General features: G+C 40.6%; 1 protein-coding gene across 1 annotated transcript; it reads left to right on the plus strand.

The window, feature by feature from the left end:
- Positions 1–12,828: 12,828 nt before the first annotated feature.
- On the plus strand, positions 12,829–50,913 carry GTF2B (general transcription factor IIB). Its single transcript, XM_011982079.1, has 7 exons — positions 12,829–12,961; positions 17,028–17,134; positions 39,686–39,819; positions 43,574–43,720; positions 43,849–43,978; positions 46,352–46,633; positions 50,497–50,913. The coding sequence occupies exons 1-7, from the start codon at positions 12,945–12,947 to the stop codon at positions 50,628–50,630; spliced, it is 951 nt and encodes a 316-aa protein (XP_011837469.1). The 5' UTR covers positions 12,829–12,944; the 3' UTR covers positions 50,631–50,913.
- Positions 50,914–53,652: the final 2,739 nt, after the last annotated feature.

The raw sequence follows: 53,652 nt of genomic DNA on the forward strand, positions 1-53,652 counted from the left end.
GCCGCCTGCGCTCCCCATAGCGTTGCTCACATGGTGCTTTTACACAGTCATATATATATATAAAATATAAAATATATATATTTCACAGATAATATACAATTACATGTACTATCTACATTTTATAATTATCTACAGTATATAATTACAATACAATATATAAGTATCTACAATATATAATTACATGTAGTATCTATATATTTATATATAATGTTATAATATACATTATTTATATTTATAACTATATATAAAACTATATATAACTACATATATGGGAGTTTATTAAGTATTAACTTACATGATCAGAAGATCCCACAATAGGCTGTCTGTAAGCTTGAGGAGCAAGGAGAGTCAGTCTGAGTCTCAAAAGTGAAGAACTTGGAGTCCGATGTTTGAGGGCAGGAAACATCCAGCATGGGAGAAAGATGGAGGCTGGTAGGCTAGGCCAGTCTCGCCTTTTCAGGTTTTTCTGCCTGCTTTATGTTCACTGGCAGCTGACTAGATTGTGCCCACCAGATTAAGGGTGGGTCTGTCTTCCCCAGCCCCCTGACATAAATGTTAATCTCCTTTGGCGACACCCTCACAGACACACCCAGGAACAAAACTTTGCATCCTTCAATCCAACCAAGTTGACACTCAGTATTAACCATCACAAGTCCATGCCTTGTCAACTTGAACCCATACACATCTCCTGAGATCATACATAATCTTCAAATAAAGACAATAATAAGGTCATAATTACCCCTAACATAATACGACTATCCTTTGTACAACCGGAAATGCACCAATCCCCAACTCAAAAACTATTACATAAAGTTTACTATACTTAAATGCTGCTATGAAGTCAATAAATCTTATGTCACATGATAAAGGAAAAGGAAATAAAATGAGGATATTTTCTTAGTACAAGTGTATACACGCACAAACATGTTTTTTAACAAAACGAGGAGGAAATATTCATGAGAGTTCTAGTCCTTGTTGCTGCAGTTGGTCATGTGGTCATAGCTGGTCTTGTTGACTACATTCTTCTACTACCCATTCGATATTTCCTTTGCCTTCAGCAAGCACCTCAACAGGTCGTAGTTTCTTTCCTAGTGGAGTGACCCAAACCTTCATTCCTGAGGGGTCTGGACCATTTGTAGTCCTCCCTGGATTGAGCTGTTGGAGTTTTCCATTGACCTTTATCACAGGGCATGGTAATACTAAGAGATGCCCTAATGGATCTCCTGTATTCCATGCATACTCTTCCTTACCTCTGTTATGGAGTAGTAGATTGATTTAATCTTGATAGTCCGGGTCAATCACCACAGCCAACACTGTAACTCCCTTCTTAGCCTGTTGACTTAAAGGTAGGAGGAGCCCATAGTGTCCAGGTGGCAATCTTAACTTCCAGTTTAATGGTGTCATTGTCGTGTCTCCTGGTGGCAGCGTTCCTCCTTCTGGAACTAAGACCTCTAGGCCAGCAGAACGTAATGTCGCAGGAATAGGAAGCAAAATTTTTGCTAATGGATCACTAGGGGTGATGATGAGTGGTACCACTTCCACTTCCTCCCCTTGATTCCTGGACGCATGAATCCTGGCTATGGGAAAAACAGTACCATGTATTGGACACTGATTCAGAGCATACACCGCCTTCTGGAGAACTTTGCCCCACCCTGGCAAAGTTTTGTCACCTAGTTGGCATTGTAATTGTGACTTCGAAAGGCCATTCCACCATTCTGTCAATCCAGCTGCTTCAGCATGATAGGGAACAAGGTAAGGCCAGGGAATTTCATGAGCATAAGCCCACTGCTACACTTCTTTAGCCATAAAGTGAGTGCCTTGGTCAGAGGCAGTGCTGTGTGGAATATCATGACAGTGGATAAGGCATTCTGTGAGTCCATGGGTGTTAGTCTTGGCAGAAGCATTGCATGCAGGATAGGCAAATCCATATCCAGAGTAAGTGTCTATTGCAGTGAGGACAAACCTCTGCCCTTTCCATGATGGAACAGGTCCAATATAATCAACCTGCCACCAGGTGGCTGGTTGATCACCCCAAGGAATGGTGCCATATCAAGGGTTCAGCGTTGGTCTCTGCTGATGGCAAATTGGGCATTCAGCAGTGGCTGTAGCCAGGTCAGCCTTGGTGAGTGGAAGTCCGTGTTGTTGAGCCCATCCGTAACCTCCATCCCTGCCCCCATGGCCACTTTGTTCATGGGCCCATTGGGCGATGACAGGGGTGGCTGGGGAAGGAGGCTGAGTGGCATCCACAGAATGGGTCATCCTATCCACTTGATTGTTAAAATCGTCCTCTGCTGAGGTCACCTGTTGGTGAGCACTCACATGGGATACAAATATCTTCACAGTTTTTGACCACTCAGAGAGGCCCATCAACATACCTCCTCCCCACATTCTTTGTCACCAATTTTCCAGTCATGCTTCTTTCAAGTCCCTGACCATCCAGCCAAACCATTGGCTACAGCCCATGAATCAGTACATAATTGCACATCTGGCCATTTCTCCTTCCATGCAAAGTGCGCAACCAGATGTACTGCTTAAAGTGCTACTCCCTGGGAAGATTTGGCTTCACCGCTGTCCTTCAGTGATGTCCTTCAGAAAGGGGCTGTAGTGCCGCAGCTGTCCACTTTCAGGTGGTGCCTGCATATCGTGCAGAATCATCTGTGAACCAGGCCCTAGTCTTCTCTTCCTCTGTCAGTTGACCATAGGGAACTCCCCATGAGGCCATTTATGCAGGCTAGGGGAAAGAAGGCAGGGTGGCAGGAGTAGAGGCTATGGGCATTTGAGCCACTTCCTCATGTAACTTACGTGTGCCTTCAGGACCTGCTCAAGCCTGACCACATATATACCACTTCCGTTTGATGATGGAATGCTGCTGTACACGACTCACTTCATAACTAGAAACTCACTTTATAACAGAAAGCACCCAGTTCATGATAGGCAGTTCAGGTCACGATAGGCAGTTCAGGTCACATGGTGACTTCATGACCCATAGTCAAACGATCAGTTTCCACCAAAGCCCAGTAACAAGACAAGAGCTGTCTCTCAAAAGGAGAGTAGTTATCTGCAGAAGATGGCAGGGCCCTGTTCCAAAATCCTAGAGGTCTCTGCTGTGATTCACCTATGGGGGCCTGCCAAAGGCTCCAAACAGCATCCCTATCTGCCACTGACACCTCAAGCACCATTGGATCTGCTGGGTCATATGGCCCAAGTGGCAGAGCAGCTTGCACAGCACCCAGGACCTGTTGCAGAGCCTTCTCCTGTTCCGAATCCCACTCAAAACTGGCAGCCTTTCAGGTCACACAATAAATGGGTCAGAATAACACACCCAAATGAGGAATGTGTTGCCTCCAAAATTCGAATAGGCCAACTAGGTGTTGTGCCCCTTTCTTGGTTGTAGGAGGGGCCAAATGCAGCAACTTACCCTTCAACTTAGAAGGAATATTTGGTCAGGCACCATACCACTGGACCCCCAGAAATTTTGCTAAGGTAGAAGATCCCTGAATTTTAGTTGGATTTATTTCCCATCTTCTGGCATGCAAATGTCTCACCAATAAGTCCAGTGTGTTTGCTACTTCTTGCTCATTGGATCCAAGCAGCATAATGTAATCCACATAATGGACTAGTGTGATATATTGCAGAAGCAAAAAGTGATCAAAGTCTCTTCAAATAAGATTCTGACACAAAGCCGGAGAGTTGATATACCCCTGAGGCAGGACAGTAAAGGTATATTGCTGGCCTTGCTAGCTGAAGGCAAATTGCTTCTGGTGAATCTTTTGGACAGGAATGGAGAAAAAGGCATTTGCCAAGTTGGCTGCATACCAGGTACCAGGAGATATGTTAATTTGCTCAAGCAATGAAACCACATCTGGTACAGCAACTGCAATTGAAGTCACTGTTTGGTTAAGCTTGTGATAATCCACTGTCATTCTCCAAGATTCATCTGTCTTCTGCACAGGCCAAATGGGAGAGTTGAATGGGGATGTGGTGGGAATCACCACCCCTGTGTCTTTCAAGTCTTTGATGGTGGCACTAATCTCTGCAGTCCCTCCAGGAATGCAGTATTGTTTTTGATTTACTATTTTTCTAGCTCTAAAGGCTTCCATTTGGCCTTTCCCACCATAATAGCCCTCACCTACCAGTCAGGGAGCCAATGCGGAGGTTCTCCTAGCTGCTAAGTATGTCTTTGCCAATTATCCATTCTGGCCTGGGGAAATGACCAGAGGATGAGTCCAGGGACCCATTGTAAGTCAGACATGAGCTAAAACTCCATTAATTAACTGATCTCTATAAGCCCCTACTTTAACTGGAGAACCACATGTGACGTTTTGGGTCCTCTGGAATCAATGTCAGCTCAGAGCCAGTGTCCAGTAGTCCCCGAAATGTCTGATCATTTCCCTTTCTCCAGTGCACAATTACCCTGGTAAAAGGCTGGAGGTCTCCTTGGGGAAGGGTGGGAGAAAGATTCACTGCATAAATTGTTGGTAATGTAGTGGGATCCTTCCTCAAGAGGACCTGGCCTCCCCTTCATTCAAGGGGTTCTGGGTCTGTAAACTGGCTCAAGTCTGGAAATTGATTGATGTGCTGTGATTCTCTGTTTTTATAATTCAAATTAGTCTTCAGTCCATTCGACCTGAAAGTTTTCTGCTTATATAAATTAAGTAGGAATGCAGTAGGCTTCCTAACAATTTCACTTCTAGGAACATCGTGATTAATTAGCCAATGCCAGAGCTCTTCACAAGTCAGACTATTCTGATTGCTGCTTTGTCTCTGCTGTCCATTACGGTAGCTATGCCCACCTTGCCTTTGATGGTTGAGTGCCACCACTTGGTCCCTACCACCTCGGGATCCAATTATTCCCATCGAATTTAAATTTTGTAGCTGAGGTCTTGCAGTTCCCACTGTTAGATCTGATATACAGAGAAGAGCAATTACAGAGCTCTTCAAAGATGCAGGTGCTGCCCTCACAAATCTATTTCATAAAGCGTTGGTCTAAGGGTGTATCTTCTGGACCCTCCCAGCTGGGATGAGTGGGTCTAAAGTGACTAATCCACTCCACCATCCCTATCTCCCTAAGCCTTTGGATCCCTTCCTCTACGTTAAACCAAGGGAGATCAGACGTTTCCAACTCGCTCACAGTGGGCCATATTTTAGTCCATCTTTCAGCTAACCAAGCATATAAACTATTAGAACCTTTTATAACTCCCTGAGCTGCAACATTAAATGCAGAATCCCTACTTAGTGGGCCCAAATCAATAAATTCAGCCTGATCCAACTCTATGTTTCTTCCACCGTTATTCCATACCCTTAATATTCATTCCCATGCCTGTTCTCCAGACTTCTGTTTATATAAATTAGAAAACTCAAGCAGTTATTTTCAAGCATAGCACACCTCCTCATGGGTCACACTCTCAACCTCATCTCTAAGGGCCCTCCAGGACTTTAGTCTAGTTATAGGTCTAGAAGCAAACAGGGGTGTTGGGGGTGGCTCTTGAGGAGAATCAACTTTTTTTTTTTTTTTTTTTTTTGCCTGGCAACTGCCTCAAGGGAGGCCATCACCGTAGCTTCAGGCAGCACAGGGTTCATCTCCTCAGACAAAGGTGGAAAGGCTGATGGTAGCATGAGTCAGGGAGGGGATGTTGCCACTACTAGGGATGGAAAAGCTGATTCTTCTGGCAAACGAGGTTCATCAGAGTTTACAAATTCAGTGTCCCCAGCTTCATCAGGGTCCTCCCACACATCCCCATTCCGAGTTGCAGGGTCCCATTCTTTCAACCTCACTTTAACAGTAGACACTTGGCAAGGCTGTGCATGCACCTTTCATTGCATATCAGTCACTCACATAAGAGCTTGTGTCTGTTTTTCCATAATTTCAGCTATTTCTCTATAGGACATAAAACTCTCACTAGGGCTGGGCATGATGGCTCACGCCTGTAATCCCATCACTTTGGGAGGCTTAAGCGGGTGGATCACAAGGTCAGGAGTTCAAAACCAGCTTGACCAACATGGTGAAATCCGTCTCTACTGAAAATACAAAAATTAGTTGAGCATGGTGGCGTGTGCCTATAATTCCAGCTACTCAGGAGGCTGAGGCAGGAGAATCGCTGGAACCCGGGAGGCAGAGGCTACAGTGAGTGAGATTGCACCACCTCACTCCAGCCTGGGTGACAGTGCAAGACTCCGTCTCAAAAAAAACAAGACTCTCACTCAGGGCAATCTTAGCAGAATCTGCTTCTGAAGCCAGGAGACAGAATTCCTAAGTTCATTATTTTCTTTCATCACCTTGTCCACTGAACTTAGGAGCAACCAACCAGCTTCATAATGTTCCTTGGTTCTCCACATATGGTCAAAGGTATTATGCATAGAGCCACTAAATTCCTTGCCTCTCATAAGCAGTGAATCCGGAGTGTCAAATGCATTCATTTTGCGTAACTCTCTAAACAGTTCACACCAAGGACTATCAGTGTTCTCCACACTATTAGAAGTAGAGTCCTTAGCATCTTTGGGTGTAATCAGATTAAGCAGTCAACTCCAGAAACCCCCAAACCATTGAAAGAACTCCATTCTTCATATTCTGTTCCTCTAGAACCACTCCTGATACTAAAATCTGTATTAGTCAGGGTTCCCTAGAGAGACAGAACTGATTATATATACATATATGTATACATATACATATATATAGGAGTTTATTAAGTATTAACTTACATGATCGAAGTTCCCACAATAGGCTGTCTGCAAGCTCGAAGAGCAAGGAGAGCCAATCGAACCTCAAAACTGAAGAACTTGGAGTCTGATATTTGATGGTAGGAAGCATCCAGGACAGGAGAAAGATGTAGTCTGGGAGGCTAGGCCAGTCTTGCCTTTTCAGGTTTTTCTGCCTGCTTTATGTTCACTGGCAGCTGACTAGATTGTACCCACCAGATTAAGGGTGGGTCTGTCTTCCCCAGCCCCCTGACTCAAATGTTAATCTCCTTTGGTGACACCCTCACAGACACACCCAGGATCAATAGTTTGGCATGCTCCAATCCAATCAAGTTGACACTCAGTATTAACCATCACACCAGAATTTCAAATAAAGAAACAAATACAACAGTTAAATTCAGGATCACACCACAAATGCAAGTACATTTAACAACAGGATATGAGCCAAGCACATTTCAGTTTAGGGAGCAAATGATCCAACAAACTCAAGTGTCCTTGTGCAGACAACTGCCTAGAATATTTTGGATCACAGATGCCCCATAAAATCAAGTCCACATGATGGCTGCAGTTACACTGCTTGTGGAATCTATTTCTTGATCTTAAAATCTCTATAGTTCCACATATTGCGTTGCTATTAGGAGATATACTACATGGATTCTGGTGCCAATTTGTCAGGGCTCCAATCCCAGCTCTGCCATTTACTAGCTATGTAATTCGGGCTAGTTTCTTAACCATTCTGTACCTCATTTTCTCCATCTGTGAAGTGGGGACACTAATGGTACCCAACTTATAAAGTTGTCGGAAAGATTGAATGAGTTAATATATGCAAAGCCTTAAAATAGTACCTGGCACATAAATAAATACTATATGAATGATTGCTACTATTCTTAATATCACGATTATTAATTTTGATTACTACTTCTACCTAAATTTAAATACAATTTTATAGCCCTTATTTAAAAATCAAAAAGATAGTAGATACTTCTACAAATATAAAATGTATTTTCCACAGCACAGTAATTTGGGCCTTAAAATATAGTCTCGCAATAACAGTTATATGGTATGCATGCACAGAAGCAGGAAAAATTTATTTTATTTATTTTGAGATGGCGTCTTGCTCTGTCACCCAGGCTAGAGTGCAGTGGTGCGATCTCAGCTCACTGCAACCTCTGCCTCCCGGGTTGAAGTGATTTTCCTCCCTCAGCCTCCGGAGTAGCTGGGACTACAGGCGCCCGCCACCACGCCTGGCTAATTTTTGTACTTTAGTAGAGACGGGGTTTCGCCATATTGGCCAGGCTGGTCTCAAACTCCTGACCTTGTGATCTGCCCACCCTGGCCTCCCAAAATGCTGGGATTACAGCCATAAGCCACTGTGCCTGGCCTATTTTACTTTATTATTTTATTTTATTTAGACAGTTTCACTTTGTGCCCAGGCTGGAGTGCAGTGGCATGATCTCAGCTCACTGCAGCCTCAACTTCCTTGAGCTCGGGTGATCCTCCCACCTCAGCCTCCCAAGTAGCTAGGACTACAGGGACATGCCACCACACTGGGCTAATTTTTATATTTTTGTAGAGATGGGGTTTCTCCATGTTGGTCAGGCTGGTCTTAAACTCCTGGGCTGAAATGATCCTCCCACCTTGGTCTCCCAAAGTGCTGGGACTACAGGAGTGAGCCATCATGGGCGGCCATAAGCAGGAAAACTTTAGAATTAGTTGTTTCTGGCTGTGAATTCTACCTACATCACTAACTTATTGTGTGACCCTGGGATATTTACCTACTTGACCTCTCTAAACCCTTAGAAGCAAAATAATAATCTTGACTGACAAGATAACCAAGAAGCAAATAAGATAAAATGTGAAGTGCCTGGCAGAGGCCTGATGCATAAAGACCTGGATGGAGTCTACTTCAAATAACTCAACTATTTCTTGTAGCTTCTCCAGGGACCCTCTTTTTTTCACTCTCTGGCTCCCTCCCACCAAGCTTCTACCACACGGCATGAGGCGTGTGAGAAGTATATTACTCTTAAAAATAGAAAAGTGTAGCTGTCCTATTTTTAAGAATACAACCTTGGACACCTGTACTGCAAAACCTCCATGTTAGAGATCTATTCCACTCAGAAAAAAACAAAAAGAAAAACTTAGATGCAGAAATAATAAAGCCAACTTCCAAATGATGAGCAATCTACATTGCTTTCCAGTTTCTGCGATGCTCCATCAGCCTCCCAGTCCCTTTGCCTCTGTGCACTGCAATACCGGTATCCTCATGATACTGTGGAGGGGCAAGTAGGGGTGAGGGGTATTTCTGCATATTGGAAGTGTGAAATTTGGCTTCCAGAGTCTATTGCACTGCCTCGGCTTCAGCAGGGCCTTACTCTTTTGCTTGGTGAAACCAAACCAAGAAGCAGGCCCAGGACCATCTCCAACTGAAAACTTCGTGTGTTAAGATATCACTGGCGACTTGGTAAGTATTATATTGCTATGTAAAAAAGGTTTAAAAGTCCATATTTTTAAGAGATGTACATAAATGTATATATGGGGTCAGGTAATAGATAAGCTTTATTTTAAAATAATTCAGCAAAGGGAGAAGTAAAGAGAAGGATACATGAAACAAATGTGGCAACATCTTGATAATTGTTTAATCAGGATGATGGGTATGATTGAGATTTATAATATTATTCTCATTATTCGGTCCCATTTTTGGGTTTGAACATTTTCATACGTAATTTTGAAATCTGAAAATTTTTAAAAACCTTCACATTTTTAGGAACAATACATATGGTCTTGTAATCAACAGGCACATGAGGCTTGTCTAATATCCTAGGCATCTTTCTCCATCTCCAAAAGAGTCTAGTAGGATCTGGTCTGGTCATGTATTCCATCAAATCCTCTGTTCTTCCTAGTCCAACAGAGTATGTCTTTTAATTTCCAAGCACGAATTTCTGAAGCCTTGAATAAGTTGGGGAATTGCCATTTTCTCCAACATTACCATCCAGACACTTATATATGTTTTCAAAAGTGAAACCATGAGGTAAATCTAATGAACCTCTAAAGCATTATGACAGGTAAAATAATCCTGACACAAAAGACAACATATTATATGATTCCATTTATATGAAAAGCCCAAGAAAGGCAAATCTATGGAGACAGTAGATTAGCAGGTCATGGGGCTGGGAGTGGGATAGGCACATACTGTAAATGGGCATAAAAGATCGTATTGGGATGATGGAAATGTGCTAGAACAGGATTGCGGGCGATGGTTATACAACTCAGTTGCCAAAAACCATTAAATTTTAAACAGGCGAATTTTACTGCATGTAATTATATCTCAATAAAGTTAACTTTAAAAAAAGAAACATAGGTAGGTCACAAGCATTTTTGGTTTTTTGAGATGGAGTTTCATTCTGTTGCCCAGGCTGGAGTGCAGTGGTGCAATCTCGGTTCACTGCAACCTCCACCTCTCACGTTCAAGCGATTCTCCTGCCTCAGCCTCACAAGTAGCTGAGACTACAGGTGTGTGCCACCACAGCTGGCTAATTTTTGTATTTTTGGGAGAGACAGGGTTTCACCATGTTGGCCAGGCTAGTCTCGAACTCCTGACCTCAGGTAATCCACCTGCCTCAGCCTCCCAAAGTGCTGGGATTACCGGCGTGATCCACAATGCCAGGCAGGTCACAAGCATTTTAAAATCATTTATTAGTCATGTAAAACATTTTATATTTAAAATGAACTATAGCGCATCAACTTGAGATTTCACAGTAGTGATATAAACTTTTCAAATAACTTTCTAAGTTAAAAAGATGAGTTAATATAAACCATTGCTTTAATTAAATTATTTTAATTTACATAATTAATTTAAATAAGTTATTATATAAACCAGAAGTTTTGGTGAATGCTAGTTATGTTATTGATTCCCGAATGATAAAATCCCAGCTCTGTGTGTGTGTGTGTATGTGTATTTTAACTTCAAGATCAATAATAAATATTAAATAGGATTATGCTGATTAAAATGCTTTGTAAATTGCCAGTGCTGTACTAACAAAAGAAAACGAATGGCTTACCTAAGCTGCCTTCTACTTTAATACAAAAGAAATTCTTACAAGTTTATGACAGACAAGAGACTCTCCAGGTGTGGCAGGAGTTGATTTAACCAGAAAAGGGCTGCCTCCCTTTTCTAGGGTTTCAATTTCTTCCTTCAACAAACATTACTGAATGCTTATCATGAATCCACCAGGTGCAGGTCCATGTTCTGGATCTCAAGAGATGCACAGTTGTCTTATTCCTCCTCTTCCTCCAACCTAACACGCTTTACCATGAAACCTCTACTGGACTGAGGTGCAGCAGCCCCAAGCCCTTTTCTGGTTGCACTTGACACAGCTGAAAAGGGTTGGCATTTTTCAAACTTTCCCAAATATTGAGGGAGGAAAAAACCCCCACAAGAGTACAGTCAAGTTATTAAAGTGACAGAATTACAAAACAGAAGATTGGGGTTGGGAAAGAAAAAAGAAATGCTCCCCGGTTCCCACCTAGATTTGAGTTCCTAAAATCCTGCCTCTTGCACACCCCTTTTTCTTTCTAAGGAAGCTAGTATCTCCCACCTTCTCAAGAAAACAATGAGTGCTCGATTAGATTTAAATCCCATCCCCAAAGAAAGGAAGCAGTCTTCTAAGTTCTCAGCCCCATGAAAACCACCAAGCACTTTCTCTACCAATCCCCGTATTTCCAAGACTAGTTTTCTCCTGCAGTGTTGTCGCAGGAGAAAAGGGTCTGGAGGCAGGAAACCTAAGGTCGATTCACACTGATTTCCTAGAACTGCATCAAAAAGAGAACCCCAACTTTCCACACCTAAGTAACAAAAGAACCAGACACTACTCCCTTTGCAACCCCCTCCCCCCCACAACCCCCCTACAACCCCCTCCCACATACAATGCCCCCCCAATACCCCCCTCTCAACACCCCTCCCCCCAACACACACACACTTTTTCTGTGTGGCAGATGGGAAATTGAAAGTATCTCTGATTGGTTGCAGAAAGCAACCAATCAGACATTTGCATAGGAGTGTAACTTTGTAACTTCTCTTTAGCCTCTGATTGGTTGCTTTCCACAACCAATCAGACTGATTGTGGAGTCACGACTTCATTTACATAGGGTGTACACCAAGTAACCGATGGGAAACCTCTAGAGGGTATTTAAACCCCAGAAAATTCTGTAAAGGGAGTCTTGAGCTCCTCTGCCCTGGTCGCTGCCGCTCTGTGGCGTGTACTTTCGTTTTCAATAAATCTGCCTTTGTTGCTTCATTCGTTCCTTGCTTTGTGCGTTTTGTCCAGTTCTTTGTTCAAAACGTCAAGAACCTGAACACCCTCCACCAGTGTTATTGTTGTTAGTAGTAGTGGTATTACTATTTTGACGTTAATTTGGCTAATATATCTAGGGATATTTTGCATTATCTAGATGTTCTGCCAAGTTTTCTATACGTAGCTATCAGCCAAATTTGCAAAGGCCATGAAAAAAAAAAAGATCAGAGTATGACCCATATCGTCGTGCCTCTCATGCACACATTGGTCTCACGTAATTTTGTTTCATCTCCTGCCAATTCTAAAAGGGTATGCAAGGCAAGATACTTTAACCTATATAAACCTACATACCCTGTATCAAAACGACGTGCCTAAGAAGATAACATGCTAGTTGATGGCAGAGCCTGAAGAGACACCTGTTCTGGATGACCTAAGTGAATTTCTCTTTTTATTTTGAATTCCTTAGAAAGAATCACCCTTGGGGCACGTAAGAACCGGCTCAAATGGGCGTGCCTGAAGCCGGGTGGGGTACTGGGGCCGGGGGATGGCGGTGAGAAGGTGGGAGAGGAAGGGGTGGTTAGACTTTTAGGGATGCAGGCTTTGGCACCACTACGAAGCCAGGGTTTTCTTCGTGTTTTAACTCTGTCAGATTGAGTGTAGCTCTGTTGTAGCCCCTTTGCAGGGTTCCCATGAGACCCTTTCTAGGCAGTTACGTTGACTCGCTTAGCAACATAGCAAATTACAGAAACGGAGTAAGAACGTAAGAAATCTCAAAGCGCGTGACGTATGGGATCTCACTGTTCTTGGCCCTTCTCCCGACCCGTAGCCCCGCTCTGTTACGACTGCGTGGGTGAGTCGTCTATAAAAACTCATCTCTGCGCGTCTCTTCGCCACACTCGCTTCCTGTTTTCGGCGGATCTGTTGTGGCTTGTTGTGGGCACCGCAGTGGCCCTGAAGATGGCGTCTACCAGCCGGTTAGTATGTCCGGCCGAGCCCGGCGAGCTGAGGGGCGGGCGCGAGCGCCGCGGGCTTTCAGGCGTCCTCCGGGCAGCCTAGTCGGACTAAGCACCAAGGGGTATGGGAGAGAAGCGGCGGGACTGGCCGACCGGCCGGGACAAAGGCACTTCCAGACGGCAGGACTGTCAGGGTGTCGGAGGGGTTACCCAGCTGTTGACGTTATTGCTTCGGAGTCTTATGTCGTCTTCTCATGTAGACATCACCCTTTGTGGGTCCTGGTGGGCTTCTGTGTCCCCAGCCCTTGTCCTCGTCTTTTCCGAATATTTCAACCTCCCTTTATTTTCTTCTCCTTCTACCTCCGCCCCTCCCCCAGCTTGTTGTTTTCGTCTACGGCCCAAACAACCCGAGGGTCCGTAATTTCTCCTTTTCAAAGGAACGGGAAATAGTTGGTTCCGGGTCCCTATCGATCTGACAGCTAGGAAGTTGGGAACGTCAGCATTGGTAAGCCAGATGGAACCAGGTTACCATCACAGCGGGCCTCGAAAGTGGAAGTTAGAGCCATCGGAAGAGTTGATTAGTTCCATGCTAAAGGATTTGTTTACAAATATCGTTGCCTGTGTCCTTCTGAAGAAAATCTTGCATAAGAAATTTAGTTATGTGTGCTGGGAGGTTGTTCTTCAGTATATATTTAAAAATGCAATGTACTCATATCTACAGGAAATGCATGCAGTACCCTCAGAGACAGCCTTTAATCTTGTGACCTGAAAAATGCTTGCAGACCCTAATTATATCTCTCATTACCACTATGAGGTAGATATTAGTATTTTTGCGTAAGTGTAAACTGAGTCATGCCAATGTTGACTTTTCCAAGGATAGTGTTAGAGTGTAGAGTCTAAGATAACCTGTTTCTTGTTATCCACACCTGGCCTTTGGTTAACTAATGCTGTGTTAAAAGTATCAAATTAATTCTACAGGTTCTGGAACTCTGGCACCATTTTTCTGACCCTATCAGCTGTGGAATTGGTTAATTTCACAGTGAAAGCCATTTTTACAAAATAGCTTTTTCTGGTAACTGCCAAGACTTACATTTTATGGTTAGAAAAAAAGAATTTGGGGTGGGAGGCGCTTTAGCTAATGTACTGTTTGGACAGAACTCATGAAGCCAGTGACACTCTTGTTTACTGATTCTGATTCTTGGATTGGATGCTCAGTCATTCTGTCTGGGTGGTGGTCTGTCAGGTGAGGCCTCCTTGTAGGTAAATGGAAAACTTTGGCTCCCCAAATCACTCAAATACGACTTAAATTCTGTCATGGCTTTTTAAGTCTGAATTTTTTTCTAGATATGTGCAATTTATGTATCATGGCAGTTATTGCTCAAGTTTTTCTATCAGTGACAAAGTTAAATGTAGAATTTTTTATTTTTTGGAACAGGCCTGGGCTGAAGTGCAAGTGGCACAATCATGGCTCACTGCAGCCATGACCTCCCCAGTTCAGGTGATCCTCCCACCTCAGCCTCCTGAGTAGCTGGGACCATAGGTGCACACTAATTTTTTTTAGTGTGCCTGGCTAATTTTTTTATTTTTTAATTTTTATTACTTTTTATTTTTGTAGAGACAAGGCCTAGTTACATTGTCTAGGCTGGGCCCGAACTCCTGGGCCCAAACAGTCCTCCGACTTTGGCCTGCCAAAGTGCTGTGGTAACAGGTATGAGTCACTATGCCCAGCCTAAATATGTTATTTCTATCTTTTGCATGTTTTTCCCTCAGGAAGATGTATTGTTACTAGGCCGTGAAACTGGCTGGTGACCTCACAGAAGAATACAAATATTTTGAGTTCAAATATAAGCTTCGCCACTTACTAGTTCCATGACTTCAGGCAAATCATTCTGTGAGCATAATCTTTTAAAATGGGAAATAGGCCTTTCTTGCAGGATTGCTGTGGAGATTGACAATAATAAATGTGTAACACCAGCAATACAGTGCATACCCAATAAATGATAGCTCTAAAATGGGGTTTGGGATTATCTGGTACTTTAGATGTTTTAATGTCAGTGGTGGTGGTTTCCCTATTCCTCCCCATTGTTTCTCTCTGTTACCACCTGCGCCACCCCATTTGTATGGTTCCTCTTTTGTATTGTGGGTAATTTGGTTAAAAGTTTACTAATTTAGCATACTTTTATTTTGATAGGTAACACATACAAATGGTCCAAAAGCAAAATTGCAATAGACTAAAACCATGAAAAGTAGTCTCTCAAGTCTCCCCAGATCAGCCATAGTTACTAGTCTTTTGGTGTTTTCCTCATGCTTATGATTTAACAAGTGTATACAAATAGTTCTAACCTCTCTTCTTCCCTAAAGTGACCTAATTTAAACTCCATTCACTACCTTGCTTTTACCTTTTTTAAATGACATTAGCACGCAGATTTTAAAAGTGGGCAGCTCAGTCACAAAGTGAGCACATACATAGCTACTACCCAGGTAAGGAAATCAGATACCACTAGCACTAGCTAAGACACTGGCAAAGTCTCTATCCTCAGTCATTCCCCCTCCCTTGAGAAAACCGCATCCTGATTTCTAACACCATCGATTTGTTTTGCCTGCTTTGAAGTTGGCATAAATGGCATATGTATTCTGCTGTCTAGCTTCTGTCAGTATTTTGAGGTTCATCCATGTTACAGTGTATGGCTAGTTCATACTTTTCAGCTTTGTATAGATTTTCTACCTTATTCCTCACTCTTCATATCTTTCAGATGTTTCTGTATCATTACATGAACTAGAGTTTTCTATCTACTTTTTAATAATGCAGAGTGTTAGTTCTTAGTACTGTGTTTAACATGGCCTCCTCTTTTACTAATTTGTAATTAGTATTACTCTGCTAACATTTTCCTTTATTTCAACATAGTTTTTTGTAATTGATAACAACTGTTTAATTTTATTTGTCATAATATATTAAAACACTTTCCTTAGACGAATTTATGGAGTAATCACAAATAGGAAGTAATACTTACCCCTGCGTTTTCCCAATGAGAAGATTCAAGACATGTTCTGGTTAAGCTGACTAGATAAATTTGGAGGGGAATAGGGATTATTTTATCAGTTTTCCTGTAGATATCATCATCTAAGTTGAGAGTTAACCTTCTGAATGGTATTTGCTAACATGAGAAACTTTACCCCAAACCACAAATAACTATTTACATACTATAAGAACAGTTGATTTTTGTCTTTTACGTGCATCTGATGTCCATAACCTAACCATTTATTGTATTATTTCAAACGATTTTTAAAAGGGCCTTATTTGCAGTGCTGCCAAGCATTTATGATTGGGAGGTCATACCCCCTGAAATAATGATCAAATATTTGTTGCTTTTACAGCTGATTCTGTCAGATCATTTATGATTAATGTGTAAAAAAAAGATGAACGTGTCTTGTGCAAACTGCTTTGTTGTTCAAAATAAGATAAATTGAGCTAATTATTAATATCACAGATAAATTTACTAGTAGCTTTTGAAACAATTCCTTGAATGATAAAAAATTCAGTAACTCAATTCTGGACTAAAGGAAATCATCAAGTCTTAAGTTCAGCAGAGCAACTTCTACCATCCCTCATTTCTATACTTACTGGGTTCAGTGTACTATTTAAATCTGTTACTAAAGTAGTTAACAAGTAGAAAAATACAGAGAGAAATTGTTCTCTGACTAGACAAATAAGTGGCAAAGAGCACAAACTGGATGGTAATGTAAATGCTGCAGGTTGTTATGGTAGCTAGTCATTACAACACTAATCAGCATTTAAAAAAATCTTAGTGGACTACATATTAAGAGAAGAAACTAATTATTTTCTATTTATGTTTTGAAAGCCTTCCACAGTAAAATAAGAATTCCAGTGGAAACTACTTGCCAGTTACTAGCTAGAATTTAAAGTAACCTAACTGGGATGTTTACTTTGAAAATCTAGCTCACACGTGTTATAATCGTATGTATTGAAGAATGTTCACAATCTTTGTCTTCCCCATCCCGCGTCCCAGGAGATTACTGTGATACATGTTGATTGGGAAGATGTAAAAATACAACTTTTTTCTTTTAGTTTGGATGCTCTTCCAAGAGTCACATGTCCAAACCATCCAGATGCGATTTTAGTGGAGGACTACAGAGCCGGTGATATGATCTGTCCTGAATGTGGCTTGGTTGTAGGTGAGTTGTTATTATGGTTTTAATTTAAATTACTGTTTAGGAGGCCAAGCACCGTGGCTCATGCCTGTAATTCCAGCACTTTGGGAGGCCGAGGTGGGAGGATCACGTGAGGTCAGGAGTTTGAGACCAGCCTGACCAACATGGAGAAACCACATCTCTGCTGAAAATACAAAAACTAGCTGGGCATGATGGTGGGTGCCTGTAATCCCAACTACTCGGGAGGCTGAGGCAAGAGAATGGCTTGAACCCAGGAGGCAGAGGTTGCAGTGAGCCGAGATTGCATTGCACGCCAGCTGGGGCAACAGAGCGAGACTCCATCTCAAAAAAAAAAAAAAATAAAACTTGTTTAGAGTTCTTCACTTTTGCATAGTTTCCAAACTGTCATTTAATGAACACATTTTGACTTTCTTCCCCAACAAATAATTTATTGCCAAAAAAAAAAAAAAAAATTAGGAAACAGAAATGAGTAAAGTTATTTAGAAACATATTTTATTGTATATCCAAATTTATGTTTTTATAATGTCGGGTGGGAGCTAATCCAGAAGAAATGAAAAGGCCACAGTAATTTCCTAAGTCCTTCATCTGAAATACTTGGTGGAGGACTGGGGAGATGGGCTGACACTCATGCATATTAAATAATCAAACTTTTGTGACTTTTTTATATGTTGAGAAGTAGATAAACATGATTTTTGAGTCTCACCGAAAGCCTTTTAGTCCAAAAAAAAAAAAAAATTACTATAACTTTTATATGGAATCATTTATTGATGAATGTCTATTATAAAATTACTGTCAAAAATACCACTTAAAATTTCACCTTGTTCCTACTTGCGCACTAATCTAGATATGCAGCAGAACTTTAGACTGCAGATAGTCTGTTCAAAAACTATTCTTGTGGTGGAGTTGCAGCATCTGAGAATCGGGGTAGTATTTAGCAGTTTGAATTACTTAAGAATGAAAACTCTAGAAGGATTGTGGGCAGTATAACAGAAGCATTAGTAGTGGCTTACTGTGGAATTGTCTTACTTGGTCCAAGAAGGCTGTTTGCCTCAGACCTACAGTGGGAGTTTTAAAGTATAGAGTTGCTAATAGGGATTGAGAATCATTTGCTACTGTATGCCCCTGAGTAAGGAATAGCCAATACATTTACTATATACTAGGTACTATTCTAAATGATTTACATATTCACTCAGTTTATCCTCACAACAAACTTGTGAGGTGAGTACTAACATTATCTTCACTTTACAGATGAGGAAACTGATGTTTAGGTAGTCTAGAAGATTGACTCCATTGTCTGCATGGGAGGCAGATTTCTATCTTGTATTGCCTTTCATAATAATAAAATGTTATTCGGGTCATCAAAGTACAACCCATCACCTATCTTTATATGGCCTATTTGCTCATATGGCTTTTACATTTTTAAATGGTTGAAAAAAATCATTATTTTGGGACATGTGAAAATACAGATTTCAATATCTATAAAGTTTTTCTTCGTTTGTTTTTTGAGATGGAGTTTTGTTCTTGTTGCCGAGGCTGGACTGCAATGGCGCAATCTTGGTTCACCACAACCTCTGCCTCCCGGGTTCAAGTGATTCTCCTGCCTCAGCCTCCCAAGTAGCTGGGATTGCAGGCATGTGCCACCGTGCCCAGCAAATTTTGTATTTTTTTTTTTTAGTAGAGACGGGGTTTCTCCTTGTTGGTCAGGCTGGTCTTGAACTTCTGACTTCAGGTGATCCGATCACCTCGGCTTCCCAAAGTGCTGGGGTTACAGGTGTGAGCCATTTCGCCTGGCCAAAGTTTTTTTTTTTTTGATATGGAGTTTCGCTGTTGTTGCCCTCTTGTTGCCCAGGCTGGAGTGCAGTGGTGCGATCTCAGCTCACCGCAGCCTCTGCCTTCCAGGTTCCAGTGATTCTCCTGCCTCAGCCTCCTGAATAGCTGGGATTACAGGCGCCCACTACTATACCCGGCTGACTTTTTGTATTTTTAGCAGAGACAGGGTTTCAGCATGTTGGCCAGGCTAGTCTTGAACTCCTGACCTCAGGTGATCCCCTGGCCTCGGCCTCCCAAAGTGCAGGGATTACAGGTGTAAGCCACCACGCCCTGGCCTGTTATCTATAAAGTTTTATTGGTATATAGCAACACTCAGTTGTTTACATAGTGTATGTGGCTCTTTTCATATTACAACAGCAGAGCTTAGTAGCTGCAACAGAAACCATATGTGCAGCTCTCATCACTTGTTCTGCTGCTCAGCATACTAATTGCAGTGATGCAGTTATAACTCAGCAACATGTTGATCGCTACATATGTTGCCATACTGCACTGTTTTATTTATTTATTTTTATTACCATTACATATCCATCACACCAAAACAAGAAAAGTTAACTTTGAATGTCATGCTTTTAAGGCCTGGTGGAGTGTGGATTATTTTGCTACTGAATTAGATGGCAAAACAGTTGTGTTTATTACACAATGATACTATAGCTGTGTTAAAAGAATACAGTAAGCGTGGACATTACCATACTGAGCACTCATTAGAATATTTCTAACTCAGGAAAACAATGGTCAGAAGATAATGTAAAATAGAATATCTTAACACAACATAATTTTTTCACAAAAATAAAAGAATGAAACTGCGGCTGCAACTGAAGTTTCTAAGTGGCTTATTTCTTGGCCAAGCAAGGACAGCCATTTACCAATGATAATTAATTCATATTTGATTGCAAGAGCTGAATATATGTGTCCAGAGAAAATAAATTCATTTAAGACTGTTAGCATCTCACCAAGAACAGTTGCTTGAAGAGTTGAGGACAGTGGAGCAACATCAGTAGTCAGTTAAAAATCAAGGCAAATTATCTCAGGTATTTTTCTTTGGCTCTTGATGACTAGATTGATGTTATTGGTACTTTTCAGTTGTTTATTCAAGAAATCAGTGCTGGGCCAGGCGCAGTAGATTACACCTGTAATCCCAACACTTTCGGAGGCTGAGGGGGCTGGATCATGAGGTCAGGAGTTCAAAACCAGCCTGGCCAAGGTGGTGAAACTCTGTCTCTACTAAAAATACAAAAATTAGCCTGGCATGGTGGTGGGCATCTGTAATCCCAGCTACTGGGGAGGCTAAGGCAGAGAATTACTTGAATCCGGGAGGCGGAGTTTGCATTGAGCCAATATTGCACCACTGCACTCCAGCCTGGGTGATAGAGTGAGACTCTGTCTTAAAAAAAAAAAAAGTCAGTGCTGAGCTTGTCAGAAGAACTAGCTCCAACGGGTTGTCTACATGGAGCAGCTATAGGAGAAAATAGCTTCAAAGCCGTTGCGAAAGTGTTAATTCAGTATAACCTGAAGTGGACTCTGCTAAAATTTATTATAACTGATAAGGGTAAAAATATATGTGGAGCAGAAGACTTAGTGGGACAGATTTGCCAAGATTGAAAATGTAAGGTGTTTAAACAGCCTGTTCATTATATTATTCATCAGCAGTACTTTGTTAGAGAAGACTTTAATCTACCTGGTGTTACTGAACCAGTAATTGTGAACAATGAACTTAATTCACTCTTGTGGACGTAACTATCAATATCAGTTCTGTGACTTTTTTTTTTTTTTGAGACAGATTCTCACTCTTTTTCAGGCTGGAGTGCAGTGGTGTGATCATGACTCACTTCAGCCTCAACTCCTGGGCTCAAGCAGGACCTTGGCTAATTTTTTTTTTTTTTTGGTAGAGATAGGGTTTCACAGTGTTGCCCAGGCTCGTCTTGAACCCTGGCCTCAAGTGATCCTCTTGTCTTGGCCTCCCAAAGTGCTGGGATTATAGGTGTGAGCTATCATGCTCGGCCAGTTTTGTGACATTTTTTGTTAGAAATAAAAGCTGAATATTTCTAACAAAATATTGTTAGGGTGACTTGTCTTAATGACACACTAATTTGGTGATTTAGCAGTAGTAAAGTTTTGTTGTGATTTTTCTGAACTCAGGGGCCAAGAGTAAGATTTTTCTGAATCAGTACTGCCTTCAGCTACTGCTATTGAACACTGGATGGTTTTGAAAATTAGCTTTTGCTGCAAACTTGCTAATACTTCTTAATGAATTCATCATAGAGTTACAAGGCAAAATACTGCTTTTCTGTGAAACATAAACTGCGGTAAAGTCAATTTCACAAGTTAACGTTTGAATCATAAGTAATGTCAAATTGCTTTTATGTACTTTATATACTTCCAGTGCTGTCAGAAGTTAAAATAGGATATTCATTACCACATAGATTTGCAGCAGATATATTTTCCAGGCTTAAGCTATATTTTCAGCGGTATTTTTCAGACCTGAATGCAAGTGCAAAGGAAATTTTCATATTTCAAAATTTGTTTTCATTGCACAGTTAAGGGGGTTCCATCTAACCTTCAATTGGTAGTGACTAATCTGCAAGGTAACAGTATGTAGGCCTTTATCAGGAGAAGAATGTGATACAATTCTATAAATGCCTTCCAAGCAGTAAATATGCTCAATTAAAATCATATGCTTGTGGATTAATATTGGTATTTGGCAGTACTTATCTATGTGAAAAGAAAGTGAAATATATAAAATCTTGTCAGTACAACATCATTGACACATGAACATTTGTCATTCATTTTGATGATAGAGAACATTAACTTTGAACTCCAGTTAAGTGAAATGTTATCCCCAAAAAAGAGAATTTTATTCTTCTCATTAGTAGACATGTATTACAGTAAATTACCTAATTATTATATTTTAAATTTCAACAATAAAAAATAGTGGATTTTTTTCTTATTTTATATAAGTACCTACTTAATATCCTTAATTTTGCCTCTTGACCCACAAAGCCTAAAATATTTACTGTGTCACCCTTTACAGAAAATGTTTGCTTAACCCTTCGGTTAAATGAGAGCCTTCCAATTCTTCCACAATGTTAAGATCAGACTGATAATGTGTACGAGTGAGACAGACAAAACTGAAGATAATTTCAGCTTCTTAGCTCTCCTAACCTCTGTAGCTTTTTTTTTTTTTTTTGGAGTGAGAGTCTTCCTGTATCCCCCAGGCTGGAGTGCAGTGGCACGATGTCTGCTCACTGCAGCTTCTGCCTCCGGGGTTCAGGCGATTCTTGTGCTTCAGCCTACTGAGTACCTGGGATTATAGGCGTGCACCACCACACCCATGTGTATTTTTAGTAGAGACAGGGTTTCACCATGTTGTCCAGGCTAGTTTTAAACTCCTGACCTCAAGTGATCCAGCTGCCTCAACCTCCCAACATTCTGAGTTTACAGGTGTGCGCTATGGCGCCTGGCCCATTTTTAAATAACGTAAAAGTATCCCGTTATATTTTCAGCCTTCCCACCAGCCTCACTTCCGCTTTAACCAGAAAGACAGTTGAGATTAATCAGCCAGAAAAGGAAGATACAATTCACAGGACTTGTATGCATTCTTGTGCTTGGAATTCCTAATTTTTGCTTGTACTTTTCTGCTATATCAAACCAAAGGAAGTTAATTTTGTTTTTGCTTTTATTGATTTATTCATATCAAACACCATGTTAAATCTTGAGGTCTGAAAAAATATCCAATAAAACTTACTTTCTATGATATATGACAGTATTTCTTTTTGATACTGATTCTTGTGACATAAAATATAACCAACACTTATTTTAAAATATACGGTAGGCTCATTCATAGATATTTGTGGTTAAATGTGTAATATATCGTGTAAGTGAAGAATCCATTCCATTACCAAACAAGGACAAGTGTAGAAGAGTCTAGTAGCAAAGTTCTGTTTTGCTGAGACTATCATCAAGCAAATTAAGTTGGAAATACCTAAATTGAACATAACACTGCATTAGTATAAATTAATACGACATACATGCCTGTATATATTAATGTCATATATCAATAGTGAATTTAGATTGCATTAAAATCATGTGTCACTTGATGAGGATATGTTCTGAGAAATGCATTGTTAGATGATTTCATCATGTGAACATCATAGATGGTACTTAATAAAACCTAGATGGTATGGTCTACAACACACCTAGGCGACATAGTATATAGCCTATTGCTTCTAAGCTACAAATCTGTACAGTGTTATCGTACTGAGTACTGTAGGCAGTTTTAACTCAGAGGTAAGTATGTATCTTTTTCTGTTTTTTAAATACATATCTAGTATTTATTGTTCTGACTTCTGGAGCTTTCGGCCAAACTCTTATTCTAGTATATGGTGTTTTTAACATCCGGTTCAATGTAGGCTTTGTGGGGCATGTCTGACCAATTGTACCTTCACTTACCAGTTCTTTTTTTTTTTTTTTTTTGAAGATAGCATCTTGCTCTGTCACCCAGGCTAGAGTGCAGTGGCATGAGCTCAGCTCACTGCAACTTCCACCTCCCAGGGTCAAGTGATTCTCATGCCTCAGCCACTCGAGTAGCTGGAATTAAGAGTGTGCACCACCACTCCCAGCTAATTTTTGTTGTTTTGGTAAAGACGGGGTTTCCCCATGTTGGCCAGGCTGGTCTCAAACTCCTAGCTTCAAAGAGATACCCCAGCCTTGGCCTCCCAAAGTACTGGGTTTACAGGTGTGAGCCACTGTGCCAGGCCCCACTTACTACATTTTTGTAGGTACTCAGGTACATTAACTTACCCAGTTTACCTATGAAAAGTGGGAGAAAGCTAGTATCCTTTCATCCCATTGTTCTGTGAGTTGTCAGGGTGCATACAGACCCTGCCATATATGTGAATGTGTTCAGCTCTGTCTTACATATCGAACATAGAAAAGGTACAATGAAAAGATGGTATTTATAATCTTAAGGGACCACCATTGTGTATATCGTCCATTCTAAGCCAAAATGTTATGCAACATGTGACTGTATATGTAATTGAATTTGCATCAGCTCACTGGTTTAAAGGCATTTGCTCTTTATTGCCAGCTCAGTTCAGCCTTTGCCTCTTACACTAAGAAAATGGGGAAGAAATCAAGCTGGGCAAATATTCTATAGCCCACTAAGGGATAGCATTTGTGACTTTTTTCTTATTTAAAATACTGGTTTTCATGGGAATTTGAATCCAGACATCAAGTGTTTCCTAATAAATTATCTTGGCATACATGATTTGATTATGCTTGCCATAAAATTTTTTACGTTGTCTGAAATGTTTTAGATTAAACTATATTAATTTAATAAACATTTTCTGAATTGTTTTTGGACAGTCCCTTTTTTCTTTTATTTTTATTTTTATTTTTTATTTTTTTTGAGATGGAGTCTCGCTCTGTCGCCCAGGCTGGTGTGCAGTGGCACAATCTCTGCTCACTGCAACCTCCACTTCCCGGGTTCAAGTGATTGTCCTGCTTCAGCCTCCAGAGTAGCGGGGATTTATAGGCACACGCCACCACGTCCGGCTGATACTTTTTATTTTTAGTAGAGACGGGTTTTCACCATGTTGGCCAGGCTGGTCTCGAACTCCTGACCTCAAGTCCCCGGCCACCCCCCCCCCCCCCCCCCGCCTCGACCTCCCAAAGTGCTGGGATTACAGGTGTGAGTCACTACACTCAGCTGGACAGTCCTATATTTAATTAATGTTTAATTTGTGCTTTAAAATTAGGACAGCCCATTGTCACTAATTCCTCTTTAATAGCAAACTGAAGAGTAGATATGGCCCAATTTTCATATTCAGAGCCGTATGTCACCCCCTCATCTGAGTTAGCAACTAAGAGAGCCCTTTACTATTACTTTTTTTTTTTTTTCAAAGACAGAGTCTCACTCTCGCCCAGGCTGGAGTGCAGAGGCTCACTGCAGCCTCCACCTCCCAGGTTCAAGCAATTCTCATGCCTCAGCCTCCCGAGGAGCTGAGACTACAGGCACCTGCCACCACACCTGGTTAATTTTTTGTATTTTTAGTAGAGACAGGGGTTTCACCATGTCTGCTGAGCTTGTCTTGAATGCCTAACCTCTGGTGATCCGCCCACCTCGGCTTCCCAAAGTGCTGGGATTACAGGCGTGAGCCACCGTACCCGACCACTATCACCTTTTTTTAATGAAATAATTCATAATACCAAAAATATATTTATGTTATAAGTTTATATCTTATACCTTATACCTTTTTTCCTGCCTCTAATAACATTTATCTCATTGTCTCTCAAACCGTCACCTCATTCTTCTTGAGGCCGACCCACCACCAATCTCAAAACAAGGGCAAGTGTTTTTGATTTTTCTTAAAGTAACGCAATACTTCAGGAACCAATTTTTGTTTCATTTACAGTTACATTACGAACTACCTCAAAACTTAGTGGCTTACAACAGCCATTTTATTTTGCTCATGATTTTATGAGTCAGTAATTTGGGAAGGACTTATCTGGGCAGTTGGCATTGGCTGGACCTGTAAGATCTGCTTCTTTGATAACTTCTTCACTTGCATTTCTGGTTCCTCTGTGCTACTTGACCTCCGCACATAAATCTGTCATCCTCCAGGGCTTCTCCGTAGTTGTCTCACAGTAGTCATATTTTATACTACATGGTAGCTGACTTCTAAGAGAAGTACCTCAAGAGCAAGTGTTCTGAGAATGTGGAAGCTAGACATGGGTGGTAGGTAAGGGTTATGCCTAGAACTGGCACAGGATCGTTTCAGTATTCTGTTCGTCATGGCCATGATAGGACTCACCTGAGCTGAAGGGCGTAGAGAAATAGGCTGTACCTAAACGTGATAGTGACAAGGTCACATTGCAGAACAACATGTGGATGGGAAATATTGTTGCCATCGTTGGAAAATACAAATTGTCACACATTTGCTGTCTTTTGATAATGTTTTCCCCCAGTATTTAAAATAGCTGTATAGTATTTAGTGTCCTTTAAAACTTGTTTCCAATTTTTGTAGCTGTAGTTAATGCTATTTTTAATGCTATTTAACATGTGATAGTTGTTTAATTGGTTCTCTTTTATTTGAATTACAAGATTTTTATTTGAAACATGAAGTGTTATGATTTGGTATTAGCTGCCCATTTCATCATTGATCCTTAAGATACTGGTAGTGACTCTAAAACGACCAATCTTTATTTTTTATTTTATTTTTGAGACCAGGTCTCACTCTGTTACCCAGGCTGGAGTGCACTGGAGTCCTCTCGACTCACTGCAACCTCCACCTCCCTGGTTGAAACTATCCTCTCACCTTAACCTGCTGAGTAGCTGGGACTATAGGCACACGGCACCACACCTGGCTAATTTTTGTATTTTTTGTAGAGACAAGGTTTAGCCATGTTGCCCATGCTGGTCTTGAACTTTTGGCCTTACACAGTCTACCTGCCTCAGCCTCCCAAAATGTCCACGCCCAACCTGGGCCAATTCTTAAAGCAAAGTTTTGTTGTTCCTACTATGAAACTGGTGTTTGTTTGTTTTGTTTTGTTTGTGAGACCGAGTCTCGCTATGTCACCCAGGCTAGAGGGCAGTGGCTTTATCTTGGCTCACTGCAACCTCTGTCTCCTGGGTTCCAGTGATTCTCCTGCCTCAGCCTTCTGAGTAGTGGGATTACAGGTGACCACCACCACACCTGACTAATTTTTGTATTTTTAGTAGAGATGGGGTTTCGCCATATTGGCCAGGCTGTTCTCAAACTCCTGACCTCAAATGATCCACCTGCCTCAGCTTCTCAGAGTGCTGGGATTACAGGCATGAACCACTGTGTCCAGCTGAAGCTGTTTGTTCTAACAGCACTTTTTTGTGGGGTTTTTCCCCAGATGCCAATTGTACGATTGTGTCGTTTTAAAAGTTGAACACTAGGTGGCAGTATTATTATATTTAGATAATCAGTTTGTTCATAAATTTGACCTTGTACATTTCCCATAAATTTATTTTTATAACCAGTAAAGTATTAGCTTAGTAACCTGCCATAATTGCTATTAAAACGTAAAATTGGTCTATCATGACTTCTATAAGTTATTTCACAATGAGGAGTTGTTTGAAACTAGTAGTAGTATTTCTAGTTAAAGCCATTTTTTTGTGTACCATTTAAATCTAAATTATTTGATTGTATGTAAAAACAATGTAACGAAGATACTGGAAAATAGTTTAAGTGTATTTGAAAGAGAAAAATGAGTCCATTTGACCTCTCCCTTCTACTAAACTCATTCTACATATTGTTTATACCAGCGAATCTGAAATATGAATGTATAAATGTGCATTAAGAGTCAGCTGGGGAATGTGCTTAAAATGATTCTAGGCTCCATTTGCAGACATTCTAATGTAGGTCATACATTGGTAACATATTGAGGAACACAAATCTGTACTATTTACAGTTTACCACATTCTTTTAGATTTTCTGTACGTTTAGATTTTTTATCTTCATATTTTCCATGTCTTCACACCTAGACTGCGAACTCCTGGGGGCATATATTTTATAATTGTGTGTCTCCATTGCTCCTAGTATAGCTAGAAGTTACTGTCTCTAGAATTGAGGGTTGGCTTTACTAATTGATAAGCCGTGTAACTATAGTTGAGTTACATAATTTGTTCAAGCTTAATTTGTTTCATCTGTAAAGTAAATCTTTTTTTCTTCCCCCATGGAAGACAGATACCATACATCTCAGAATTGCTGAGTCAAATGAAATAATATGTGAAATACATAGTGTAATTTTAGTATAAGATTTCACTGATACGTATTGTGGAGATACAAGTGCTTTTTTTTTCAGGCAGGGTCTCGCTCCGTTGTCCAGGCTAGTGGCATGATTATGGTTCACCGCAACCTTTACCTCTCAGGCTCAGGTATCCTCCTGCCTCAGTTTCACAAGTAGCTGTGGCCACAGGCTCATACCACCACCCCCAGCTACTTTTTAAAAAAATTATTAACATTTGTAGAGGTAGCATCTCCCTGTGTCGCCCAGGCTGATCTCGAACTCCTGGGCTCAAGCAGTCCTCCTGCCCCAGACTCCCCACAGTGCTAGAATTACAGGCATAAGCCACTGTGCTCAGCTTCCCCCCCCGCTTTTTTTTTTTTAACCTTGTAGAAAAAGAGGGTGATTCTAAGTCTGAGATACCACATTTCATAGCATGTCAGTTGCAACAAATGTTTGAGTGATTGCTGTGGGTCTGGTATATTTAATGCTCCAATTATAGTATGTTAAAGATTATTGAGTAACCATCTTTCAATTAGCATTAACAGTGTTTTCCAAAGGGAAAATTAGGTTTGGTTTAATATGGCCAAGTTTTAAAAATAAGCATATTTGTATTCACTTACAAGTTATTTCTTTGGCATCCCTTGTAAGCCTTTAGACATAGCCTTCTTGCCTGATTTAGAGCTTTTAATTTGGGTGCAATTTTTCTCTTAAGCATCAGAAAATTACCCATTAAGTACTTGAGTAGCAGACTGCCCTTTGAGCTGGTTTCCATTTTACAGAAGGGGAAACTGAGACTCAGATTGCTTAGGTAATTAGCTCAAGATTCCCATCTTATAAGCAACAGAGCCACATAAATCCAGGTCTGTGGGACTTAAAAACCTTTTTTAACATATGTCTCTGTTAATCAATGTGCTGGTTGGTTACTGAGAGTGATAGAAAGATGAGAATGCTGTGAGCAAACCCTGGAGCAACTCTTTGGATAGTGTATGAAAGAGAGTAGGGTAACCTAATATGGGATCCTGCAGTTAAAGCTACATTACAGGTCTTCCAACTATGGTGACATCCTGAAGATAGTACTGTTGAAATTCGAGTGAAGCACAGTTTTTAAGAATGAGTAAGGATTTATGGAGAGAAAATTATTCCAAGTAAAAGGAAAAAGAAACCTATGCCATAGGATAGAGGCCTGAACAGTAGTAGTATGTGAGTGACCAAATTTATTGTGGCCAAATTTAGGATACACTTTCAACCAATGCATCAGCTCCTCATCTTAGATACTGCTACTCCTATCGACCTACTTGTATTTGAGGAAAATTGAAATGTAATAAGATATCCAGGGATGGGGCTTACAGTGTATTTTCCTCACTGTTTTCCACTGGTTCACCTTGAACAGTTTTCTTTAGGGTCTAAACATCAGGGGCAAAGTAGGCTTTTATGGGCTGGTCTGGGAAATAAACTGTGATATGCTTTGTTTCTAGGAGATAATTCATGTTGAGTTCCTACTCAATTTATGGCAACATAAACTGTGATTTAGAGACTGGTGATTTAGAGACTTGCTATATTATTAATAGTATTTCTTTACGAAGTCAGCATTCTCTTCAAACTTGAATGCTGTCATTCAAGCTGACCATTTCTTGGTCAACATTCTCTTCAAACTTGTCTAATGTAAGATTTCAGTAAGAATGCGTAGTGACCCTGGACTAAAAGGTGGGATTATTTGACATGTCATGAGAAGGAATCGTAGAAAGGATTAAATGACCACGGAAAGTGTGGAAGCTAGTGATACATTTCATCATCAACATTAGACTTACTGTTTACAGCATGTTGACTTAAAATAGTTTTCCAAAGTACTTTGGATTTTTTTTTTTTTTTTTTTGCTTTAAACGTAAAAATATTTGATGCTTAGAGTTTGTCCACCTTGAATAATAATATGTTCAGATTCTTGAACTTCTAGACTTACCAGCACATTTGACAGCATTTGTAGTTTTTAAACTAAATGAGCCTGTGAAGACAAGTAATTTGGGGTCATTCTGTGACTTCTACTTCTGAATTCTTTACTACAGGTTGTATGCCACAGTGATTAAGATTAGTTTCCAGGAAGACAGCAGAAAGAATTGAAATTCTGGGAAATTCCTCTTCGTGTTCCTGTTCTTAAAAATTCCTTTATGAGGAGCTGGGGGCTTGTGCTGTAATCCTGATAACTCAGGAGGCTGAGGCAGGAGGATCACTTGGGGCCAGGAGTTCAAGACCAGCCTAGGCAATGTAGCCAGACCGTGTCTGTAAAAAAAGATATTTTTTTTAGTTAACTGTGTGTGATGGCGCAAGCTTATAGTCTTACCTGCTTGAGGGAATTAGTTCCCCCAAGTAGCTAGTGAGAATCGCTTGAGCCCAGGAGTTTGAGGCTGCAGTGATATGAGTGTGCCACTGCACTCTAGCCTGGGTGACAGATCAAGACTCCACCTCCAAAAAATAAAACAAAATTTTAAATTCCTTTATTAAATTATAAAAATAAGAAGCAAAAACAGTCCTAAGAGTCTAGGTCAGGCTAGAAAATCAGATCCTCCTCAGTATTTGCTTCCTGGCTGCTTTTGGTGTGTTGCAGTTTCCCCTGCACGAAAAGCCCTTCTAGTTTTCACGTTGTACTATGAAATACCTTTGGTTGGATTTCCAATTGCTTGCATGGTAAAGAGGATAAATGTCTGTTTAATTTGTCTTTCTTTGTGGTTTGCTTCAGAATATGAGGCAGAGTACCCTGATTTTTCTGGGCATTCTTTCTCACTTCTCCTCTCCCCCATCCTATTATTCGTTATAGCTGAGACTGCTGGTTATTTGCCAACGTCTATTTCCCCGTTCTTTCATTAGTAAGAGTCCCTGAGTTTTACATGGGCGTGTATGTGGCTGCTCACCTAGACCCTATATCCCAGTTTCTCCTGTAGCTAGGTATGCCATGTGGTTAAGTTCTGACCAGTAGGTTTGTAAGTATTAGAAGAGATGTGTACAGCTCTAGATCCTGCCTTAATAAAAGATGTATCCTTACTTTTTCTCCTTCCCAGTGGCTAGAATGTAAACATGATAAAGGAAATTACTAACAGCTGTCCTATGCTACAAAATGCAAGCCATAATAAGGATATATTATCAAAAAGATAGGAGGAGCTTGGGTCATACTAGCCTGGGACTATTAAGTGTGGACTGTTAACATGAGAAACTTCTATCATGTTTAAGTCACTACTATTTATTATTTAATTATAGCAACCCTACCTGTATATCCTTCCTTAAAAACTTCTGGAATCCTGGCCAGATGGCGGTGGCTCACCCCTGTCATCCCAGCACTCTGGGAGGCCGAGGCGGGCAGTTCACGAGGTCAGGAATTTGAGACCAGCCTGACCAACATGGTGAAACCTTGTCTCTACTGAAAATACAAAAATTAGCCAGGCATTAGCCGGGCGTGGTGGTGTGCGCCTGTAATCCCAGCTACTTGGAAGGCTGAGGCAGGAGAATTGCTTGAACCCAGGAGGTGGAGGTTACAGTGAGCCGAGATAGTGCCACTGCACTCCAGCCTGGGTGACACAGCGAGACTCCGTCTCAAAAAAAAAAACCCAAAAAAACATGGAATCCTGTGGGAAGTTTCTCTTGTTTGGGTCATCTATTAGTCTGCTAGGGACTGTGCTACTGCCCAGAGAGACTGAGAGTACTGGTGGTAGTGACGTTGGAAGATTTTCTGGATTGGATTGGAGTGACAGTTCTTTATTATAGATAGAGTGAATAAGCTTAAAAATCAATATGAGGCTTATGAATATAAAACTATAATAAAGAGAAACAGGGATCCTATGGACTTGGCAGAAAACTGTGCCCATAACATAGTTTAATTACTCAGAGAAAGTTACAGAAACCAATATGATCAATGAGCTAAAGGGTCCATTATTGAAATATTAGGGAAGATTTCTATTAAATGTCAGAAAAAAGTAACACAGCACAAGGAGACCAACACGATAAAACTGGTTTTTAGGCAGTAATTGGCAGACTTAACACTCTAAAAAACTAAATCAGTAAAGCAGAGAACAAACCTGAGACACACCCACAGTGTGCAAGACGACAAGATATCTATTAGGTTAGTCAAACAAAGTACCCACTATGGTGGTACTAGAAGATCCAGGTGAATAAAGTATTAAAGATAAAAGAGAAAAAAACTTTACATTCCTAGCAGAAGAGCTCAGGGCTGCAAATCAAGAATTGTGCACACCACTGGGGATTGCATCCTTTTAATGTTTTAAAAATTATATTAATAGAGACTTGTAACCTACCACTTTCTTTCTTTGTTTTTGTTTTTTGTTTTTTGTTTTTTTGAAACAGAGTTTCACTCTTGTTGCCCAGACTGGAGTACAATGGCACGATCTCGGCTCACTGCAACCTGCACCTCCCAGGTTCAAGGGATTCTCCTGCCTCAGGCTCTCAAGTAGCTGGGGTTGCAGGCATGTGGCACCACGCCTGGCTAATTTTGTATTTTTAGTAGAGAGCGGGTTTCACCATCTTGGTCAGGCTGGTCTCAAACTCCTGACCTCAGGTGATCCACTCACCTTGGCCTCCCAAAGTGCTGTGATTACAAGCGTGAGCCACCGCACCCGGCCTAAAAAGTTACTTTCAAAGGACCTGAATCATGTTGACAGATTACTTCTCTGTGACAGTTGCTGAAATACAATGAACTTATCCCTAATTGTTCAGTTTGTCATTTGGTACAAAAAGGAAGCCATAGAACAATCTTCTGAGCCAGACGCAATGGCGCATGCCTGTAATCCCAGCACTTTGGGAGACTGAGGTGGGTGGATCACCTGAGGTCTGCAGTTTGAGACCAGCCTGGCCAACGTGGTGAAACCCTGTCTCTACTAAAAATACAAAAAATTAGCCGGGTGTGGTGGTGGATGCCTGTAATCCCGGCTACTTGGGAGGCTGAGTTAGGAGAACTGCTTGAACCTGCAAGGCAGAGGTTGCCGCCAGCCAAGATCCAGCCTGGCCAACAAGAGCGAATCTCCATCTCAAAAATAATAATAAATAAAAAGAGCAATCTTTTATACGGATTTGTACATAAATCTCCAAAAATACAGTGCCGAATTATCTTTGTTAATTGTCGCTTGGAACAGCACTAATGACTATTCGCTTAACATTTTTGGTTCTCCTTTAGGGTATATGATGTAATTGTATTTCTCCCCTTTGAAGCATAACCACTTACTTTACTGGCTTTGGCCAGTGGCATGTGAGTGGAAATGTTAGTGTCACTTTTGGTCAGAAGCCATTATGAAGTCTGTGTATAATTTCCCACATTTCCTTCCCCATCCATGGTAACTGGCAATATCTCAGGTAATAAAGATCCTGTCACCTTGAATAAGGATGGTGTAAGAAGCTTCCAGCTATCCCTTTATAGATATGTAATGTGAATAAGAAACAAACCTTCATTTTAAGCCACTGAGCTGCTTTAAAAATTGTTCCTCCAGTATAACTTGATTTATCCTAACACATAAGTATTAAAGTATAATAAATCTCAAACAATTGTGGTTAGCTTTTTACAACATAAGACGCGGTGGCTGGGAGCGGTGGCTCACACCTGTAGTCCCAGCACTTTGGGAGGCCAAGGACGGAGAATCGCTTGAACCTGGGAGGCGAAGGTTGCAGTGAGACTAGATCGCACCACTGCACTCCAGCCTGGGTGACTGAGCGAGACTCTGTCTCAAAAATAAATAAAAAATAAATAAATAAATAAATAAAGACAGTGTAAGAAACACAGTGGTCTGGTAGGAAGACAGACTTTTAATAAACTCAACGCTTACTCCTATTTAAGGTACTTAGGGTAGAATAATGCTTTAATAGACTGTTTCAATTGTATGCATAATGTTGAAATGTTTCAGTTTAAAATGAAGAGCATTGTTTTGAAAGTTTTGACTAGTGCTTTAGATACAAAATATAAATGAAAGTTAAGCATTGGAAATGGAATGTGTTTTTTTTGGAATATGTTTTTTGCCACTGATGGGGTTCTATATCTAGAAGTCAAATTAAATTAAAAAAAATTAATAGTCTATTAAAAGTGACTGAATGTAAGCATATAAAATATAGCAATTAGTAGTTAGAAAATGAGATTTTTAACATAAAAAATCTAGGTCCAGTCTTAAGCATGGCATACATAATACTTTGAAATCTGCAAGAAGACCTTGAGGAAAGAGTATTCCCTTGTTGAAGAAGATAAGAATTGTTCTGTGATTCCCAAAATAATGTATAGATTTGGTGTCATTTAATTCAAAATCAGTAGTATATTGGTGGGAATGAGTTTTTAATTTTTAACTTATTGAGCTGTAATTGCATACCATAAAACATAGTTTGAATTTTGACAGTGCGTGTACTGGTGTAACCCACACCCTAATCAAGATATAGAGACCGTTTCCCTCACCTTAGAAGTCATTTTGGCAGCCGGGCGTGGTGGCTCGTGCCTGTAATCCCAGCACTTTGGGAGGCCGAGACGGACTGATCACAAGGTCAGGAATTTGAGACCAGCCTGGCCAACACCGTGAAACCCCGTCTCTACTAAAAATACAAAGTTTAGCCAGATGTGAAGGTAGGTGCCTGTAATCCCAGCTACTCGGGAGGCTGAGGCAGGAGAATTGCTTGAACCTGGGAGGCAGAGGTTGCAGTGAGTCGAAATTGTGCCACGTCACACCAGTGTGGGTGACAGTGTGAGACTCCAGTTGCGGGGGAAGGGGGGAAAGAAGTCATTTTATGCCACTTGCCTGCCAGTCCCACCCAGCAATAGCCGTGGAACTGATTTCTGGTCTCATAGATTATTTTCCCGTTTTTTCAACTTCACTTGAATGAAATCATACAGTATGAACTTTTTTGTGACTGACATTTTTGGTTTGAAATAATTTCAAAAAAATTTCAAAAAGTTTTGAGATATATTTGTTATTGCATGTGTGAGTAGTTTATTTACTGAAGAATATTCCATTGTGCACATTTTTCTGTTGATGGGTGGTTTCTAATGGGGCAATACACTCACTCCATCCCTCAGTATCTGTGGGGGACTAGTTCCAGGACCTCCCTTGCATACCAAAATTTGCAGATGCTCTAGTCTCTGATACAAAACGATGTAGTATTTGCCTATGCACATCCTCCCATATACTTTAAATCAGTTCTAGATTACTTCCGTAGCGTAAATGTATGTAAATAGTTGTTTATACTGTGCTCAGGGAATAATAGCAAGAAAAAAATGTCTGTACATGTTCAGTACAGGCGTATTTTTTCCCCAAATGTTTTCAGTCTGTGGTTGGTTGAATCCGTGGATGCAGAATACACAGATACAGAAAGCCAGCTGTACTTAAGAATGGAATTGCCAGATTGTAAGATAGGTGCCAAAGTGACTAAACCACTTAAAACTGGTGCAAGTGATTTTTGACAAGTATTCTCGGTTTCTTCTTGAAAAATGAGATGGAATTCGTATTCTCTTCAGAATATGGTAAAATGTTTTAGTTAATACCCTTTAGACACCACTCTAATATATGGATTGAGAGCTATACATGTGTGAAATACATAAATACACATATTGGGTGTGTTTACTTTTTTGGATGGGGAACTTGTTTAAAAGTGTTAAAGATCATGCTCTAGATGGAGCGAGGAGTTGTGCATATATATGTATTATAGTAGTATAAGTTTTCTTTGATACTATAAATCTTCACATAGACTACAGTGTGTGGTTAAGAAGGAAACTAGTGGAAGTTCGTATGTTTCTTGGTTTCTAGAACATTAAAAGGATATGTGAAGTTTTGTGTATTTGCTAATTAGCTGACTTCTTCCTTTTCAAAAGTTGATTATAGATTATACCCAGGCATGGCTGCCTTGTACCACTTAGCCCTTGAAAAAATTTTGTCTTGCAGCTTTCTTCCAGAGCAACTTTTAAAAATACTACTCCATTTAGATTTTCTTCAAATGAAAATTCTTTATGTATTCTAATTTTTTCTGAATGGACTTGCCCTATTTCTTGTTACTCATGCACTTAATCTGCTGGACTAGTTGTAGTTGCATGGTATGCTAATTGAGTTATTTTGGAAACTTCATTCCTTATGAATGCTCTTTTGGGTTGTTAAATATAAAAAGAGGGAATGGTTCTTAGCACACACCACAGATTCTTGAATGAGTCGTTTAGATCATTCCTACGTATGTGGAAAAATTACATCACCACCCAGTGTTGTGTTTTCTATTTATACTATGCTACCTTAAAATAATCCATCTTAAAAAAAATTAAAAATCCATCTTGTCTTTATAAAAACAATATAAAGCAGGCAGCAAATGGAACTCATGGTAAGGTATTTCAGAAAACGCTATGAAATGAAGCATCTTAGCTAACTAATGGTTTATCTTTAGATTTCTAGACAGACTTAAAAGGTATGGGCATACCTTCTGCCTTTTCACTTATGCCATTGTCTTGATACATTCATGTATGTTAATAAAAATCTTGCAAGTTACTGATGACATTTGATGATTTTTTTTTTAGCTTAAAATTTAGTAAGTAACTCTGGGTTTGAAGGCCACAGTGATTTTTGTTCTGTGCGTGTTTGTGTTTTTATTTTGCCAAATAGTAAAGTTAGATTGTCTTTTCTCTCTTTGAAAACATAAGTGCATGGGAACACCGTGGTATCACTTTAATTGGTGGATGCTATTAAAGGGACTAAATTCTGTCTAAAAATACTATGCTGGTGCTTATGATAAATTTAGTGAAAAGAGCTTGCCATGAAACAGGCACAATATTTAAATTTTAGGAAAACATATAGGTGCATACATATGAACGAAAAACACAGCATATATGAAAATATAGTGGTCGTCACTGGGTATTGGGAATGCAGGTAATTTTTTTTTCTAACATATCTTTTAGTGAGCAAGTATTTTCTAAAAAGGAAGAAAACGTGATCTCTTTAGTGTGATCTCTTTGAGACATGGGTTTGTTGGTGAATAGTACTCACTGCACAGTGGTTTGGTAAGGTTTCAGTGCACAATGACAATTTGATACTTTTAAGTACCTTTTTAAAATCTGTGTAATTCACATTACTTCCTAAGTTTAGTGATGTTTATTATGAGGAAGAGGAAATAGAGAAATCCTTGTAATGCCATCCATCTAACGCTTTTCTCCTTGTTTCGGGCCACCTCCTCGATGTGATATATTAAAATTGCCTTCTGACTTACCGCCCTGCTTCTGCCTGCCTTGCCTGTTCTCATTGCATGCAGGGATGGCAGATGGGAACTCTGCCTTTAATCTCAATCCCTTTGTAATGTGGACACATGGTAGTCCAACTGATAATCCACTTTTACCTCAGCTGTTTAAAGAAAAGTTTTTCTGTTGCGTGCGGTGGCTCACCCCGGTAATCCCAGCACTTGGGGAGGCCGAGGTGAGTGGATCGCTTGAGCCTAGGGGTTCACGACTAGCCTAGGTAACATGGGCAAAACCCCGTCTCTACAAGAAATACAAAAATTAGCCAGGCATTAGTGGTGCATATCTGTAGCTGCTCAGGAGGCTAAGGTGGAAGTATTGCTTGAGCCTGGGAGGCAAAGGCTGCAGTGAGCCGAAATTGCACCACTATACTCAAACCTGGGCGAGAGAACGAGACCCTGTCTGAAAAATAAAAAGAAGGAAAAAAGAAACATTTTGTCAGAGGCTTCAGGAATGAATCATTCTCTTGAGCATTTGCTTACTTTGGACAGGGTCTCACTCACCCAGGCTGGAGTGCGGTGGTGTAATCACGGCTCCCTGCTCCCTGTAGCCTCAACCTCCTGAGCTCAGGTGATCCTCCCACCTCAGCCTCCCTACAGGCATGTGCTACCATGCTCAGCTAATTTGTTTTTGTATTTTTTTTTTGTAGAGACAGGGTTTTACCATGTTGCCCAAGCTGGTCTCGAACTCCTGGGCTCAAGTGATTTTCCTGCCTCAGCCTCCCAAAGTGCTAAGATTACAGGCGTGAACCACCATGCCGGGCCTTTTCTTAAATCTGTCACTAAGATTAAATTACATGATCACTATACTCTGGTTGTTTATGAGCATTTAAATTAATTTTTATATACAAAATTTAAAAGTTAGCATGGTCTAGGTGGAATTCCTTCTGTTTTCTCTGTTCTTTGCTGTCCTCCTGATCAAGTACTTAGCAGAGCACTTGGAAACTTTTAAAGTCTTCTATGGAGATTAATGTTATTGTTTTGTTACTTGGGTTTTTTGTTTTTTTTTTTTTTTTTGAGACGGAGTTTTGCTCTTGTTGCCCTCTTGTTGTGAACTCAGTTCACTGCAACCTCCGCCTCCTGGGTTCAAGCAGTTCTGCCTCAGCCTCCTGAGTAGCTGGGATTACGAGCATGCACCACCACGCCCAGCTATTTTGTATTTTTAGTAGAGACAGGGTTTCTCCATGTTCGTCAGACTGGTCTCGAACTCCCAACCTCAGGTGATCCGCCCGCCTGGACCTCTCAAAGTGCTGGGATTACAGGCATGTGCCACCATGACCAGCTAATTTTGTATTTTTAGTAGAGACAGGGTTTCTCCATCTTGGTCAGGCTGGTCTTGAACTCCTGACCTCAGGTGATCCGCCTGCCTTGGCCTCCCAAAGTGCTGGGATTACAGGCACGAGCCACTGCGCCTGGCCCGAGATTAATGTTTTAAACTGATGCCTCTCCCTTATCATCCCCACAAAAAAGGAGAAACTCAGAATATATGCTATCTTTCTAATTTTCATAGCAGTAAATAGTGAATATTGAGCACGTAGTACTACTTTTTAAACACTTTACATGCACTATACGTGGGTATTATAATATCTTGTTTAATCTTTATAATCTTTAAAATACGAGGTTAAGGAGAATTTTAGAGCTGAGGTAATAAAGACATAGAAATGAAGTAATATTCTAAGGCTAAGCAGCAAAGGGCAGAGTTCACACTCTTGACTATTATATTAATTGACTGTTAATACCATAACTCTAATTGCTGCAGTAACTGGTTTCTGCCATTTGTTTCTTTCTGCTTGCTGTGTATACACAAAGATGAAATGGTCTGGTTCCTTCCTACTTTCAGCTTCATCACAATTCACTGAAAAAGCTCATGTTTTATAATTGGAGTGTAGAACAGACTCTGATGTGCATTTCAGTTCTAGCTATGTGATCTTAGGCTAGTTCATCTTATTTGTGAAGTGGCAGTAAAAGTGGTACCTCCCTTGATAAGGCTGTGAAGATTAAGTGAGAACATGTACAAAAGGGCGCAATGAGTAGCGTGTCTAAGTGTTCAGTGTTAACTTTTGACTACTCTGAAGGTATTGCCAGACATTGAGATTTCTCACCAAAACAGTAATAATACGGTTTACTTGTGTCTGCTTCCATGATATATTTAGATGCTGCCTCTTTTCTTAAAAGAGAAAAGTTTGCCTACCAGACTTTCTTCTTACTGATTCTAGGCTTGAAGTTTATTCTGTATAAATTATTTGGCCACATATATTTTTCATCAAATTGTTACTTTGAAACAGAAGCTTAGGCTTATTTTCTGCAAAGCATTTCCCACCAAAACTTAGTGACGTTTTAATATGAAATTATTTGCATTAATACCATTCTAAAAAATGTTTTCTGTTTTTTTCCCATGCCTGTTGCAAATTTTGTGCAAAATCTGGTTCTTAATCATTATTACATTGTTTGCCTTTGCATCACATATGAATAGCTGTACTTTGCTACTTTTGACATTCTTTTTCTTCCAAGAGTTAGAATATCATAGCATAATGTTTCAAGAGGATTATTGTTAAACTGGCACAATAGTTAAAGGAATGCTTTAGGACAAATGTCTGAAATGTGATATTTGAGCTAGATCCTAGATGTCCATGTGGAGATTTCCTGGGAATAAAATGGCTTAGTTGGGCATTGGACAGTGTAGTTAAGTAAACCGTATCTTGACAAAATGATTCAGGTATGTGCTTATATTCTTAGGTGACCGGGTTATCGATGTGGGGTCTGAATGGCGAACTTTCAGCAATGACAAAGCAACAAAAGATCCATCTCGAGTTGGAGATTCTCAGAATCCTCTTCTGAGTGATGGAGATTTGTCTACCATGATTGGCAAGGTAATAAGTCCATTTGGCAGGAAATACCAATTGCAGAATGACCATAGACCTGAGAGTTTGGGAACTTTGCAAAAGTATGTCACTGTACCAGTGGGGACTCTTGACCTGTCTAATAAGATTTGCCAGTAATATCATTGTGAATGAAGGCTAACTTGTGTGTGTATTCCATCCTAAAGTGGGGAAGACTTTTAAATCAGATTAAATCCAAATTAAATGAAAATTACAGGGCCTTTATATCAGACCTTTTTTTCATAAATCACATTTTGTATACACACAAAAAATGAGTGTAGTGTGGCCTTCATGAGTTAATATTGATATATTCTCTGAATATCAAGAATGTCTTCTCGGCTGGGCATGGTGGCTCACGCCTGCAGTCCCAGCACTTTGGGAGGCCGAGGTGGGTGGAGATCAGGAGTTCAAGACCAGCCTGGCCAAGATGACGAAACCCCGTCTCTACTAAAAATACAAAAATTAGCCGGGCATGGTGGTGGCCGCCTGTAATCTCAGCTACTCAGGAGGCTGAGGCAGAGAATTGCTTGAACCTGGGAGGCGGAGGTTGCAGTGAGCCGAGATCGCGCCACTGCGCTCCAGCCTGGGCGACAGAGAGAGACTCCATCTTTAAAGAAAAAAAAGACAAAAAGTTGTCTGGGCAACAGGCTGGAGTACAATGGTATAATCAAAGCTCACTGCATGCTCAAACTCCTGGGCTCCAGTGATCCTGCTTCCCTGACCTCCCAAGTAGTTAGGACTACAGGCGCATACCACCACACCTGGCTAATTTTTATTTTAAAAAATTTTTTTGGCCAGGCTCGGTGGCTCACACCTGTAATTGCAGCACTTTAGGAGGCTGAGGCGGGCAGATCGCTTGAGGTCAAGAGTTTGAGACCAGCCTGGCCGACACAGTGAAACCCCACCTCTACTAAAAATACAAAAAAAGTTGTCAGGCATGGTGGCGGGCGCCTGTAATTCCAGCTACTCAAGAGGCTGAGACAGGAGAATCGCTTGAACCCAGGAGTCGGAGGTTGCAGTGAGCCAAGATCACGCCACTGTACTCCAGCCTGGGTGACAGAGTGAGACTCTTGTCCAGGCAGGTCTTGAACTCCTGGTCTTAAGCAGTCCTCCCGCCTCAGGCTCCCAAAGCGCTGGGATTACAGGCATGAGTTACCATGCTGAACCCTGCATAGCCTGTTTTGTTTTTGAGACAGGGTCTAACACTGTCGCTCAGGTGGGAGTGCGGTAGCATGATCTCGGTTCACTGCAACCTCCCCCTCCCAGGCTGAAGTGATCCTTCCGCCTCAGCCTCCCAAGTAGCTGGGACCACAGGTGTGGGCCGCTACACGTGGCTAATTTTTTTTATTTTTTATAGAGACAAAGTTTCACCATGTTGCCCAGGCTGGTCCCAATTCTTGGGCTCAAGTGATGTACCCACCTTGGCCTCCCAAGGTGCTGGAATTACAGGTGTGAGCCACCATCCGTGGCCAAGATAGAAATATTTTTAAGCTGCTAGATTTATCACATAATAAATTTCTATGTGTACTTGGGCATATTTTTCGACTTTCTATTTTTTCCTGTCCTGGTCCAGTTAGTCAAATGCCGTACCACACTGTTCTAATATATAGTAGCACTAGTTTTCCCTCATTGTTCTTCTTTTTCAGCATTTTCTTCACTAGTGTTTTCCATTTAAAGGTTAAGTTTGTTTCATTTTTTAAAAAAGTTTAGGTTTGTTCACTTGCATTTTTTGTACCTTTGGAGTTGATCATATGATTTTCCTCCTTAGCTCTATTAATACGATGTTTTATATTAGATTCTTTAATATATTTGTGGAACAGTCTCCACTTGGTTGATATTACTGCCTTTTAATACACTGTTGGATTCTGTTTTCTGTGGGGTTTTTTGGTTTTTTTCTTTTGAGGCAGGGTCTCTTTCCGTCACCCAGTCTAGAGTGAAGTGATGTGATCATAGCTAACTGCAGCCTCAAACTCCCAAGCTTAGGTGACCCTCCTGCCTCAGCCTCCCGAGTAGCTGAGACCACAGGCGTGCGCCACCACACTCTGCTTGTTTTGTTTTGTTTTGTTTTTCTGAGATGGAGTTTCACTCTTGCCGCCTAGGCTGGAGTGCAATGGCGTGATCTCAGCTCACCACAACCACCTCAAGCGACTCTTCTGCCTCAGCCTCCCAAGTAGCTGGGATTACAGGCATGTGCCACCACGCCTGGCTAATTTGTATTTTTAGTAGAGGTGGGGTTTCTCTCTGATGGTCAGGCTGGTCTCAAACTTCCAGACCTCAGGTGATCCACCCGCCTCAGCCTCCTAAAGTGCCAGGATTACAGGCATGAGCCACCGCGCCCGGCCTGTTTTTTAATATTTAATATTGTCACTGGGGTTTTGGTCAGATTAATTTGCAAATTGACATAGGGAAAATTGACTTCTTCATAATAAATCTTGTATTCAAAAACTCATAATGGGCCGGGCGTAGTGGCCGAAGCCTGTGTTCCCAGCACTTTGGGAAGCCGAGATGGGCAGATCACGAGGTCGGGAGATCGAGACCATCCTGGCTAACCCGGTGAAACCCCATCTCTACTAAAAAATACAAAAAAAAAAACTAGCCGAGCGAGGTGGCGGGCACCTGTAGTCTCAGCTACTCGGGAGGCTGAGGCAGGAGAATGGCGTGAACCCGGGAGGCGGAGCTTGCAGTGAGCTGAGATCTGGCCACTGCACTCCAGCCTGGGTGACAGAGCGAGACTCTGTCTCAAAAAAAAAAACAAAAAAAAAACTCATAATGCCTTTCCATTTCCTTAGGTATCTTATGTGTCTTTCAGGAGATGTTTGAAAGTTTTCTTCATGAACATCTCACATGTTTCTCAAGTTTATTCCAAGATTTTCGTTGTTGTAATTGAAAAATTTGCTTTCCTTGTCTTTTAACTGGTTGATTGTACTTATGAAGGGTATTGATTTCTATTTATTTTGACCTTGCTGCTTTAGTGAATTATTTATAGCAGCTGTTTTTTAGTGATTTTCTTGCATACTCCAGGTGTATAAAGATACTATCTGCAAATAGTTTATCACCTCCTTTCCAATTTTGTACTTCCGATTTTTCTCTTGGTTAATTGACTCGTTTTTCTGATCAGTGTTATAAAATGGTAGCAGTGGGAGGTGCGTTTGTCTTGTGATTTTGGTGATAATGCTGGTAATGTTTCTTCATTAATTGTACTGGCTTTGGGCAGAGGAGAGTGGTTTTCTTATGTAAAGAAGTACTCATTTGTAGTGTCCTATGAGTTTTTATCAAAAATGAACTTTGAATTTTGTTCATTTGCCTTTTTAGCACCTTTGGAGATGATCATGATTTTTCTCCTTAGATCTAATAATATAGTGTTTTACATTATTTGATTCTCTAATAATATCTTGTGGAACAATCTCTAGTTGGTCATGATATACTACCTTTTAATATGCTATTGGATTCTGTTTTCTAGTATTTGATATTTTTTATCATATTTCTAAGTGAAATTAGACTTCTTTTTTCCATGGTTTTGTCAGGTTTTTGTATCGTATTTCTATTTATACACTTTAAGCTTCACATTTTCTATGTTCTTGAACAGTTGTTAGAATTACATATTCCTTTAGTATAGATGGGCAGGATGCACAATTCAGATTTCTAGTCTATATAGAATCAGATCTTGTAAGTTATATTTTCATAGAAAGTGTCCCATTATTCATACTTTCCAAAACGTTTTTTCATAGTTTTAACTGTTCTATAGGGTACAGGAGCTGCAAGTTTTGATGAATTTGGCAATTCTAAGTACCAGAATCGGAGAACAATGAGCAGTTCTGATCGGGCAATGATGAATGCATTCAAAGAAATCACTACCATGGCAGATAGAATCAATCTACCTCGAAATATAGTTGTAAGTTCTTGTCTACCTCCTTTAAGCCATTCTGGCATTGACTTTGCATAATTTAATGAACACATGAAATTTCGATATTGCAGCTAATTAAATGACATAGAGTTAAACTTAGTTTCTCTGCTTTGAAGGATCGAACGAATAATTTATTCAAGCAAGTATATGAACAGAAGAGCCTGAAGGGAAGAGCTAATGATGCTATAGCTTCTGCTTGTCTCTATATTGCCTGTAGACAAGAAGGGGTTCCTAGGACATTTAAAGGTAAGTTTTTACCTTTTTTTTTGCTGTTTTTTTGTTGTTGTGGTTGGTTGGTTGGTTGGTTTGTTGAGATGGAGTCTCACTCTGTCACCCAGGCTACAGTGCGGTGGTGCGATCTTGGCTCACTGCAACCTCCGCCTCCCATGTTCAAGCTATACTCCTGCCTCAGCTTCCTGAGGAGCTAGGATTACAGGCACGTGCCACCACACCTGACTAACTTTTGTATTTTTAGTAGAGACGGGATTTCGCCATGTTGGCCAGGCTGGTCTCAAACTTCTAACCTTAGGTGATCTGCCCGCTTTGGCCTCCCAAAGTGCTAGAATTAACAGGCGTGAGCCACTGTGCCCAGCCTAAAATAGCATTTTCTACATCATATTAAAGAAACAGACCAATGTCAGGCAGCTTTGACACTTAGAAGCTAAGTCATCTTTATTGTCACTACAGTAATCCACTTGAGCATCATTTGCCAGTGTCTACTTATTTTGTTCCTTGACAGCAAATTCATAGAATGTTCTTTTAGGCTGTTTTCCCACGTAGACTCATTTTAGTCCATGTAAGCCCACTATGTTCTTTGCTAGTGAGATCTTTTGATGGACTGTTAAAATTTTGTGGGCTTTCAGGCCTGTAATGGTAAACCAAAGTAGGCCATTTACACATTTGGTTTACATGAAAACAGTTTCCATTTCTAGCACCAGTCTCTGTAGATGAGGGAGTCAGGCTTTAGAAAGTATCAGTGAAGGCCAGATACGGTGAGTCACACCTGTAATCCCAGCACTTTGGGAGGCCGAGGCGGATCACCTGAGGTCAGCAGTTCACGACCAGCCTGGCCAATATGGTGAAACCCCGGCTCTACTAAAAATTGAAAAATTAGCCCGGCATGGCGGTGCACGCCTGTAGTCCCAGCTACTCGGGAGGCGGAGGTTGCAGTGAGCCAAGACTGCACCACTGCACTCCAGCCTGGGCGACAGAGCAAGACTTCATCTCAAAAATAAATTTAAAGAAAGCATCAGTGAAGTTTTTTCTCTTGAGGTGTATTGTTTGCATTTTTACACTTCAGTTGGAGGCTTTGAAAGAACTGGTATTTTTCATACAGTTTGCAGTTACATGGGAATATGTGACAGTTTGTTCAGTGTTGCTCACTGACTTATACTACCAAAGTTCAGTTTAGCTGAAGACTATACTTAACCCTTTATTCATCCAGTGAGTATTTATTTTTTATGTTTTCTTATGTAAAAGTGAAGAGGTGATGGCCTTTATCATCATCTTTTTTGTTGTTTTTATAATTAAAACAGAGCTTTTGTTAAATTTCTTCTGAAAGTGTATGGTGGTTGCATCTGGGAATAACAGGGTCAAATATTTTATCTCATCGAGCTATATAGCCCATAATTGCAGGGATTTTATGTACACATGACACTGTGTTGCCTAAGAGGCATCCTTTAGCTTGAGTATTTTCTTTCAGCTCCTTGATAACACTGCTTACAACAGGTTAATATATAAATATCAATTTTTCATTTAAAGAAATTTACTTGCAATGAATTAATCCTTAGAGCAGTTAATATTTTGAAAGATTAAGACCTAAATTTAGCCAGGCACAGTGACTCACACCTGTAATCTCAGCACTTTGTGAGGCCGAGGCAGGTAGATCACGAGGTGAGGAGTTCAAGACCAGCCTGGCCAATATGGTGAAACCCCATCTTTACTAAAAATACAAAAAATTAGCCAGGTGAGGTGGCAGGCGCCTGTAATCCCAGCTACTCTGGAGGCAGGAGAATCGTTTGAACTGGGGAGCAGAGGTTGCAGTGAGCTGAGATGGCATCACTGCACTCCAGCCTGGACAACAGAGTGAGACCTCATCTCAAAAAACAAAAACCCTACATTTAAAGAGTGAAGAACATTAGGCCAGGCGCAGTGGCTCACGCGTGTAATCTCAGCACTTTGGGAGGCCGATGCAGGAGGATCACCTGAGGTCAGGAGTTCTAGACAAGCCTGGCCAACATAGTGAAACCCTGTCTCTACTAAAAATACAAAAGTTAGCCAGGTATGGTGGTGCACGCCTGTAGTCTCAGCTACTCGGGAGGCTGAGCCCAGGAGGTGGAGGTTGCAGTGGGCTGAGATTGTGCCACTGTTGTTAGCCTGGGCGACAGAGTGAGGCTCCATCTTTAAGAAAAAAAAAAAAAAAAGTGTGATGAACATTAAAATTAACTGAGAAATTTGCAGTTATCTCTGGGGGGGAGTATCACTGAATTAGGATTTTATCTTTAAGGCATGATTGAATGTTTTACAATTAGAATGTATGTTTATAATTAGAAATGGTAGATTTTAAGATGAACTATATGGCTTAAGTGAATTGATTTATTTAATTTTTTTTTCTTTTAGAAATATGTGCCGTATCACGAATTTCTAAGAAAGAAATTGGTCGGTGTTTTAAACTTATTTTGAAAGCACTAGAAACCAGTGTGGATTTGATTACAACTGGGGACTTCATGTCCAGATTCTGTTCCAATCTTTGTCTTCCTAAACAAGTGCAGATGGCAGCTACCCATATAGCCCGTAAAGCTGTGGAATTGGACTTGGTTCCTGGGAGGAGCCCCATCTCTGTGGCAGCGGCAGCTATTTACATGGCCTCACAGGCATCAGCTGAAAAGAGGACCCAAAAAGGTAGGGTTCGTCATCAGGAAGTGTGGCAGTAAACTGTGAAATTCGCAGCATGTGATTATTTTTCCATTTTAAGTTTGAACCAGGTAAATAGCAAGAACCCACATTTGTCCGGGCACAGGGACTCATGCCTGTAGTCTCTGCACTTTGGAAGGCCAAGGCGGGTGGATCACCTAAGGTCAGGAGTTTGAGACCATTCTGATGAACGTGGTGAAACCCCATCTCTACTAAAAATACAAAAATTAGCTGGGAGTGGTGGTGGGGCTTGTAATCCCAGCTACTTAGGAGCCTGAGGCAGGAGAATTGCTTGAACCTGGGAGGTGGAGGTTACAGTGAGCCGAGATTGTGCCATTGCACTCCAGCCTGGGCAACAGAGCAAGACTCCATCTGAAAAAAAAAAAAAAAAAACAACCCACATTTAAGACATCGTTCCTCAACATCAAAATGTTAAGAAAAAATGTTTTGCTTTTAAATTGCTCATAAAAAAAATGTTCAGAGACATAACCCTGTAAACAAACCTAATTTTTTTCCCATTTGAATTATTTTAGTTTGTACATCTTTTATTCTTACAAGTTCTTTTTTCTCCCTAAATATATCCTCTTGATCATACTCTTTTCCTCCCCAAACTTACGTTTTTAAATCTTAGGGGTCAGGGAGGCATGCTTTGTTTCTCGCTGCTTGGCATGGGATCCTGCAGATAGACAGGCTGTAAAATATGTGTTGGCCATCAGCCTTTAACATTCTGTTAAGGTTGGTTTTTTCCCATCTTGTACAGTATTTTACAGTTTCTTAATACAAATTCTGAAGTAATAGACGTAAGTGGTTCAGCCTTCTAAAACCATGTTTAAATTTAGTGTTGTAGGAAAACTTTCACCAGAAGTATTAAGTGAATTTCTTTTCCTTTTTCCTTTTTTTGTTTTTTTTTGAAACGGTCTCCCTCTGTTGCCCAGGCTGGAGTGCAGTGGCACAATCTCAGCTCACTGCAGCTTCCACCTCCTGGGTTTAAGCTATTCTCGTGCCTCAGCTTTCTGAGTAACTGGGACTACAGCCACGTGCCACCATGCCCAGCTAATATTTGTATTTTTAGTAGAGATGGGGTTTCACCACCTTGGGCAGGCTTGTCTCGAACTGCTGGCCTTATGTGATTCGCCTGCCTCTGCCTCCCAGTGTGCTGGGATTATAGGCGCAAGCCACCACGCATGGCCCACTAACTCCCTTTTAAATTTATTAGTGACTACTCCTTTCTAAATCTTTGAGGATTATAGAAGTTATTCATAAACAAATGCATGTAAAGAAATTCATAAACTAGGTGCAGTGACCAGCCTCCTGGCCAACATGGCAGAACCCTGTCTCTACTAAAAATACAAAAAAATTAGTCAGGTGTGGTGGCACACATCTGTAATCCCATCTAGTAGGGAGGCTGAGGCAGGAGAATCACTTGAACCCAGGAGGCAGAGGTTATAGTGAGCTGAGATCATGCCACTGCCCTCCAGCCTGGGTTGATGGAGTGAGGCTCTTTTTCAAAAAAAAAAAAAAAAAAGGTGGCAGGGCGTGGTGGCTCACACGTGTAATCCCAGCACTTTGGGGGAGGCCAAGGTGAGTGGATTGCTTGAGGCCAGGAGTTCAAGACCACCCTGGCCAACATGGCAAAATCCTGTCTCTACTAAAAACACAAAAATCAGCCCAGCATGGTAGTGCACACCTGTAGTCCCAGCTACTTGGGAGTCTGAGACATGAGAATCTCTTGAACTTGGGAGGCAGAGGTTGCTGTGAGCCTAGATTGCACCACTGTACTCCAGCCTGGGAGACAGAACAGGACTGTCTCAAAAAACAAACAGAAAGTGAGTTAGTGAATTACTGGCCTCAATAACTTTGTAATACTCTATTCACAACAGCCTTCAGCTTAGGCTATATGTTGAAAAAATAATAAATGATAGGAATAATTAGAAAGAGGAAGCCAATCATTAGTTATTTAAAGGAGCCATTATCCATTCCCTTTGGCCTTCACTTACGTTTTAAGGAAATTTTGAGTCTTTTAGTAAAATTGAGAAGTTGCAGTTAGGCAGTTTGTCCTTGAGGTACATTTCTAGTTGTAAAGTTTATTCTAATGAACAACATGGAAACATTAATCTTGGTGCTTTCTGCTTTTTAGCTTTATATGAAAAGTCGTCTTCAAATGTAAGGTCCTTCTTTCTCTTCCCTGCACAGCAGGCAGTTGACATTCAAATAGTTGCCATTTATTGGTATTTAGATGTAGAATAATGTAATGCAGTGTGAGATAAGGAAATTTAAAATTAGCTAATTGTACAGTGATGGCAGGCATTCACAGTGAAAATCACTAAAACCTCACTGATTTGAATCAACTGTGAAAAGGTGATAAAATGAGTTTGTATTAAAAGATGTTTAGGCCAGGCGTGGTGGCTCATGCCTGTAATCCCAGCACTTTGGGAGGCCGAGGCAGGTGGATCACTTGAGGTGAGGAGTTTGAGACCAGCCTGGGCAGCATGGTGAAACCCCGCCTCTACTAAAAATACAGAAATTAGCTGGGCGTGGTGGCAGATGCCTCAGCTACTCAGGAGACTGAGACAGGAGAATCGCTTGAACCAGGGAGGCAGAGGTTGTAGTGAGCCGAGATCTTGCCGTTGCACTCCAGCCTGGGTGACAGAGCAAGATTCCTTCTTTAAATAAATAAGTGATGTTTAAAAATCCATTTTAATAAAGCATTCATAATACTTAACCAAATATTGTAGTGGCAGTCCTTTGGTATTTCTTTTAATGACTTTGAAAGGAAAAAAGGGACAGTGACTTTAAAGGGTAAAAGTGGATCTATTAGGATTTTGTAATAGACTAGAAATGTTCATTTGAGCTAAAAATATTTGCTTATGTGCTTGTATCAGTGAAAAGCATCTCCGTATGCTATAAGTAGCTGTTTGACCTCGATGTATTAAGTAGAAAAAAAGACTGTAGAACAATATTTACAGTGTAACATTTTGTTTTTAATAGTGACCTCTTAACAGAAGTTAGCTAGAGGAGATTTTGCATGGGAACTTTCAAACACAGAAATAAAAAGTGAATTTCTTTACAAGAATGTATTTGTGGAGTACTTTGTGATCATCAGAAAGATTTATAAAGAAAAAGGAGCAGTCAGTTGTAAATACGATAGCCAGTATAATAAGATAACACTCCTAATACTAAGTCCTGAACCCTGTTCATATATTTTATATTAGTTAAACTCCTTAAAACATTGACAGCTCTGTAAGGTAGTAACTACTGCTATCATTTTTATTGTTGTTGGTTACTGACTTTAGCTCCCGCTTTTTTTTTTTTGAGTCAATATTTGGTTAAGCATTATGAATGCTTTATTAAAATGGATTTTTAAACATCATTTATTTATTTATTTATTTAGAGATGGAATCTTGCTCTGTCACCAGGCTGGAGTGCAGTAGCACGATCTCGGCTCACTGCAACCTCCTCCTCCCGAGTTCAAGCAATTTTCCTGCCTCAGCCTCCTGAGTTGCTGGGACTACAGGCGCCCGCCACCATGCCTGGCTAATTTTTTGTATTTTTAGTAGAGATGGGGTTTCACCATGTTGGCCAGGCTGGTCTTGATTTCCTGACCTAGTGATCTGCCCAACTTGGCCTCCCCAAGTGGTGGGATTACAGGCGTGAGCCACTGTGTCTGGCCTAGCTGCTGCTTTCTACCTTTTAGTATGTATTTCCATTATCAGTTTTTAGAAATCACTTCTGGTTTTGTTTTTAAGTTTGGCGCTTTATACTGTATAATCATATCTCACAAATGACAATGCAGGTAGTAGAAAGGAGGTAGGATGGAAATGACGGTTAATGTTTTGATTTTTGTCTTTTAGAAATTGGCGATATTGCTGGTGTTGCTGATGTTACAATCAGACAGTCCTATAGACTTATCTATCCTCGAGCCCCGGATCTGTTTCCTACAGACTTCAAATTTGACACCCCAGTGGACAAACTACCACAGCTATAAATTGAGGCAGCTAACGTCAAATTCTTGAATACAGAACTTTGCCTGTTGTACATAGCCTATACAAAATGCTGGGTTGAGCCTTTCATGAGGAAAAACAACAGACATGGTACGCATTCCAGGGCTGAATACTATTGCTTGGCATTCTGTATGTATATATACCAGTGAAACATATTTAATGATTTAAATTTCTTATCAAATTTCTTTTGTAGCAGTCTAGGAAACTGTATTTTGGAAGATATTTGAAATTATGTAATTCTTGAATAAAACATTTTTCAAAACTAAAGTTTTTGTTATAATTATATGTTACATTTAACTTATACATAATTATAAATAATGCAAATCATTGCAGCTAATAAAGCTTTATTTCCATTACTTATATATACATAGTTTTTTATTTTAATAAATTCATGGAAAGAGCAAAAGCTTTTGAGAACCATTGTTAACATCCACATCGTATTTAGTGTCCAGTTTGAAAGGATTCATATGTGAGATTTATTAATATGTCTATTAAACAAGAAGTGATGAGCTTGGACCTTTTGAAAGGCACCAGCTTGACAGACATTAAAATGTTCTAAGTGTGATTTTCTCAGTGAACTTATTGAGCAGAGAAGATGATGCTGGTAAATTAATAGCAGCAGCAGATCAACAGATTTTAATTTCTGGATGTTAAAATCTCATGTTGTAGAATCTGCATATCCCCGGTTCTTTTTTATTCTTTGTTAGGCTTACTGGTATACTCACAGGCTAAAGAGCATTTCATTTATTATCTATTATTTTTTGATACAGAGTCTTGCTTTGTTGCCCAGGCTGAAGTCCAGTGGCCCAGTCTCAGCTCACTGCAACCTCTGCCTTGCCTCCAGGGTTCAAGCAATTATCCTGCCTCAGCCTCCCGAGTAGCTGGTATTACAGGTGCCCACTACTACGCCCAGCTGATTTTTTTGTATTTTTGGTAGAGACAGGGTTTCGCCATGTTGGACAGACTGGTTTAGAACTGACCTCAAGTGATCTGCCCACCCTGGCCTCCCACAGTGCTGGGATTAGAGGCGTGAGCCTCCACACCTGGCCTAAAGAGCACTTTAAATGAAGATTACTGGGCCTGCAGGTGGTTTTTACAGGGGACTTGAATCCAAGCTAGACATCACCACTGGTAACTGCACTGCTCTGGAAACAGGTGTCACAGTTCTGAAACATCTGAAAAGAGGTTAGCACTAGATTAGAAAGACGATCTCCTGTTGTGGCCTGGTGGGCAGGGTCAGACTCTGGTTCATAGAGGGTCTTTGCCAAGAGCAGACCTCCACTGCCATTCTGCTGACCATGGAGTGGGGATAAGTATTGGTGCCATGAAGACAAGTGGTATTTCTGCCTTGAACAAAACATAGGACACTCACCCAGTATTGTTTAGAGCTGGGGGAGAACACTGGAAAAATAATCCTGTCAGGGAGAATCTGTCCCACCCAGCGTGAGGCCTAGGAATAAGGAAGCTTCAGTCTGTATATCCCTTCTGGACACATCTTTGATCCCTAGCATCACACATCTCCACATACGGACTAACGAACAGTGGTGCTCTCAAGTGTTCCCCAGGTTCTAGTGACTAGCCACAAAGTTCCCCATTCAGTGACCACTGCAGTTACCAAAGTTTATTTTTGCACTTAATAAAGGTCAGTACCTACACATTATAGAAAATTAGGAAAATACGTAAATAAGTCACCCAGAAATAACCAGTATGTTGGTGGGGTTTTTTTTTTTTCCGAGACGGGGTCTCACTGTAGCCCAGGCAGGAGTGCAGTGGCAAGATCTTGGCTCACTGCAACCTCTGCCTCCTGAGTTCAAGTGATTCTACTGCCTTACCCTCCTGGTACTTTTTTTTTTTTTTTTTTTTTTTTTCATTTCAGCTTCTTGCTGTGCTTATTTTAAGAGAAAGGTTCTCACTCTGTCACCCAGGCTGGAGTGCAGTGGCATGATCATAGCTCACTATAACCTCAAACTCAGGGTGAACTGATTGTCCTCAACTTCCCAAGTAGCAAAACTACAGGTTGAGGACACCACACCCAGCTAATTTTTTCTATTTTGTAGAGACATGTCTCACTATGTTGCTCAGGCTGGTCTGAAACTCCTGGCCTCAAGTAATCCTTCCACTTAAGCCTCCCAAAACATGAATTACAGGCATGAGCTACCGTGCCTGGCCCACATTTTTTCCAGCATAGCTGATTAAGATGTAATAGGCTTGTTTAGTCTGTTCATTTTTGATTAAAAAGATGTATTCATTAGGTAGCTGGAAAAATTCAGATAAAGGGAAAATAAAAATCTGGTCCTTGCTACTCGTGTCAACATCTTGGGCTGGTTTTTTTTGTTGTTTTTTGCTGCCTATACATTTGTAAAGCTTGGATCAGGAGAATTGATTTTGAAGATTAGTCTGGGGTCAGAGGGTATGTTTGGGCTGTTTTTTTTGTTTTTTTGTTTTTGTTTGAGAATGAGGCATTGTTGTAGGCATTTCTTGAAACTAAAGGAATTAAAATGCTAGTTTTTATAAATCCTCCGTAAGCCACCCATATAGTTAAATCAGCTTAATTCCAAATACTGAAATAAGGAAAAATGCCTATTCGAAGGGTAACTAGTAGCAGTGTGACCTGTTTTTTCCTTCCATCCCTGGCTTCACATGCTTGAGTGTTCTCAAAAGGGGTAAAAGTGGTTGGAATTGGATCCATTGTTAATAACCCTTTTGGGAAGTCATTAAATCTGACTACTGGAACATTCTCACTTTCAGCAAAGAAGCGCAGGGCTCAGCAGCAATTCTGTTTGGGGCTCAGGCCCCTCAAGCCTTCTTCACCTGAGCAGGCCCTAGTCCTTATTTGTCTATTTCTTTGAAGACTGTTCCACCTTTTAAATATAGAAGTTTATAGTTGGATGATTTTCTACTAAAATTCACTCAAGATATGGAGTGTTCATTCACAACTAAATCTTATTTATTGTGGCAAAATTGCTAATACTTAGACTTTTTTTTCCTTTTCTTTTTTTTTTTTTT

Source organism: Mandrillus leucophaeus, unplaced genomic scaffold, assembly GCF_000951045.1.
Source record: "Mandrillus leucophaeus isolate KB7577 unplaced genomic scaffold, Mleu.le_1.0 Scaffold235, whole genome shotgun sequence".
In the NCBI taxonomy this organism is placed as follows: Eukaryota; Metazoa; Chordata; class Mammalia; order Primates; family Cercopithecidae; genus Mandrillus; species Mandrillus leucophaeus.

What these genes read in the sequence shown, in the direction of transcription:
- GTF2B (XM_011982079.1), top strand. An exon ending in TGAATGTGGCTTGGTTGTAG is followed by an intron (nt 17,135 to 39,685) that starts GTGAGTTGTTAT and finishes TTATATTCTTAG; the next exon opens with GTGACCGGGTTATCGATGTG. An exon ending in TGTCTACCATGATTGGCAAG is followed by an intron (nt 39,820 to 43,573) that starts GTAATAAGTCCA and finishes ACTGTTCTATAG; the next exon opens with GGTACAGGAGCTGCAAGTTT.